General features: G+C 47.3%; 1 protein-coding gene across 2 annotated transcripts; it reads left to right on the forward strand.

Annotated features, from left to right (window-relative positions):
• Positions 1-27,541: 27,541 nt before the first annotated feature.
• Positions 27,542-59,588, forward strand: MFGE8 (milk fat globule EGF and factor V/VIII domain containing). Of its 2 annotated transcripts, none has more exons than XM_035131376.2 (10): positions 27,542-27,752; positions 37,593-37,718; positions 39,082-39,207; positions 40,500-40,613; positions 42,242-42,423; positions 46,392-46,547; positions 51,129-51,273; positions 55,704-55,906; positions 57,247-57,402; positions 57,857-59,588. In XM_035131376.2, the coding sequence occupies exons 1-10, from the start codon at positions 27,680-27,682 to the stop codon at positions 57,998-58,000; spliced, it is 1,425 nt and encodes a 474-aa protein (XP_034987267.1). In that variant the 5' UTR covers positions 27,542-27,679; the 3' UTR covers positions 58,001-59,588. The 2 variants fall into 2 exon arrangements, with proteins under 2 accessions (XP_034987267.1, XP_034987268.1); XM_035131377.2 differs by having other exon boundaries at positions 27,543-27,752; positions 55,722-55,906.
• Positions 59,589-71,448: the final 11,860 nt, after the last annotated feature.

Here is a 71,448-nt window from a genome sequence, read left to right on the forward strand (position 1 = left end):
CTGTTGCAGGGATTCAAACCGCCAAGCTTCTGATCGGCTCAGTGAGGTTTAGACCACAGTGCCACCAGCCAGGGAATCCTCAAGGGAATCCCCAGGGGAAGAAGGCTCAGATCCAGGGGATTGGTGGTGGGATGGCGATGAGTGGTCAGAGGGAGAAAAGGGATCAGATTGGGAGGAGGAGGTGTCAGAAGCTGAAGACTTGGCCAGGTTTAGTGAGCAGGAAGAGGCTATGGCAGAGAGTACTCCAGAATCAGAGGCAGCAGCAGAGGTGGGTCAAGAGGCAGAGTGGAGGCAGGCTGCTGAAGAAGCATGCCTCCTGATGTGACCAGTTCCCCTCCCCCCCTGGTCTCCCAGAACACACAGATAATTGAAGGGGGCAGACTACAGGCATAGCCAAACTTGACCCTCCAGCTGTTTTGGGACTACACCTCCCATCATTCCTGGCTAACAGGACCAGTGGTCAGGGATGATGGGAATTTTAGTCCCTGGAGGGCCAAGTTTGGCCATGCCTGTGGCAGAGCAATGAGATGCAAGGCGACAGAGCCTTAGGCTGCTGGTGAATGAACCAGAGAAAGAGCCTTTGAGAGCGGTGGGAAGGCAGGGACCTTCAATCCTTGCAGCTGCCTCATTGGGGCAAGAACGACTCGGAAGGGTTGCTGTGATCACTAAGCCTGTGCTGTTTTGGTTTATTTGAATAGTTATCATATTTTTTCGCTCCATAAGATGCACCTTTGCCCTCCTAAAAAGGAAGGGTAAATATCTGTGCGTCTTATGGAACGAAGACCCGCTCGCAAGAACAGGCTTTGTAGCCGCCGTTGGGAGCTTGGGAGCGGCAGTTGCCCCTGCGAGAGCCAGCGGCGGGATCAGCGCCCCGAAAGGGCTCCTTTCGGGGCGCTGATCCTGCCACCGCCATTCACAAGAATATTCATTTTTGGCTGCAAAAGTCGGGGGGGGGGGATGCGATTTTTTAAGCAAAGCTGTGTTTCAGCTTATACACTGTTTTGAAAATTAGGCAAATTAGGTAGGCTTGCCTGTAAACACAAACTGAATCAAATTTCTCCCTAACCTCAGCATAACAAGCATCAGAGTCTCGGGGGGGGGGGTGTTTGAGCCCCGCTGGGAGACGTCTGCTAGTGACAGTGCACACATGGCTTTTATTTGGGACACATGGCTGGCTCGAGAGGCTAGGTTTATTTGAGGGGATTTCCCCTCCCGTTCAAGGAAAGGAGTAGTCATAAGAAGGGAGAAGAATGAGCCACTGGCAAAGCCTTTCCTGAATGTGGGACTCCTGCAAGCCAGACTCAATTGTGGTTTCAGTGCCCTGCAAAATATGTGATTTTATGAAGCTGCAGGCGGGAATCTACGAGAAAAGAAGATGATTTTGCTTGAAACCAGAGTTTCAGAGTTTCCACTTGGTCCTTATTGCCTTCTGGGCACAATTTGAGTTGCTGGCTTTGTCATAGCCCACTCAATTGCAGGAGGGTTGGGCCGCATATGATTCCAGCTCCCTGTTTGGTTGCGACCTCAAAGAGCCACACCGGATGAGAGACGCTGGTAAAGTATGATCAGATCTCTTGTGGGCATTTTTGAAATTCGAAACAGTTGTGGTGCGTGAGTTTGGAAGGGCAAGGCAGATAAGACTGGGGGAGTGGGGCTGGGAAAGGAGATGCTTAGCCCCTTTCTTCTCCCATTAGAGCCGTCTTTCCCATAGGGCTTAGTGGTGCATCGCCAGGGCTGTCTTAACCATATCTGGAGCCCTGGTGCCAAGATCCCTCCGGCGCCCCCCGTGAGTGAGGCAGCCAGGAGGGGCGCGCGGAGAGCTGAGAGGCGTGGAGGAGGCAGCCCCAGGCTCCCGCTCCCCGCGCGAAGCTCCGGAGGTGCGCGGGGAGCGGGAGCCTGGGGGCACCGTGCCACGCCTCTCAGCTGTTCAGGCGGCCCCAGGCCAGCGCTCCCCATGCACCTCTGGAGAGCGACCTTAAGCCGCTCAACAGCTGAGACAGAGGCGCGGCAGAGGCGGCCCCAGCCTCGCGCTTCCCGTGCGCCTCCGGAGAACTGCCTGAAGCTGCTCAACAGCAGAGGTGCGCGGAGGCAGACACCAGCGTTCGGCGCCCCTTCCATGCCCCTGATGGCCAAGCGCCCTGGCCCCTTTGCGCCACCCAGCCTGGGCCTAGGGACGGCCCTATGCGTCGCGCTGGAACACCAGCCTCTCAGGGGTGCCCCAGCAAGTGAGGGAGCTGCACGGCTTTGCCAGCGGCCTCCCCTTTCCCTGCACGCTCACCAGCTGCACCCCACCAAGCATAAGGCTGGCGGGCATGCAGCTTCCCTCCTAAGGCTCTTTCTTGGGAGGAGAGTGATCCCTGCAGAGGCTTAGGATGGCTGGTGGGCATATGGCTGGTGGGCATGCAGCTTCCCTCCCAAGCCTCCCAAACCTCTGCGGGGATTGCTCTCCTCCCGCGGAGGCTTGGGAGGGGTGCAACTTCACTTCCAAGCCTCTATGGGGATCGCTCTCCTGCAGCGGCATGGGGGAGAGTTGCGCCCCTTCCCGGATGGCTGGCAGTGTGCAGCTACGGCCACCCCAACACTATCTAAGGTAATTTGGGGGCACTGGGCGGATATTTGCACCCCGGCGCCGCATCTGCTAAAGGCGGCCCTGTCTCCCATCTAAGGCCACCAACTCAAGTTGTTTTATGCCCCATGGTGGGACAAGAGGATGGGGACATCTATATTGTTCACACAACTGTATGGGTTCGTGGTCTTCTGCCTGATGCTGCACCTGTTTGAAGGGTGCCCGTGGAAAGCCAAGGGAGGGGTGCTCCAGATGACCTACTTTTATAATAATTTTTATTGAATTTGTAATAATTTTTTTTATAATAATTTCAGATGACCTACTTATTGAGTATTCATCCTACAGTAATTTGCTTACACAAAGCTTACATGGAGGGGCAGGGGAGAAATTCAGTTCAGAATGCATTTACGGGCGAGACTTCCTAATTCTTAAAACAACTTAAAACAACATATATATTTTTGCAAATTTTGTGATGCCGTCTTCCAGTGTAAAAATGTGTGCATATACAATGTATTTTAGGGTAAATGTACATGTACTGTAAATCTGTATTATTGAAAATAGTGCACAAAAATTCACTTTATTGGAGAAATTGCTTGCAAAGACATGTACATTAGGTTTAAAATGCCCATGAAAATGCACATGTTAGGAGAAGTGCAAACAAAAATGAATTTTCATAAAGACAAATATAAATTGCAAACTGATGCAAAAATAGGGCAAACTGAATTTAAGATGAGAAAAAAATTAGAAACAGATAGAAACTGATTTTGAGAGATTTGTCGATCCCTAGGCTCAGTGCTCAAGTTGGGGTATTTTGTCTTGACTCTAAACATAACTCAGCTGCTCTCCACAACCAGCAGTATATCTAACAATGAGAATATAAAGAAACAGAATCTCAGCAACAGCCAAGTCAAAGAAACAGACAGAAAATACTTGCCTGCTTTGTGTACCAGAAAGCAAGAAGACAGAAACTGCTGGATGGGAACTCCCCCATTTAAAAATGACTGCCAATGTCTCCATCATTTGAAGTGCATACAGATAGTGCTGGAGAGCAGACACAAGTGGGAAGAAGGGATCAACACAGACACTGTAAAACTTACTTCTGCCCCTTGATGATAACAGGAAGACAGATTTGCTTTTGTATAATGCAGGAAGAGTTTATAATACAGTGGTACCTCTAGTTACGAACTTAATTCGTTCCGGAGGTCTGTTCTTAACCTGAAACCGTTCTTAACCTGAGGTACCACTTTAGCTAATGGGGCCTCCCGCTGCTGCCACGCCGCCAGCACACGATTTCCGTTCTCATCCTGGGGCAAAGTTCTCAACTCAAGGTAACTCTTCCAGGTTAGCGGAGTTTGTAACCTGAAGCGTTTGTAATTCGAGGTACCACTGTATATGCAATATGTTCTCCATTACAAAGGATGATTTGCAAACAGCCCTGACACCACATGGCTGAGCCCCAAAACAAACACTGAGTTCAAAGTCTACTTATGCCTGACATCTACCACTGATATCAGCTGTAACTTGAAGAACGTTGCGGATGAGATTGCTTTCCGCTCCTCCGTCCCATTCCTTTCCCCTCATGTGTCATAATGTTTTAGACTGTGAGCCCAAGGGTGGGGAACATCCTAGAACTGATTTTTGTAAGCTGCTTTGTGGCTAAAAGGTGGAGCAAAAATGCAGTATGGGGGGGGGGAGCAAATCTATACTCTTAGTCATGTGAAGAAGCACACTACAATGACAACAGATAAATAACACACTGCACCAGAGGTGCTTCCAGAAGAGCAGTGGCGTAGTGTGGTTTTCTGCTGCCCGGCGCATGCATGTGCACACACTGGGGGCGTGGAGGGTGAATGGAGCCCGCAGTGCCAGCATAGCCCTCAATGCCACCACTGCTGGATCAATGCCAGCCCTGAGCCACTTTGTGAGGCTGATCCCAGAGTAGACCGGTGGTGTGTGGTCAGTGGACTATGGGGACTAGGCTATTCCCCTAAATGTTTCCCTAGAGTAGGGGCACCGGGAACTGCCGCCACTGGGCTGTATCGGTCCTTCCCGCTGCCGGGAGAGGTGGACATGCAAGGGTGGTTTTTTGCAGTTTCCCAAGAGAAGCTTTAAAAAGTTCCATGATGGTTTCCTGTTCCCTGGGTACAGGGGGTGAACAGGGCTTCAGTCCCCCCAATATTTTGGGACAGCGAGCTCTGCCACTGGGTCCCATCAGGTCCTCCCTGCTGCTGGGAGAGCGGGGACACACAGCATGACAGTTTCCCGTTTCCCTATGAAAAATTTCACCGCAAGTCACTGGAGTAGAGCCACTGAAAAAGAGGAACACAACTAACTTGTGTAGCTTAATTTCAGTGGGCCTCCTCTGAAATTAAGTTAGCTACAACCCAATGCAGCTAAGGACATACAGGACTTATCTTATTTTATCCTTACAACTACCTTGTGAGGTAGGTTGAGCTGAGCAAGAGAGACTCACCTACCTTCACCAGTTAGTTTGGGACTGGTACCACCTGGGCTTGCTACGCCTCTGGACCTATCGTTTCCTCTGCATTAAATCTGCTCAGAATGTCAAATGAAAGCTTATTATCCAGGCGCTCTTGCCTTTCTTCTCAGAAATATTTTCCCAGTACAGCTGTGTTTGGGTGATTACTTTCTCTAAAGCGCACAGAATATGCCATGTGTTGCGGAGGAAGGAATGTGTTATTGCTGAGGTGCAGAACTATTGGGGAGCTTCCCATCTCCATCTGTCTTTTCAAACATTTGCTCACATTTTCTTCTCCAGTTTTGAGGTTAAGTCTGGAGAGAAGGAGAAAGAAGTGCTGCCCCCAGATTCCCCTACCCTTTTTTAAACGAAAAGTCTGTGACCACTGTTTTATGGCATTGTAAAGAAGTCCAGTGCTGGAGTCAAGCTGGGTATCTTCTTTGTTTTGATCAAGTCACACCAATGATGGAACCATAGCTGAGAGTCAGTGGAATCTGGTAGGGTGGAAGATACGGAGGCCAAACAGTAGGTGGCGCTAGAGCCAATCACAGGCAGAGCCAAAAGGAACACAGGAAGCTCCCTCATCTGCACCATCAATTTAAAGCAGGCTTCCTCAACCTCGGCCCTCCAGATATTTTTGGCCTACAACTCCCATGATACCTAGCTAGCAGGACCAGTGGTCAGGGATGATGGGAATTGTAGTTTCAAAACATCCGGAGGGCCGAGGTTGAGGAAGCCTGATTTAAAGCATTATGATACCAATTTGAAAACTCATGGCTGCAGTTTGTTAAGAGTGATGAGACCCTCTCCCCCATACCCTTCACCAGGTTAAAGGTAAAGGGACTCCTGACCATTAGGTCCAGTCGTGACCGACTCTGGGGTTGCAGCGCTCATCTTGCGTTATTGGCCAAGGGAGCCGGCGTACAGCTTCCAGGTCATGTGGCCAGCATGACAAAGCCGCTTCTGGCGAACCAGAGCAGCACACAGAAACGCCGTTTACCTTCCCGCTGTACCTTTCCTATTTATCTACTTGCACTTTGACGTGCTTTCAAATTGCTAGGTTGGCAGGAGCAGGGACCGAGCAACGGGAGCTCACCCAGTCGTGGGGATTCGAACTGACGACCTTCTGATCGGCAAGCCCTAGGCTCAGTGGTTTAACCCACAGCGCCACCCACGTCCCTCCATTACCGGGGTACAATTCCCATAATACCCTGTGACAAGTGATTGATTGTTAAACCACTCTGAGAAATGTAGCTTTGTGAGGGGAATGGGGGTTCTCCTAAAAATTCTCAGCACCCTTAACAAACTACACTCACCAACATTTTTGGGGGGAAGCCGTGACTGTTTAAAGTGGCATGCTACTGCAACACAGAGATCTGCATTGATCATTGTGATGCATCCCTAATTATTATTGTTGAATAATTATATGACTATTATACAATTTTAGGAGGACTCGTGGCTGTGAGGGGCATGGTGTGACTACCTTGAGGCAGGAGTGCCAGCTTGGCCCAAGGACCGTGGGTGCCCAGGGCCATAGGTGCCATGCAGCGTGCATGGCCCTGGCACCAAAATTTGTGGGTGCCCGGCCCCTTCATGGGGAATTTTGTGGGTGCTCGGGCACCCATGGAGTTGGCACCCCATACGATTCCATTGTTGGACTTTATCCTCTTGGCACTTGTTGCTTGGTGGTACCTGGCTATTTTCGTTACTGACTATGATGCATGCTGGTGCCTCAAAAGAGATACTAGCCATTGAGTGCGGGCTTTGATTGTCCCGGCCGAAGGATTAGTAGCAGGCATATAGGGCTTAATCTCTTTTGAGACTGTTGGGAAATTTCAGCTTCTCCTCCCCCACCATGTCACAAGCACATACATAGCTGCCGGAGGCTTAATTTGAAGGCCTTGGCAAATCTCCTTGGAGCTCAGATAAATGAGTTATAAAATGTAGACCTCGTTGTACTGTGGTGTGACCTAGTCTGCTTAAGCATTGTAGGTCAGATTGGCAGCAACCAAGCGGGGAGGGTTGGGGGAAGATTGCTAGGGAAAGAGATAATGGGGCCACGTGGGCTTTAGAGAATCCGAATGCAGGAGAGGTCAACCGGCAAGATGATTTAAATGGTAACCAAATGAAGAAAGGCGATATTGCCCCGTTGAGGCATTATTTATTCATTCAGATCACTTGAATGAGAAAAGCCTGGAAGAAGCACAGCATGAAGGAAATTCCAGAGTGACTTGCCATCCTTATATTTACCATCTGAAAACTTAAATTTTGGGGGGCCTTGATGAGATTTGAGCTGTGTATGCACTATATATTTAAAGCACATTTGAAGCACATCTTTTGCCACAAAGAATTTTGGACGCTGTAGTTTGTTAAGGCTTGCTGGGAATAACTTGCTTGCTGGGCAGAACTGCCATGCCAAAAATCATTTAAGGGGTAGAATGTGCTTTTTAAGATATAGTGTGTAGCCTTAAGAACTGGCTAGTTAGTGTGTTTCTAACCAACCTTTCATCATAACTGATCTCAGGGTTGGTTACAACAATTAAAATTCAAATCAAGTTTAAACAATCACCATCCAGAAATCTACCACAGCAGGCAAAAGAGATGAAGGATGCAAAAAATGATCCTGCAAGCACAGAGCAGGCTAAACTCCCCAGTCAATAATCTAACCTGCAACTGCTATCCTGCAAATGCCTGACATACGGTACCCTCCAACATCCTGCTGATCAAAACTGTGACACTCCTTTTTTGGTCTCAAGTTCTCACGGGAGCTAGCGGACTCATGCAAGAGTGCAAGACCAAAAAACAAGCATCTTTCGGTCCAGAGCACCAGACTAAAAAAATGGACATTCCGGGATCCATCCTGGCTTCTGTAATTCCGGGATGTCCTGTTCAAATTGGGACAGTTTAGTAGTGTAAACAAATAGGTTTCCACTTGGGGCTTAAATGGAAGAAGAGTAGGTACCAACCATATCTTTCAGGTAAGGGTAGGGACCATTTTTCATCCAGTGGGCTACATTTCCTTCCGGGCAACTTTTTGGGGGCCGTGGGTGGGGCCAGTGGCAAAAGGGAGTGGAATTTAGAGTGAAAATGTTAACTGTCTAGTTTCTACACACTTTCCTGCACCCATATTTATCCTTCATCCAGGCATTATAAGATTTGAAGGATGAAGGACACATCCCAGGCAGGACAAAAAGGTATATGAAGCAGGGCTGATGAGGTGCATAGCTTGGGAGAGTATAGCCATGGGGGAAGAGCTCCAGTAGAGATGCTTGAGGAGCATTTAGGCCTCAGATCCTCTGCCACAACTGCAGCTCCAGGGCTGCACAGGACATCTGTTCCCGCATCGCTATAAGGCAAGCCTTATTTTTGCAGTGTTAACCACTGCTCAGATTGGAACCTCGAATCAAAACAAAAACAGGACATGCCGGACAAATGGCATGAGAACTGGCTGGGCACCTGATGCTGCAACCTAACAAACCAACTACAAATTATCTGGGTTTCCTTAAGCACCCACAGAAGTGTCAGATGTTCCAAGCAAATACAATAAAAGGAAACAAATCTAACACTTTGGTTAGAGCACCTGAGCAGCAAAGTCTCTTAACAACCCTAGATCAAAACTGTCTGAAAGTACTTCTAAAAGGGAATATGGAGTTACTGTTTATTGCTTAATCCACCAGGACAAAAATAGATTTCTCCTAGGCAGACGTTTTGTCTGGCGTGTGAAAAAATGCTTAGGAGTCAAGTAGAAGCAAAAAATTCCACTGGTTTAATATCTGTCTATATTTGCCAACAGGCCATATTTTTCTCCCAGTCCAATTCCCACCACACACAAAAATAATTTCCTTTTTCCTCCTCCTGGTCACTTGAACAGATCTTGCCTCCATTGTTCTCCCTGGGAGCAGCAGGATTCCTCTGTTTGCTCCACTACAGTCCCATTTTCTTGGAAATTGTTGAACAATGTCCTTATTTGGCATCTGCCTGTCATTAAATACAAAACAAAACTACGTACATTTGCTCCATGCTTAAAAGTGACTTGTTTATCTCAGTCTAGCATCTGTGCCCCCAAGAGAGAGAAGAGAGGGAAAGGACACTTTTCCAATAATAGATGGTCTGTTTTATTAGAGCTCACCCTGCAATAACTGTTGGAGTGTAAACACCACTCTACAGGGCAGCTGACAAACATTCACCCACATTCTCTGGCTTCCTTTTCTGCACAATCACTGCTTTATGCTATGCGCTGGGCTAGGGAATCGGCAATTGGAGGCCTCAAGATCAAATCCATACCCTGCTGCAATACTCCTTGGCCTTTTCCATTGTCTACCCAGAAGCAAGAGAGGAGAAAGACCAGACTGTGACAACAGGATGTGTCTGCTTTCCAGGTAGCTCTGTGTGGGGAATAGGGCTCTCCTACAGAACTCTCCGCGCCCTTAACAAACTACAAGTCCCATAATCCTTTGGGGGAAGCCACGACTGTTTAATGTGGTACAATACTGCTTTAAAGATAGACTGCAGATGGATCCTTTTATAAAACCCTTTCCTTTAAATTGCAATGGGTAGATGTAGCTCCAGATTTTTAGGCAGCAGATTATTATTACGCCCCGTTTGGCATTTCCCCTTTAACATCACCCCTTCCCATTTTTATTTTTATTTTTTTAAAATATTGACTTACTGTTGCATTCCAGGTGCTGAATGGGCATACCTGTCAACTGCCCCAATAAAATTGGGGTGTCCTGGTTTTGGACTCTGTGGGTATCTAAAAACACCCAATCATAGAGCTCCAGAACTCGTGTTTTGAGGCACCATGATCTCGCACAGGTCATGTGACTTATGTGGGGGGGGGCAGTGCCATGTCCCACCCAGATTCTAAGATTAAAATGTTGGAGGGTATGAATGGGGCCCTGGACCTTTGTCATTCTTAAGTTCTGTGTTGATGGCAACATTGGTCTGGTAACATTCAGGAAGGAGAGGGTTGAATTTTACACCACGTATTTGGCTTAGGGGAAAAGTTTCAGGGTTTGCGGTTTTATAAAAATGGCACAAAATGGCTTTGTCTCCTGGCCAGTGGTTATTGCAACAATCCGTATTTCTGGTCCCTTCCCTGCTTGACTAAGATGCTGAATTGTCAACAACTGCAGCCCCTTCTAGTCTGTTCTCCAGCACAACAAAGGAAACTGTACACAAAGATGGCTGGTGTGTGCTCTAAAAACCTAGCTCCCAGGTGGAGTCAGCCCAGTTTGACCCACAAAGCTGTTTCCCCTCAACAACACACACCCAACAACGAGAGAGCTCTTCAAGCCCAAACGATGATTTCTTATAATTCTTCTGCGCTTGGCAGTCCAAAGCACTGTGAGGAATTTCAAATAGCAGACAGCTTCCCAGGCCCAGCCACTGTTACCAGGTAAGCCTACATACTGGGGCAGCTGAATCAAAGGAGTCACGAGAATTGGCATCAGGACTTCCGGTGTACCGCACAAGCTGAGCGGCGAGGAAACCTCGAGCTCTGAGGTTTCTGGCTGCGTGGAGGAGGGGGGACCCCGGGAGAGCGACACAGACCGCCAGAAGAACCCCAGATTGAGCGTTCTGGGGTCGTGAGAGCTCGGCAGTGCCCTGGAGCGACTCCTCTGCTGCCCGGTAAGCTCCTTTGGAGCCCCGAGAGCCAGCGGAGTGGAAGTTGCGGGAGCCATTTTGAGCCCAACGCTACCTCCACGGAGCGAAACTCCGAGCCGACAGCCTGTAAGCGGCAGATTTTCCCACCAAAAAGAAGATTCAAATGATTTGGATACCGTGAGTAAATGAAAAAAATCAAGAATTTGTTCTGGAAATTGGCCACAGGAGGAGATTTAAAAGGGAGGTCGGTCTCCCCCTCTGAGTGCTTGGTGACGCAGTAAAATTGTCTGAAGCCGAGAAGGGACAGCAAGCTTTGTTTCGACTAAAAATTGAATTTAAAATCTTTCCCCAAGGCAGAGTAAAGGGGAAAGTCGAACTGTGTATTGATCTCTGCAAAACATTGTGTTTTGACAAGGGGAAACCCCTTTGGAAATTGGAGTCGGGTCAAAGGAAGGATCAGCTAGCCGCCATTATGATGTCATAATAGAAAGGAATGTGCTTCTTTGTTGGAGGCTGAGAGCTATCAATATGGGAAAGAGGCGGTAATTAAAGTTTAAAAATTGTTGAAGGCTGCTGAGTGTTAAACTTAAGACTTTAAAAATATGATGAAGATTAAAAAAATGGAAGTTGAAACCAGTTTGGATGTGACAGTATGTTTTTAAGGCTTGGAAAAATAATCTAGTACCATTTCCTGCTCTGTTATACCCATGGAATTGGAGAAGAACAGCATGATGGAAGAGAAGGCATTGGATTTTGAGGATTTTGAAGATATTGTACTGAAAATCTACTTTGGGATCTAATTTTGGAAAAATTCTTGGAACTTAAAGAGGAGATGTGTAACCCTAATGGAAAAACATTAACCCCAAAGGAGAAGATAGCTGAACCAACAGACTTTAACTTCAAATTATTAGATTTGAGCTCTGAAAAATATAAGGAAGAAGAAGAAGAAGAAGGGAAGGAAATTACTGTTCCGCTGGTGGGAGGGGGGGAACAGGATTTGTGCTTGATTCAAAAGTTCCCTTAAAAAGAACCAACATGGAATGCTGCTTGTCCAGTGAGAGAGGGGGGGCAGGGTGCATGTTGGGGACAGAAGGTGAAGAGTATAAAACAGGGTAGAGGAATTAATCGGGGAAGTAAAAATGGAAGGAATAGGAGCAAAGTTAAAGAGTTGGGAAAGCAACAGCTGAAGAAGAGGGTTGAGCAAGGGTTGGATTGGGTCAGAGTAGGAGTGGGGTCAGAGTAGGAGTGAGCTGGACCATAAAGAAGGCTGATCGCCGAAGAATTGATGCTTTTGAATTATGGTGCTGGAGGAGACTCTTGAGAGTCCCATGGACTGCAAGAAGATCAAACCTATCCATTCTTAAGGAAATCAGCCCTGAGTGCTCCCTGGAAGGACAGATCGTGAAGCTGAGGCTCCGATACTTTGGCCACCTCATGAGAAGAGAAGAATCCTTGGAAAAGACCCTGATGTTGGGAAAGATTGAGGGCACTAGGAGAAGGGGACGACAGAGGACAAGATGGTTGGACAGTGTTCTCGAAGCTACGAACCTGAGTTTGACCAAACTGCGGGAGGCAGTGCAAGACAGGAGTGCCTGGCGTGCTATGGTCCATGGGGTCACGAAGAGTCGGACACGACTAAACGACTAAACAACAACAACAGGAGTGGGGTGAAGGTTGTTTATTTAAGATTTCATTGGATGGATAAAGATGGTCTGAATCTGGAATGTTCTAAGGAGCTAGCGGAAATTTCTGGAGACACTGATTCCAAGGAGGGGGTTGAATTACGGTAGTCTTAAATGTGGGATTATAAATAGAAGATATAGAAATTGATTGTATGGATATTTTTGGGTAGGGAATATTGGCTTTGGAGTAAATTGGGTATAGTTTAGTAATAGATTGAGTTTAAGTGAGAAGGATTTATGTAGTGATAAATGTTTAAGAATTAATGTTTAAGGCATAAGGTATGATGGTAGAATTAAGAGATTTTGAGATAGTATTGATGATATATGAAAACTGCATGATTTAGTTATAAAAAATGAATTCAAGGAGGGAGATGCGAGGAAGTCTGCAACGTTAAGAAATAAGATTTGATATTGGATTATCTTTTCTTTGTTTCTTTTCTTTTTTATATCTTTGATTCCTGTTTTTATTTTTGGTATGTGGTTTAAATGTGGTTTAAAATGAATAAAAATTATTTGAAAAAAGAAGAAGAGAGAGAATCGGCATCAGTGGGGTGAGGTGCTTGGGCACAGATCCTCCCACATCATGCCCCATTTCCTGTTAGATAACTTTTACATTCAGTGCCAAGATTACCTCTGCCCACAACTCTGAAAAGGGCATGGATTCCTGCGGGTTCTTTTTTCTGTCGGCACCCACAAGCTGGATGCTAGTTCCCCAACCAGGTAACGAGTTGCCCTCTGCCCCACAGCTTGCTGCAGTAGGCCATACCCCCTCCCCTCCCCACTGTCTCAGTACGTCCTGGTTTTGCTCATGAGAGCGCGGTGGCCATTTGGGGTGCTGCAATCTTACCCCTCCCCTATTTTGGGGGGCAGTGGTTTTGTGTGGTGCCCAAAAACATGCATTTTTTTTGGTCAACATGCCCCCCAAAGTGCTGTGCAGGAAGATGGCGTCCCAGTTTGGGGCAGTGTCATGTTGGAGGTGAAATAAATATTTATTAATTGCTCCCTGGAAGGGGCCCCCAGCCTCATATGGAGGACTTGAACCCTGGGAAGGAGCACGTTTGCTAAGGCTCCGTTCCGGTAGGGAGAAAGGACAGAGACCACACCAGGATTCGAAAAGCGAAGTCTGATCCAGAGATCTGTTGCAACAGGGTCCCCACCTCATGTACAGAAAGCAGAGTGAGGACCTTGAACAAAAGAATCCCCTTTCTTTTATAACATGCAAGTCAATGATACAGAAAAGGCGGGAAGGGGGAGGGTTAACATAAGGAAATTAATTTTTTGTGAAACTTTGGGTGTGCTTTTTATGTGTTCTTTTGGTGGAAGGGTGTAACAAAAGGTGTGCCTTTTCCCATGTTTGAAACTTTGGTTAAGGATCCTGTTTCTTTCTCTGCAGGAAAGGACCTTTGAGGTTCCTGGCTTATCAATATGCAGATAATGTACAATTGGTTTTGCTTGGGAAGCTGACTACCCGTGTTTGTGTGGAATTCAGTAGGCGTAGCTGTGTTCGTGCTTTGATAGTATGACAGTTTCAGGAGAAGGGAGAGAATAGCATTAACAGAAATAAAATAGTATTAAAATCAGGCATCCCCAAACTCGGCCCTTTAACTGTTTTGGGACTACAGCTCCCATCATCGCTAGCTAACAGGACCAGTGGTCAGGGATGATGGGAATTGTAGTCCCCAAACAGCTGGATGGCCGAGTTTGGGGGTGCCTGATTAAAATATCTGAGCCAAGGACCCAAAACAGGATCCTGAAGGTTAAATCACTAACTGAAGGTGATGCAGGCTTAATTGTTACATATTATATGAATAAAAGGTACATTTAAGATGAATACATTCAGTACAGAAGATAAAAGATGCATTTGAAAGATGCAATTTAAATGAATACATTTCCGGTATTAAGGAAAATGAGGAAGACAGTTTATACATTTCAGGTATTAAGGAAAGCAAGTTACATTTTAGGATGAATATAATGAATGAGGAACACAGTTTAAATGGACACATTCGACCTTCCTCCTTGCAGGCAAATATTTGAGGTCAATTTGGAAGCGTCAAAATGGTTTCTTGGGACTTTTTCTGTACTGTCATTGGTTTATATATTTATGTACGTGTTTGCCTTGTACATTTATGAATATTTATTATATATCTAAGACCTAGGGTGGGGGAAGTGTAATGTCTCCAGGAAACCCTGGACTTCGGCAGGGAGGAAGCAATGCTGCTAAAACAGTCTTTACTAAACTGCTGTCATAGTTTAATAGTTTATTAAAGAGTTACACACACAGGAACAACATCCACCCTGCAGTCCTATCTGTTCATCACCTAACTGTCACAGCTGTGCCAACTGTCATAACTGTCACATACATTACAGGAAGAATCACTGCACTTCCCCTTTCTGCTTTTCTTCTGTGTTCTTTGCAGGGGAGACAAATAAGAAAAGGACTTTGTGCTGTAGAAAGGTCTCTCTCCTCCATCACCTGCCGAAGTTGGCACTGATAGACATAGGCCTATCCAACTGGCACAGCATCCTCTCCGCCTTCTTACTTCCCCTTGCAATTGGCAGGAGAGGCTTCTTTAATCTCTTACATTGTTGGGTCAGGGAGACCCAACTCCTCCCACTGAAGTCCTGGCATTCCTCACGCATGACTCAGCTTCAGTAGCACTGGGAGTGAAGAGTGTGAGAATAATGCGCAAGGGGATCGGACTCCGTCCATGAATAAAAGCAGGGATATCCAGGGTGGATTGCACTAACTATCTTATTTGTACACACAGTCAGTCAGAGGCCACATCCACACCACTTTTAACTGCCATGGCTTCCCCCACAGAATTCTGGGGTGCTGGGAGTTGTTAGGAGGCCTCTATTCCCCTCCCAGAGCTCCAGTTTCCAGAGTTCCTTGGAAACACGGATCGATTGATGAACCACTCTGAGAACTGTAGTATCATAGTGCTTTGAATGTACAGTGTGAACACTGGCCCAAGTTGGCTCTCCAGGGCTGCTGACAAACTGTCAGCATTCGCTCTCACAAGAAGTAGTGACAGCCACCAACTTTGGGGGCTTTAAAAGAAGACTGGATCAATACAGATCCTCCAAGTGTCCCTATTTTCCAGGGACGTCCCTGATTCAGAGAAGCCGTCATGGTTTCTGATTTGATCCCAGAATGTCCCACTTTTCCTTAGAATGTCCCTATTTTCATCGGAGAAATGTTGGAGGGCATGGAGTTTTTTGACCCCCGAGCCATCTGAAGGGAATCCTGCATAGGGAAGTTTTTTAAAAAAATGTTTAAAGTTTTATTATGCTTTCATATACAGTGGTACCTCGGTTTTTGAACAGCTTGGTTCTTGAACTACTTGGAACCCGAACACTTCAAACCTGGAAATGAGTGTTCTGGTTTTTGAACTTTTTTCAGAAGCCGAACGTGCTCCGATTTGAGTACACACTTCTGTTTTGAGCGAGTGGCTTGGCCCCAGCAGTGACTGCTGCCGCTTCCTTCCCTTCCCTTCCCTCTGCTGGGAAGCGCCTCTTTCCTTGGTACAAAGTGGAATTGGGTGTCTCCTCGGAATGTAAGTGACTCCAGAGTAGGGAGGCTAGGAAGTTGGCGACTCTCCCTCAGTGTGCAGAGAGACGGTGTGTGTTTTTTTTTGGGGGGGGAGCATGGGGTGAGGGAACTATGCTGAGCATCTACTGAGTCTACACAGTAACCACACAACAATTCAAACAAAATAAAGTTTATTAAAGAGCCATTCAGAAATACTATGACACCTCTCCAAAAATAAAGGCTGATGCCCCACATAAAGGTGAATACTGGGTACACGCCTGGACTTGCCATACTGTCTCACTCCAGCCTCACCTCCGGCACGTCCACTCCTGTCAAACAAAATAAAGGGGATAGCCATTAAAAACGCTTGACCCTGCCCAAAATCTCTGGTTCTAGAATGCTTCATGCACACAGGAATAATGAACATGACACTTGTAACAACCACTTGACTCTACTTAACACCCATACTTACCTGTTATCACATCCAATGTAATCTCCCTCTTGATGCCTCACAAAGGACATGGGTGGGAACTAAGGGATGTACGTATTGTCCAGAAATGTATAAAAGTACAGTTCCTCTTTTGTTCAGGGTCTTGCCTTCCTCCTGCGTGAGATTGGTGTGGACCCTGCTGCAGTTTTTTCTTATCTGAATAAACAATCAGGCGCCTCTGCTGCTTTGCTTCATGTTGCTTTGGTTGTATTCTGTTTTACTCTGACCGTTGGGAAACCTCGCGTATTCCAAGCGAGCGCTCTGTCTCCCATAAGGAGCAAGAGCTGGGGTTGGTTTTTTTGTCATTTTCAGCTGAAAAGCAGGAGAAAGAGGACAATGGTCAAGGACAGGTGTCCCCAAACTAAGACCCGGGGGCCGGATGCAGCCCAATCACCTTCTAAATCCGGCCCGCGGGCGGTCCAGGAATCAGCATGTTTTTACATGAGTAGAATGTGTCCTTTTATTTAAAATGCATCTCTGGGTTATTTGTGGGGCCTGCCTGGTGTTTTTACATGAGTAGAATGTGTCTTTAAAATGCATCTCTGGGTTATTTGTGGGGCATAGAAATTTGTTCATTTTTTTTCCAAAATATAGTCTGGCCCCCCACAAGGTCTGAGGGACAGTGGACCAGCCCCCTGCTGAAAAGGTTTGCTGACCCCTGGTCAAGGACATTTGGAACTGTAGTCCAGCATCACCTGTAGGAGGTCCCCCAGTTCCCAAACCTGTCTTATTAGTGTCCACCTTTTTCCAGAAATGCATCCACAGCATGAACGTATACACTCAACTTGTAGAGTGTTCTCCCCGCCCCATGCAAAGCTTCCCTTCCTCTTACCTGTTTCTTTTACCTGGGAGGCTTCCGCAGCAGCCACAGTGGTGCACAAAGGAGTTCCTGCAAGAAAGAAGGTATCTTTGAAGCAGGGGAGAACGCGACGCTAAGGGCTGCTTGGAGGGAAGAATCCCTGAACATATGAATGGGCTGTCACAGACCGAACGCCAGTGACAGAACGTCACCACGGACGCCCATTCAGCTGTCACACCCGCCCCAGGGACTTAAAGCAGATCTCACTGCTGAGCTCACAAGAACTGCCTTTTGGCAGGATCAATCAGGTGGCCAGGAGATGCAGCAGAAGAGCATCTCTGACTGCATGGCTAAAAAAGAGGATTAGGCGACTGAACAGAGGAGAGGGCAGTCAAAGGCTACTAGTCCTGATGAAGGAGACAATGCTTCAGAAAAGCCGTTGCAGGAAGTCCAAGGTGGGCAGAAGGCTCTTGGGCTCGAATCCCGCTTGTGGCTTTCCCCCAGAAATCTATCTGGGAGAAGGGGAGGCTGGGACCAGATGGGCCCTTGGCCTGATCCTGCAGGCCCTTCTAGTGTGTTTCCTAAGGCTTCCCCCCTCCCCCCTGTCCCAGTACCTCTGAGGCAGGTGTCCACTGCCTGGGCTCTAGTCCCACCCCCACCCCCCAGGATGCGGCGGCTCCCAGGCTGCGTCTTTTCCTCGCTGCAAAGCAAACGGAGACATCAGCCAGTGCCTGGCTCCCAGCCACGCTAGCACTAGTCTGGGGCAGGAGGGTGGGGGAACTGGGAAGGAAGCATTTCCACTTACCTGATCTTAATAGCTCTTCCCACTTTGCCTCTGTATGGGCGTCTTGGCTCTGGCCTAGCTCAGAAGCAGTAGCCAAAGTCTCCTCTCACTCAGAAGTAATCTGAGCAGCTGTATGAATTGGAAGAAACTCTGGCTGCTGCATCTGCCATGCCTGCACAGAGAAGGGGCAGTGAGGAAGAGACGCGAGGGTTGACAGCCGGGAGCCGCCGGGATGTTCTCTCGCCCTTAATCCTGGGAGCTGGAGCTGGAGCCTCATCCCTGGAGGTGTGGCCCTGTGGAGGAAGCAGGACATCTTATGAGAATGGGCTGTGACTGGCCAAACACTACGGACAGAACGGCAACTCAGCTGTCAATTCAGCTGTCTCAGCCACACCAAACATTAAAAGGCTTCTGTCTCCACAGTCGTGGAGAATCCTGGCAATCCTGTAGTGTGTTCAGGGTGCTGGGAACGGTAACTGATGGGAATGATGGGTCCTTGACAAATGACAGTTCCCAGGATTCCTTGGTGGAAGCCAAGACTGTGAAAATGGTAGAAGAGGCCTTTGAATGTCCGGTGTGGTGGATGCTCTCAAGAGGGAGCCTGCCACTTTCATAGGGGTTATGTTCAGGAGATCACGCCTCCAACCAGAATCTAATAGGGTCAAAACACATGGGGCCCAGGGCTGGGTGGGATTGCCAAAGTTTCAGACACCTGCCTTTCTGCCTCGCTTTTTGATTCTTTAGATTTTTGAGCCAAGAACAAAAAGCCAAATTTACACGAGTTAGATGCGCCAAAGTTGCAGGCTTTCTGTAATTGTCAAGGAATGATGTATACGTGCAATTGCGAACCAGGTGGAACATTGTAAGGAGAGTGAACAAGATCACCCTGCTGATCTCGCAAGAGCCACCTCCTTGCAGGAATAAGGAAGCCAAGGAGAATCAGATGCCCCAAAAGAGCATCTTGGATGAGGTGGCTTATGCAAGGCAACTAGCCGTGAAGGTTATGCTCAGCCACCCCGTTTGGAGGGACAAATGCTTCTGAAAAACACTTCCTGGAAGCCACAGGTGAGGAGAGTGTTCCTATGACCCCCCCCCAAAAGGTGTTTCACAAGGACCCCTTCCTTCCCTCTGCCCCCGTACCTGAGGGTCGTCATGTCTCTTCAGGAATTTTGCCAGAACAAAGTAGATGTTGGGGAAAGGCTCCCTCGCTGCAAAGAAAACAGAGACATCAGCAGGCGCCGGGCTCCCAGCCATGCTAGCACCAGTCTGGCGCATGAGGGTGGGGGACACGGGAAGGAAGCATTCCTATAATATTGGGCACTCAGTTGACATTTCCACCTACCTGAAGTGTGAGCCTTTCCCCCTTTGTTCTGGAGTGCCTCTCTCCTACGGAAGAAACAAGCTCAGTTAGTCTGATTGGTTGGAGGACTTCCAGATAAATATATGTATCTATTTTATTCTAAGGTTCATTAGGGTAACTGAGGCCACCGGTTGGTGTTGGCTAGAATATCAGGAAGGACATTTTCATGGGATGCAGAAATTAGGAGAAATATGGGCTAAGAAGGCAAAGATAGAACCTGAAATGGATTATATTTCTGTCAACTTTTGAGATTTCATAAGATTTCTCAACCTGGCTCTGGCGTTAATGTTTTGGGGGCAGCATTTCTAAAGAAGAAAAGAAGAAGAAGATGGCAAGAAGAAGCACAACATGCCCTTGTTTGAGATCTAGGTGGTCCTGGACAGCTATATGTTTTAATTGAAGCACAAACATGGAAAACTATCTATTTCCCAAAATAATTAGGTTCGGACTAGTAGGCTCAGGGGCGTAGCGAGGCGCCACGGCACCCGGGGCGGCAAATTGCCATGCACCCAGGGGGCGCGGCGTCGCTACGTAACGACGCATGCATGGCGGGCTTTCTACCCGGAGTTTGTAGCTGGAGGCGCACGGCTTTGGAGGTGCGGGTGGGGGACGATACCCCGCCATGTAACGATGCATGCGCAGCATCCCGCTGCTCATGCGTGTTACGTAGCGGGGTGTCGCCGCCCCCCCACGACTCCAATCTGTGCGGTGTGTGGGGGGTGCCACTTGGCGCCCCCACCCCTGCGACTCCCAAGCCGAGCCTCCAGCCTCCCGGTAAAAAGTCTGGGAGGCTGGAGGCTCGGCTTGGGAGTCGCGGGGGTCGGGGTGCCAAGTGACACCCCCCTCAGAGTGGAACCCGGGGTGTACTGCCCCCATCGCCCCCTATTGCAATGCCGCTGAGTAGGCTGGTATTGGTTCTTGCACGTCTGAAGCCATAGCCATGGAGACAGCTCCGGGGGGGGGGCTGTCCCCCAAGGCAATAGCCAGGGGGGAAGAGAAGTGGCTGTCCCATTGGTGGCATGAAGAAATGGCAGTCCGAGTCCCCAGCAATGGGAGAGCCACAGAAGTCCACAGCAGACCTGCAAATGCTGGGTTTTCCCCTGGCACCGCTGGGCTGCTGCTGCTGCTTCTTGGCCGGAGACTTAGGCGGCTCTCCCAAACCATGGCCCCGGGAAAGAAGAAGGACATTGTATTCTCCTGGCATAAATATCCACTCTAGGGGATTCCCATGGGCCCTCCCCCAATTATTTTCTCCCACCCCACCCTACCTCTGGTTCAGGTTGGCGCCACAACCTCCTGGCACGTGTGAAGAATGGATTCCCCATGGAATTAACACATCATGACTTCAATTGCGGCCTCCAATTGCGGCCTTGCCTTCTTTCGCTACCCGCAGCTGCCTATGTGGCCTGCTTGTCCTAGGACCTGGGAGGCAGAAAAGAAAAGCAAAACAGAGGAAGAGCTTACAGATGGGAAATGTCTGGGAAAACAGTTTGTAAAGCTGCTTCCCAGGTGCTTGGAGGGGGTGGTGCGAGGCATCTGGGCATCCGCAGTACAAGCCAAGCCCTGGCTCTGCGGCTCAAATGGAGGGAATTCTGTTCCTGGGCAGCTGGCAGAGCCCCTCTTGGCCACATCACATCCCCCTGGCAATGTGAACTGGACTACTGATCCTAAGCCCATCCCAGCTTCAGGTCCCCTTTCTAGAACCCACCGCTCTCAACCGACTCTCACCTGCCTCCCCCCCCAACATTCAAACTGCCATTCCAACCCTCCTCCAACCTTCCATCTCCACCAGAATTCCACTCGCTCTCTTCCCCCTCCCTCCTTGCTTGACATTCCCTTTGGAATACTAATAGCATCACCTTAACTGCCATATTGCAGAAACAGAGGAAGATGGGAAATGTCTGGGAATCCCAAAGTCTAAACTCAGAGACCCTGGCTTATGTCTCCCAGGAGGACTCGGGATCCACCCTGGACCTTAACCTTTCACTGTTGCCTCCCTGTGTCAAATTATAGATTGTAAACCCCTCGGGGCAGGAACCTCTTTATCGAGAGTCACACACAGTGATGGTGCAAACAAATAATAATAATAATAATAATAATAATAATAATAATAATAATAATAATTTTTACCCCGCCCATCTGGCTGAGTATCCCCAGCCACTCTGGGCGGCTCCCATTCGAGTATTAAAACAATGCAGCATTAAATATTAAAAACCTCCCTAAACAGATGTCTTTTAAAAATAGGATAGCTGCTTATTTCCTTGACATCTGATGGAAGGGAGTTCCACAGGGCAGGTGCCACTACCGAGAAGGCCCTCTGTCTGTTTCCCTGTAACCTCACTTCTCACAATGAGGGAATCGCCAAAAGGCCCTCGGCGCTGGATCTCAGTATCAGGCTGAACGATGGGGGTGGAGACGCTCCTTCAGGTATACAGGACCGAGGCCGCTTAGGAATTTAAAGGTCAACAGCAACACTTTGAATTGTGCTTGGAAATAATACAAAAATAGGTTGACATTTTAATGGAATGACCCTGTGAGTAACAGGCGTGGTGTGTACGGAGCCTTAGAGTTAAGAGGCATCAAAAGGCCATATGGTTCAACCTTATAAGCAACCAGTTATTCACAACAGAAAATATCATCTGGGAACCACAGCTGAGGACCTGCCAAGCTGTCAACAGCTGTGGACAAGTCAAGTCAGGTCAAGGTGGATGACACTAATAATAATAATAATAATAATAATAATAATAATAATAATAATTCTATGCCACTCCTCTCCTCTGGGCACCAGAGTTCCTCCTACCTTCACAGTTCTTTCTCATTATGACTTGTCTCGGTAAGTCTCTCACCATCATCTGACAGGCATCCCTCTTGCAGGCCAATATAGGGGTTGCTTGCAAAGCAGTGCTTTGTGACATCAGCTGGCAAACAGGGGCCAGGCTGCTGGGTTGTCAGGCAGCTGAATTAAGAAAAATAAAATTTGGGAGGGGGGTGTCAAAGTGTGCTGGGATGAGGCCACTGTGGGTCAGGCCAGATGGTGCTGTTGGGGTGTGTGGTTGTGCCTCCCCTTCTCCCCCGCCCGTTCCTTTAGATGCTTTGATGGAATTATAGCATGGTAGAGTTGGAAGGGATCCCAAGGGTCATCTAGTCCAACCCCCGGCAATGCAAGGATCCTGCCCACAGCCAACCCTTGCTGGGCTCCAAACTCCAACCATCTTCTTACCAGCCAGATGCACTGACCCCTTGCAATTCTACGTGGGGTGGGGAAAGGGGAGAGAGAAACCTTTTGCTCTCTTGTCTCTCAGGACACTGATATGAGAGCTACACCATGCAGCCCTGTCAATATCGCAAGGGCGCATTCACAGGGAGGAGGGAGGAAGCTGGCTTTCTCCTGCTCCAGAGGCCCTCCGGACCTGAAGCCATGGCTTCAAGCTACAAAAAGGAAATTCCGACTAAAGTTCAGGAAGAAATTTCTGGCAGCAAGAGCTGCTTGACAATGGGAAGGACTCCCTCGGAAGGTGGTAGACTTCGTTTCTGGGAGGTTTTTGATAGTAAAAATCATGTTAAATTGCTGTTTCAGGCGTTGTTTTTAAAAGTCTGGAATGGATTAATCCCTTTTGCATTACTTTCTATGGGAAAGCGCGCCTTGGTTTTGGAACGCTTTGGTTTTGGAACGGATTAAGTTTGAGAACCAAGGTACCACTGCATGTTGGAAGCTGCCCAGGGTGGCTGGGGCAACCCAGTAAGATGTGTGGGGTATAAATAGTAAACTTATCATTATGGAACAGGACATCCCTATTTTCATCAGGGGGATATGTCAATAGTTATTAGCCATAAAGGCTATATTCTAACTCTGCTGTTGGGGGCAGCATGCCTCTGAATACCAATTGCTGGGAATCCTAAGTAGGGACAGCACAGTTGTACTCAGGCCCTGTTTTGGCCCTTCCCATGCCATATGGAGATATTTTTGGCCACTGTAATAACAGAATACTGAGCCCGCAAGCTCCTCTTCTGTATTGTTGTTGTTTACTCATTTAGTCGTGTCCGACTCTTCGTGACCCCATGAACCATAGCACGCCAGGCACTCCTGTCTTGCACCGCCTCCCGCAGTTTGGTCAAACTCATGTTGGTAGCTTCAAGAACACTGTCCAACCATCTCGTCCTCTGTCGTCCCCTTCTCCTAGTGCCCTCCATCTTTCCCAACATCAAGGTCTTTTCCAAGGATTCTTCTCTTCTCATGAAGCCTCAGCTTCACGATCTGTCCTTCCAGTGAGCACTCAGGGCTGATTTCCTTCAGAATTGATAGGTTTGATCTTCTTGCAGTCCATGGGATATACCTCTTCTGTATATACCTCAGAATATACCTCTTCTGTATATTCTGAATTATTTTGCACTTAATTCTATGGGAAGTGAGGGTTGGTAAGTTATGCATGCTGGGGTCATTGTTAGTCCAAGGAAAGGCCTGTGAGGGGGATATGGATCTCCTAACAACTCTCAGCACCTTCAGCAAACTATCTGGGATGATTTAGGGCACTGTTTCCCAAACCTGGATCGTCAGCTGCTTTTGGACTACAATTCCCATCATCCCTAGCCACTGGTCTCTGGCTAGCTAGGGATGATGGGACCTGTAGTCCAAAAAACAGCTGGAGACCCAAGGTTGGGGGAACACTGCTGTCGGGAAAGGCATGACTGTTGAAAGTGGTATGATACTGCTTTGAGGGTATAGCGCGGATGGGACCTGATATATAATATTTAGAAGCAATAAACACAGAAATGCCATACCATATTATATTTATATACCGCTCAAAGGTTTCCCAAGCAACGAACACCTTATCCATATAAAGAAAGATGCAACAAAAGCACGATACAGTAAATACACAGATCAATCATTGAAACAATGTCAGATAGCAATATCAAGGAAATGAAAACACACACGAGCTGATAGCGGCCTACTTACACAATGAATCCACCATGATCTAATAGTTATCAACTGATTGAGGACTGTATCACTTAACCCAGTGTGCAATGTCATGTGTGCTGTTGTGAATTTTGGTTAATCCTTGGTTTTATCTATAGCCTCCATTTTGGTGGGCGGGCGGGCGGGCTTTGATACCGAGGCGCTCACGAATAAGTGTTGCATTAGCAGCTGATGTCATCATGGAAGTCAAAAGCTGAAAGGGATATTGGGAAAGGAACCATTGTCTTTATCTCTATTTATCAGGGCAAACACTAGTCATTCTTTGGGCCTTCCATCTCCTGCTCGGAGATGCTGGCTGACAGGGCGGCAGATAGCAGACACCAGCAAATCCTGGATAACATGAGAAGGTAACCGGAAATGAAACAGACGGGTTTGTTAGTCTGTTTTTGGTATGGTATGCAGCAGGCTAATGAATTGTGCAAAGATCTTAGGCAGGGGCGAAACTACCGGTAGGCTTTATTTCATCTGGGTCAAAGACCCAGTTTGGCACTCCCCACCTCATGCACATTTGTGTACATGCACCACAGTCTAGGAACCTCTGGAGGTTTCATCTGGGGCAAAACCCCAACTAGCCCCCTGTAGCTACGGCACTGTTTCATGTATTAGATTCATGTATTAATTTTTTTTTTTTAGTTTTCCCCCTCTGAGAGTGGCTCAACCTGACAGAATAAGCTAACACAAGCAAACATGTTTTGGGCTGTGAGAGTCAAATGCGCCTTTAAAAAAAAAAACGGTGCCAGAAACTCTGCTTTAGGAGATGTGGGTCATGGGTTTGGAAATACCCTTGGTGGGGAAAAAAGCAGAGTGGAAGTCATTGAGCCGTACATGATCAAAGGGCAAAAAAAGGCATGCCAAGAGCTGTGTGCACTGTAAATCACCAGTCGCCAGGGACTTTTTCCAGATGTTGGCAAGCTCTTCTAATTTAATTTCCTCAAATATTTGATTGCGATGCATTTGTCTCCTGACAAAGCTGAAAAAAGCAGCCAAGTCTCCAGTCCAGGGATGGACAACTTATTTTTTTCTCCTGATGAGGGTCACATTTCCTTGGGGGCAATATTTTGGGGGCAGGACACCAAAGATGAAAGGTGGACAGGGTAGAACTCAGTGTGGATGGGGAGAGAACCAAAGATAGTTGTGTGTGGCCAGGCCACCCCCTTTTCTCTCACCTTGCCACTCCTTTCTCTCTCTGGTCGCTTCCAGACCACTGGTTCATTGAGCATTCATCCCAAGTTGTTTGCACAAACCTTGTGGGGAGGTTATATACATCCTCTGTTGTTTATTGAGCATCTAATCCGAATTATTTGCAGGGAGGGTATGCGACGTTGTGCATAGATGTTACCCTCAACTGCCCTGTTCAACAAATAGTGATTATGATCAAAAACTAGTGTGCATTTTTTTTTCATGCGAAAGGCTAGACTAGATGAATCCCAAGACGGAATTAAGATTGCCGGAAGAAATATCAACAACCTCAGATATGCAGATGACACAACCTTGATGGCAGAAAGTGAGGAGGAATTAAAGAACCTTTTAATGAGGGTGAAAGAGGAGAGCGCAAAATATGGTCTGAAGCTCAACATCAAAAAAACTAAGATAATGGGCACTGGTCCCATCACCTCCTGGCAAATAGATGGGGAAGAAATGGAGGCAGTGAGAGATTTTACTTTCTTGGGCTCCTTGATCACTGCAGATGGTGACAGCAGTCACGAAATTAAAAGACACCTGCTTCTTGGGAGAAAAGCAATGACAAACCTAGACAACATCTTAAAAAGCAGAGACATCACCTTGCCAACAAAGATCCGTATGTATAGTTAAAGCTATGGTTTTCCCAGTAGTGATGTATGGAAGTGAGAGCTGGACCATAAAGAAGGCTGATCGCCAAAGAATTTATGCTTTTGAATTATGGTGCTGGAGGAGACTCTTGAGAGTCCTATGGACTGCAAGAAGACCAAACCTATCCATTCTGAAGGAAATCAGCCCTGAGTGCTCATGGAAGGACAGATCCTGAAGCTGAGGCTACAATACTTTGGCCACCTCATGAGAAGAGAAGACTCCCTGGAAAAGACCCTGATGTTGGGAAAGATGGAGGGCACTAGGAGAAGGGGACGGCAGAGGACGAGATGGCTGGACAGTGTTCTCGAAGCTACCAACATGAGTTTGACCAAACTGCGGGAGGCAGTGGAAGACAGGAGTGCCTGGAAGCGACCAGAGAGAGAAAGGAGTGGCAAGGTGAGAGAAAAGGGGGTGCCCGCCTGGCCACACACAACTATCTTTGGTTCTCTCCCCATCCACACTGAGTTCTACCCTGTCCACCTTTCATCTTTGGTGTCCTGCCCCCAAAATATTGCCCCCAAGGAAATGTGACCCTCATCAGGAGAAAAAATAAGTTGTCCATCCCTGGACTGGAGACTTGGCTGCTTTTTTCAGCTTTGTCAGGAGACAAATGCATCACAATCAAATATTTGAGGAAACTAAATTAGAAGAGCTTGCCAACATCTGGAAAAAGTCCCTGGCGACTGGTGATTGGCATGCCTTTTTTTGCCATCCTCTGTCGTCCCCTTCTCCTAGTGCCCTCAATCTTTCCCAACATCAGGGTCTTTTCCAAGGATTCTTCTCTTCTCATGAGGTGGCCAAAGTATTGGAGTCTCAGCTTCACGATCTGTCCTTCCAGTGAGCTTGAACTCTTTAGCAGGTCTTAAATAACTCTTGTAATGTTACATAGACTTTGGACACAATGGAGAACAGAAAAATTAGAGTGACTTATAATATGCAGCTGAAAACTAAAGCACCCACGGAGGGGAGGAGGGAAGTCTCGAGATTCGGAAGAATCTTGTGTAATTTTTATTATTTGCGATTTTTGAATGTGAACAAATTTGTAAAATCAAATAAAAACTATTTAACTAAAAAACAATAGATCGTAATGGTTTGCTTTGAAGTCACTTCGCATCAGATGGAAAATAAATAAATCTCCCCCCCCCAACCGCCCCCACCCTACCCTGTACTGCATTTTACCAGAACAAAGGTGGTAACCCTATTTCAAACACGACTGCGTTTAGCCAAATGTTGGCGTCTAGGCGCCCAGCAGCCCATCCCAGTCCGCTCACCGATCCATCCAAATGGGCCAAATGGCTTGGCTTTGCGCTTCTGTTGCTCCTGCTCCTTCCGACGCCGCTCGCCATTGGCTCGACAGCCGGAGCACGTGGCGGGGGGGGGGCGTAATTGGCAGGCTGAGCCTTAAGGGAAAGAGGGGGCGGGCTCGCTCGCTGCCTTGGGCTGCACTGAGTCATTCGCCTTTGCGGAGCAGGAACACAAACAGGCGGCAGAACTTGCTGAGCTTGAGCGGAGCAGGACGAGACGGGACGGGAGGCGCGCTCAGTCCAGCCCAGCCCTGCAGGGGAACGACGCACCATGAAGGGACCCAGCTCCTCGCAGCTCCTGCTGGGGCCTCTCCTCGCCTTCTGCCTGCTGGTTGCTGTCAGCGGTGAGTAGACAACGCCGATTTCCCCTTCCCTTCTCTCGTTCCCCTGCCTGGTTTCTGGCTACTGGAGGTGGTGGGTGGGGAGCCCTTCTTAAATTGCGCGCGGGGCGCCTCGAAGGCGAAGCTGCCCTGGCTTTAAATCCTTTTGTCAGCCCAGCCCCTCTAGATTTGTTCCATCGCTGTGGACCAAATCCTTCCACGAAACTCATTAAAGCGCCGTGCAATCTCGAAATGCCCATTTGAAAAGATCAGCCGAACGCACAAGCAGGGGATGTTTACGCGTTGGGTTGGAATGCGGTTTGGTTAGGGAAAAGCGCTCTGTACATGCTCGAGAGGTTCTGTGCGCAATGATTGATTCGCCAGGGGCGGCGGGCGGCGATAAGTCCTGGCATCATTTTTAAGGGTCTTCTTCTCCCTGCCTGTGTTTTGGGGGATTTAGCCTTGGCAAGCTCTAAGACGAAGACCTGGTTAGGAAGTTTAGAGAAGCAGGCCCTGTGTTCAAATTGTGGAGGGAAACTGTGGGGGAAGGGAAAGGGAGCTAATGAAATCCACAAGCCTCTGGCTCGCCCAGTTTTTGCCTATCCGTATCGTTCCTCAGTAACATTTTACAAACAATAGCTAAGGGGGGTCAACACAAAGAGTAACGCTGTGCCACTATTTCCCCACTCTCTGAACCTTGACTTGATGTGGGGATCATCAGACTAACATTTTGCAGTGTGGGAAAATAGGCACCATATTTTCCCACGGGAATTGGTCTGTGGAAATCAAAGTGAAAGGAGAGTCTACGGGGGGCCAGCTCTAGGCTTTCAGGGTCCTTGTTTTGGGCATAAGTAACCTCTTTTCTTAAAACGTGGTGCTAGAGATATATTTTTTGTTCTCCTTCTATACTGACCTATTTCCAGGACTTAAGTATGTGTGCATTTTTGGTTAAAGGGACTTCCTAATAAATCTCCCAAGGGTTCTTTTGGGTGCTTGCGGACAAGAGGTCAGTACGGTAGGCTTTTGTGGGGATGTGGAAGACATTGGATGAGTGCAGTGGCTCATTTCCAAAAGGAGCTTAGGGATATAGGAAGCTGGTTCTAGAACCCGGTCAGATCATTGCTCTGTCTCTGTCTAGCTCAGTTTTGTCAACACTGCCTGGCAATGGTTCTCTGGACTTGGAGGCAGAAGTCTCTCCCAGCCCTACCTCTGAGCAGTGGTCCCTCACAAGGGTTAATCTTACTTGGAAGCCGCTGTCTGGAAGTTTTACCTAGTGTGCAGCTCCAGAGTGAGGCTGCTATAGTTTTAAAGCCATCTTGGTTTGGCTTAACGTTGCATCCAGACCTTGGCCCCATGGTTTGTCTTGCTCCAGACAAACCATGCACTTTAACCAAGGTGTGTTCCTGGCATAACGCTTTATCTAGGGTAGGCATACCATAGGTCTGGGTTTTAACACTACGCCAAGCCATGGCTTCGTCCCTTGTAGGGCAGCGGCATTGGGGAGGAGCATTGTGCCAGTGATCTTTTATTTGATTGGTTACTTATTAAATTTGGATACTGCCCTATACCCGCAGGTCTTAGGTTACAACATAAAATCGCAATCTGAAAACATGAAATAATACACAATAAAAAACAAAAGTCCCTTCAGTCAGGGAACCTGCTTGCTTACACTAAGCCATGGTTTGGTTTAGCTTTATGTGTAAAAGGTAAAGGGACCCCTGACCATTAGGTCCAGTTGTGACCGACTCTGGGGTTGTGGCGCTCATCTCACATTATTGGCCAAAGGAGCCGGCGTACAGCTTCCAGGTCATGTGGCCAGCATGACAAAGCTGCTTCTGGCAACCAGAGCAGCACACGGAAACGCCGTTTACCTATTTATCTACTTGCAGTTTGACGTGCTTTTGAACTGCTAGGTTGGCAGGAGCTGGGGCTGAGCAACAGGAGCTCACCCCGTCGCAGGGATTCGAACCGCCAACCTTCTGATCAGCAAGCCCTAGGCTCTGTGGTTTAACCCACAGCGCCACCTGCGTCCCCAGCTTTATGTGTAAGTTGGGCTAAATGATGGTCTGGAAATTAAAAGCTACTGCTTCCTGGCAAAATAATGCAACTCCTTTCCTGCTTACCATAGAGGTACTCCCAGTTGCCACCTCTTTCCGAAGTGTGCCCAGGATGACTTTAGTTAGGCCAGTCGCTTTCTCATAGCTTAACCTACCTCGCAGGGCTGTTGTGAAGAAGCAATGTATTGAACTCCCTGAAGAAATGGTGGAATATGAACGAATAAGTACATAGGGACACAGGAAGCTGTCTTAGGTGGAGTCAGATCATTGGCCCATCTAGCTCAGTATTTTCTACTCTGGCTGGCAGCTTCTCCATTGTTTTGGCCATACATAGAGATGCTGGGAATTGAACCAGCAACGTTCTGCATGCAAAGCAGATGCACTACCACTGAATTGCGGCTCTTCCCTAGTAAGCTGATTGAAAAGTAATTCCAAACAATTGCTTTCAGGATTGGGATGTAAGCATTATATTTTTCTTACGCCCTCAACGCAAATAGGCCTTGGACAGCCAATATAATATAGTGTAGTGATGGGGCGAGGGCAGATCTGGGCCCCATCTGCACTATGCATTTAAAGCATTATCGTATCACTTTAAACAGTCACGATTTTCCCCAAAGAATCCTGTAGTTTGTTCCATTCTCAGAGCTACAAGTCCCAGAGTTCCCTGCGAAGAGGGATTGGTTGTTAAAGCACTCTAGAAATGGTAGTTCTGTTAATTGAATAGGGGATCTTCTAATGACTCTCGGCACCCTCAACAAACTACACTTCCCAGGGTTCTTTGGGGGAATACACGACCAATTAAAGTGGTATGATATAGCTTTAATGTGTAGTGCAGACAAGGCTGTGATAACCTCATCCACAAGGAGTCAGATTGTGAATTGCTTATTGTATTAGTAGCAGCCAAATGACTCCCGATTAACACTTCTGAAATGAAGGAAACTTGGGATTTTTGTGTGTGCAAGGACTGTGAGCTCCATTCAGTTTTGGTACTTGGAGCAAACACTTGGGCTCAGAATTATTTATAATTTTATATGCATTTCTTTTGCTCCAGTTTCCCATGGGTGGACCTTGGGTCCATAATGAAAACGACAACAGCAAAGCATATTCTCCAAGCCTGAATTTTGCTCACTCCTTTCCTAGTGGATAGGCTGTTGGACTTAGGTCAGGGAGACTTGGGGTTGAATCCCACTCAGCCCTGAACCTCATTAACCGACTGTAGGCCAACAACTCCCTCTTAGCCTAGCCTACCTAACAGGGTTGCTGTGAGGACAAAACGTGCGTGCATGGGAAGGAATCATGTATGCCGATCTTGAAGGGAGAGCAGGATAAAAAAACAAGTTAGCAGTAGAATGAGGAAGTTGAGGGCATGCGTTCCTTGTAACATCTCTTCCCACACTTGGCAATGCTCCTTTGTGTGGTCAGAGTCGGGGATTTTTTTTCTGTGACCGTTTTACCTGGTTCCTAAGGCAACTGCTGGAGGAGGGAGCAGAGCATATTTATATTTCTGATTGATGGTGACAGTGGGGAGGAGACAAATGCTTACTTGCAGGGCTGTGATGGGTACGGGCGTGAACCCAACAATGAGCTAAGCATTATCTGCCTGGTCTCTTGTTAGCAGAGTCAGCACTCCTAAGTCTTTGTTGGAGGAGGAAAAAAGCAACAACACGAAACGCAGGACGGTGGAGGTGCAGAGATGTACTGTATGTAGCTGAAAGGGATTAGACTGGATTCTGCATGAATGAAAATCCCAGTGGATTCTGCTGTTGGTGCAATCTGTCCTCTTTCCTTTTTTTAAATTCTAACTTAAGTTCTGCATCTGGCAACCTCTGGGCCATCCGGCTCCCTTTGTTGGTGATAAATGTCCCCCACTCACTCGCCACACTTGCCATATAGGGGTGAATAGGGGAGCAGCCTCTGATATTTGGCAGATGGCATCAGGCCCACGGGGTATTTAAAGTATATTGCTTCCCCAAAAGAATCCTTGGAACTGTAGCCTGTCAAGGGTGTTTGGAATTGTAGTTCTGCAAGGGATAAACTACAATTCCCAGGGTTCTTTGAAGGAAGATGTGGGCGTAAAATGTGCTTTAAATGTATGGTGTGAACCTTCGATCAGTGATGCCCCTGCAAAAATAATTCTCATTCCTTCTGCCAAGCGTTTAGAGTCAAGAGTAGAGAAAATGCTACTCTTCCAATGAATGAAAACGCCATAGGAATTATTTGGGCTTTTATTTGGGGGTCATGAAACATTAGGGAGAGGTGGGCGACAGGAATTGGGGCTATTCCAGTTCCAGACAAGACACTACATTCAAATACTATGCTTTTTGAGCACATGGAAGGGATTTTCTATGCATTCATGAGGACTAGCAGCTTGGTACCCCTCCTTAAATGAATCCTGTTTTTTCCAGGCACTTCTGACACTGGGAAACAGACACATTGTACTCTAGGTTGGGGGCAGGATTGTGTTGCTCATCCAATTTCCTTGCCTCGTGACAGTAAGTGAAATGATAATTGGGAATTGGTTCTGACCCAGCATTCCCGATGCAGACACATAGTATTCTTTTAATCATTAGGCAATCCTTCCCTCTGCAAGCAGACAATAGTTTCTTATCCCAGCCAGAAGATACGTTTTTCCCTTTCCATTGTTTGCTGGTTTGTTTATCAGGGCCAAATGGAATGAGCTGGTTTTTAAACAGTAGCTAATCAAAGGACACAAACATTCTTAGCCTGCAGTCAGAATGGGGGAAAGGAAAAGAATATAAAGGAGCACCCAAGGGTGTGGAAGCAACCTTTTTTTTTATTCTGCAGGGGCACCCTAAAGAGGACCCTTGTTGTTTAGTCATTTAGTCGTGTCCGACTCTTCGTGACCCCATGGACCAGAGCACGCCAGGCACTCCTGTCTTCCACTGCCTCCCGCAGTTTGGTCAGACTCATGTTGGTAGCTTCGAGAACACTGTCCAACCATCTCGTCCTCTGTTGTCCCCTTCTCCTTGTGCCCTCCATCTTTCCCAACATCCAGGGAGTCTTCTCTTCTCATGAGGTGACCAAAGTATTGGAGCCTCAGCTTCAGGATCTGTCCTTCCAGTGAGCATTCAGGGCTGATTTCCTTCAGAATGGATAGGTTTGATCTTCTTGCAGTCCATGGGACTCTCAAGAGTTTCCTCCTCAAAAGGAACAGATGACATGTAGGATACGACACTGCCTTGTACCAGATCAGGCTTCTTGTTCATCTAGGCTAGTACAATCTATTCTGCTTTATGTTATGGTTGTTGTTATTTAAATTTACTAGTCCTTTTTAAAAAATATTATTACAAAAAGCATAAAACCAAACAAAATGTAAGTCAATTGTAGGCCTATTTTTACAAGGCAGGATCAAAACATCCCACTCACCCAAGGCCTAGCAGAAAAGGCCTGGCACCTAAAATATGTAATGATGGCGCCAGGTGAGCATCCTTGGGGAGAGCATTCTATGAGTGGGGAACCACCACTAAAAAGGCCCTGTTTTCGTCCAGATCTCCCATGGAGAGGGCACATGAGATTTTAAGCCATTTTTATCTACACCACTGCCCAGAGACCTCTCAGTCTGGGGCTGCTTAGGCATGCCAATAATAAAAAAGAAATAATAATGCATACTTAGATTGGCAGCAGCTCTGAAGGATTTCTGATGCGACTCTCTCTCCTATGACAATTGCCTGCTACCTGTCCTTTCTAATTGGAATGGTTTGGGATTGAACCTGAGACTTGTAGAGACATCAAAAGCCAGTTTACACCAAGTCAGGTCACTGGCCTGTCTAGCTTCAGATGTTAATGATTAAAAGGGTTTATATATCACTTTCATTTCTAGAAGGAACTGCTTAGGCAGCCCACAAACAAATAAAGGCAGACATCAAAATTACATGTATAAAAGCAACTGTAAAAATACAGCTTCCTGGAATGAAAATTTTATTTTATTATTAAGGTATTTATATCCCACCTTTTGACTTGTAGGAGGAGTTCCATTATCACAGAAATTGTAACAGGAGTTCACAGACAGGAGAGTCGCCCTTTAAAACCCACCTTTTCCTTTGCACGCTGTCTACATTCCTCTCTGCTCTAGCATCTTCCTTGCAATAGTAAGCGGCTTGCAGAGCTGTGCAGAGACCTACTTAATGCCTGTCCTATTAGGAACACACCAGGGAAATTACTAATTGGTTCTGCTGTAAATTGAGGGTGAATGCTGCAAACCCCCACCCCCTGCCCAGAGAAGCTCAATTCATAACCTTTTCATCACAGATAATATGTTTTATGAATGGGAAACCGTGCTTTGTGAATGAAGCACAATGATACATTATTGGACCATATTTTACCCAAGCAGCCACCCACCTCTGAAGATGTAGCCAGGAACCTCAGAAACCCCTCAATGGGCCGAGAATGGGTCAAGTGATCTGTAACTGGGTTGGAGGAAGTTGCTTATCTGTAGAAGATGGGAACTGTCAAATGGGGGTCTTTTGCTTATCAGAGAATTTGGGCAAGAGCAAGAAGAACAGATCTGAGAGGGAAAAGGAGACAGGGGTAGTTAAAAGTGTCTGGACAGGGAAATTAAATGTGTCTGACTATGGATGGCGGTTAGAGAGAGGCAATTCACAAAGTATCATGATGGACAAGTTTGGAGGTTATGTAATCACACAGGCTCCAATTTTGCTGAACGGCTCACGGATAGTCTTCCTGACACATTCTGAGGTTTTAAAAGTTGCTCCCCACATTGTTTTCCTTGACGCTTGGGTTTGTTTTATTCAGGATTGTTTTATGTGATGTTTTAATGTGTTGTGAACTGCTTTGAGAGTTTTTATTTAAAATATAAAGTGGTATAGAAATGAAATCAACAACGAAAAGCTTCATCCCGGTGGAATGGCGTCTAGGCATTCTGTTGTGGCGACCATAACCTAGGTTTAAGGTCTTGCTTGGTGATTAGCTTATAGACCTATCTGAGTTTCTAACACTGGTCCTCCAGGTGTTTTGGATGAAAGCTCCTGTCATCCCTGACCATAACAATGTTGGCTAGGGCTGATGGGCATTGGAGTCCAAAGCAGATCGGGGAAGGCAGATCCGGTTGTTGTTGAACTCTAGCTCCCACCGACCTCAGCTGCAGGATTGCTTGAAGCATTGGGGCATGAATTGACCCTCCCTTAAAGGCAGCGCCAGAGCAGGCATTAACAGCTCTCCTGCTGTGGCCCTGGCATCTGTCCCAGAATGCCAGGTTCTGAAACCACCTCTACTTGGCTTCTGAAACTTCTGGGATGTTGCCCATCCTCAGTACAGCCAAATATTCTTTCCCCAGCCTTTAAGGGTTAGGTGGTGGTGGTGGTGGGGGGTTGTTTTTAAATGAAAACTTGGGGTTGTATTCAACTAACTTTTTTTAGACCAATCAAAATGAATGCCCATTAAGTTTGATGTGTCAACTCCATGGGTAGGCAAACTAAGGCCCGGGCCCCAGATTCAGCCCAATTGCCTTCTAAATCTGGCCTGCGGACGGTCCGGGAATCAGCATGTTTTTACATGAGTAGAACGTGTGCTTTTATTTAAAATGCATCTCTGGGTTATTTGTGGGGTATAGGAATTCGTTCATTCCCCACCCCCACCCCCAAATATAGTCCAGCCCATCACATGGTCTCAGGGATGGTGGACCAGCCGCCTGCTGAAAAAATATGCTGACCCCTGGAACTCTGAGTTAAAGTTAATTCAGTACAACTCAGAGGTTCACTGAGCAGAAAAAAAAAGGTTCTCTGGAACCTGGAACCTCATTTTCCCCCCCTTACCCTTCTGGAAAACTCTGGCATTCACACATCCCTGCTAATTGCCAGTGCATTTCTGTTCAGCCACCTCCTTCCACTGAAGATACTCAGTGTTGTTGTTGTTTTGTAGTAACTTAGCCACTCCACTCCATGGTTTAATCATTTGCATTGTCCAAAAGGCAGGGCAGAGGGCAGCTAAGTACTCCTGTCTGTTTGGGAGCAAGTCAGATCGGAAGCGACATCTCAGATTCCTATGGCCATCCCTTCCTCCCTGGCTGTAGCTCGTGGCAGAGCATTGATGGAAGATGAGGTCATCTGGCACCAGCCAGGGCAGTGCCTGAGCTCTGTTGCTTTTTAAAATTTTCCCTTCCCAGGCTGGGCTGTGAGAGCTGCCCGTGCACCTCTGAACACAGTTTGGAGCCTGGTTTCTTCTTCTCCTGTTGGTGGAGCGGAGTTTAGTGAGATTAACCCCAGGGACTTCTGCTATAAAAAGACTTACGAGCAATAATGCTCGGAGGAGTAGCTTAAGCTAATGAAATCTGGATGTTAAAGCCCTACCCCAGCAAGCAAGGAGCCTGGAGGCTATTTTGGGAGGATCTGCCTTGGGTCCTCTCCAGCGGGAGATTCCAAAGAGGCAAAACGAAAGGGATTCTTCAAAGAGAAAGTACTTCTTCTCTCCGTGCATAGTTAAAACGGTGGGATTCGCTTCTGCAAGATGACGACTAGAGCTAGGCAATATATTGATACATCGTCCAAAACCGGTTTGAAGTCCATATTGTGATAACCGGTTTCATAATTTTTGACCTGGCAATATGTTGCGAATTGTGATGTGTGTGTGTGTGTGCATGCTATGCAAAAATCATGATGTGTGAAAAACTGTGAAGCCAGCCAGTGCCTCGACATAGCTTCCCCATGGCATCTGCTTGGCCTGGGTGCTGGAATAGATGGACCTGATTCAGCAGGCTATGTGCTCTGTGGAGAAGTACTTGTGTATACTTAAGTACAGTAGAAAATGTACGTAAGTATAAGTACCACAGAGCGCATAGTTAACTATGGAGTTTGCTGCTACAGCAGGTGTGGGAAACCTTTGACCTATTATTATTGTTGTTGTTATTTTATTTATATACTGCCCCATACCCAGAAGTCTCAGGGCGGTTCAGAGAAAAGATAAACATAAAAACCACAACACATATAACCAGAATAAAAACATCAACCCAATAACACCCCCCCCCCAAAGAGCCACATTTTAAAAGGGCATAGGATGTCAACCAGATCAATCAAAGGCCTGGTTAAAAAGGAACATTTTTGCCTGGTGCCTAAAGGTGTATAATGAAGGCACCAGGCGAACTTCCCTGGGGAGAGCATTCGAGGAGGGGACACATGAAGGAGGACCTCAGGAGATGATCTCAGGGTCCAGGTAGGTTCATATGGGAAGAGGTGGTCCTTGAGGTATTGCAGTCCTGAGCCGTTTAAGGCTTTACAGGTAAAAACCAGCACTTTGAATTGGGCCCGGAAACTAATTGGTAGCCAGTGCAGTTGGACCAGGATTCTACTTGCTGCTGAACTCCTATCAGCCTCAGCAAGCATTGCCAGTTGCTAAGGATGATGGGAGTCAGAGGCGCCATCTTCTCAAGACGATTGAGGGGGCCCAATGTGATGTTGCGATGAGCCGAACTCCTTAGGTGTTGGCGTGCCTGATGGGAGTTGTAGTTCAGCTACCTATGGATGGCCTGACACCTGTGAGGATGCTCTCCCCCTTAAAATAAGCCCTAGAAGAACAGGCAGGATAAAAATAGTTTCTGGGGGTTGTTTTTCTTCTATTTCATAGCACATGCTGTACCACTGAGCTGTGGCCCCTCTCCAAATATGTTTTCTGTGTCCTCTCCCCCAAGTCCTGGACACAATTGGAAATGGGAACCTGAGCTAGACAAATCGGTATCCTGACCCCTGTTGGTACTTATGACTCAGAAGTGGTGGGGGAGAGGGACCTTCCTTGCAAAGCTGCTGCCTTGCACTGATTCACACCCTTGGTTTTCCAGGTGACTTCTGTGAAGAGAACAAGTGTCAGAATGGAGGAACTTGCCTGACCGGCATCACCGAATCTCCTTTCTTCTGTATCTGTGCAGAAGGCTTTACTGGGATTGATTGCAACGAAACCGAGAAAGGTAAACGTGGTGTTCGGAGGACAGGATTTATCGTTGGAACTTAAACAAGCAGAGGATGGTTTGTGATGATTATTAATACAAACCTATAGGCTACCATTAAGCCGTCAAAACGATGTGCATAATGAAAATCGAATACAACACAAGCTCTAAAAAGAGTAAAACCAACTCGGGATTAATGCTCAATACTGTACAGTCATACCTCGGTTTAAGTCCGCTGCAGTTTGAGTACTTTCGGTTTAAGGACTCCGCGGACCCGGAAGTGTTTACTTCTGGGTTCCGCGGCGCACGCATGCATAGAAGCTTTGCGCACGTGTGGAAGAGGCGCTCTGTTTAAGTACTGCTCGGGGAAGCGAACGGCTCCCCGGAACCAATTGCATCCTTAAACCAAGGTACCACTGTAATGAAGTCGCTTGGAGGAGCCCAGAGAGGAAAATGCAGGATAGGCAAAAAAAGGTAAAAAGACCCCTGGGTGGTGAAGTCCAGTCAAAGGCGACTATGGGGTTGCATCGCTCATCTCTCTTTCAGGCCGAAGGAGCTGGCATTTGTCCAGAGACAGCTTTCTGAGTCATGTGGCCAGCATGACTAAACAGCAGAAAATAGATAGGGCATTGGGTAAGGGACTGATCTGGGTCCTGGCACAAGTTCTGCAGTGGTCTCAAAACCTCTCCACTTGGGGACCCCCCAAATGCTTACTGTAACAATGGTGGAGTTAAAATAAGTGCAAGCACACCAGTCCTGCTAATTACGCCATTGTTATTCCATTGCACTTCAGAATATATTTTGCAATGCTAATGACATGCACATCTCATTTGATTGCCATTTGCAAATCATCAGCTGCTCTGACATACATGATTTCTTTAGAACAGGCATCCCCAAACTGTGGCCCTCCAGGTGTTTTGGCCTACAACTCCCATGATCCCTAGCTAACAGGACCAGTGGTCGGGGAAGATGGGAATTGTAGTCCAAAACATCTGGAGGGCCGAAGTTTGGGGATGCCTGCTTTAGAACATAAGGAGAGCCTTGCTAGATCAAGCTAGTGCAGGCACCCCCAAACTGCTGCCGTCCAGATGTTTTGGCCTACAACTCCCATGATCCCTAGCTAACAGGACTAGTGGTCAGGGATGATGGGAATACATCTGGAGGGCCGAAGTTTGGGGATGCCTGAACTAGTGGCTCATCTAGTCCAGCATCCTGTTTTCACAGCAGCCAACCAGATTTCTAATGAAATTGCACCTGTGTTTGGGGCGCTGATAACTCTGCAGGTGGTGGCTTGTCAACCTGCTCTTGCATAGTTAAATCTAGCAGGGGCTGTGAGATGTTCTTGTTTGCATCTGATTTCTTCTTCTGCATCTCTTGTTTTCAGGTGCCTGCCACCCAAACCCCTGCCAGAATGGGGGCGAGTGCCAGGTGGTTCCCAACAGGGGTGACGCCTTCACTGAATACCTTTGCAAGTGCCCTTTGGGCTATGAAGGCAAACACTGCCAAAACAGTGAGTGTGAGATGTGTCTTTGGGGAAGGTGTGGCTGCAAACTGAAGAGCAGCTCACGCTGGCTTTTGGAGCAAATGGCCCATCAGTCTGGTACCCTGTTTCCAGCAATGTGTAGCTACATGCCTCTAGGAAAGCCCCCAAGCGGGGCAACAGCCACTTTGTGCAATTACATCCATGTTTATAGTAGGCAAGATTATACATTTATATTTCCCTTTCCCTCATAAGGAGCTCAAGGGCGGTGTGCGTGCTTCCTTCTCTTTCCCCATTTTTTTCATAATAATTTTTATTATTTTATTTTCAATTTCAATCCAATAATAGCCTCATTATAACAATACCAAATTGTAATACAATTACTAATATCAATTGTTTAAATACCAAATTTAGGTGGCCTCACGCGTGCTAGAATTGATGGTTTGATTATTTTCTTTATTTCTGCATTCCAAAATCTTATTAATTTGAATTACATTCTGGTCAAAATAATAATCCCTTATACAACAGCTGAAGTATTAGTAACTTCTATTCGTGTTGACACATTAAATGATTTATAGAACTACAAGTGAGGCACTCAAACTATATCCTTGTTCTTCCTGTGTGTGGCAATTCTGTCCCTTCTCTTTCCCCATTTCACCCTCAACAACAACCCTGTGAGGCAACGAAGGGTGAGATGTTGTGACTGTGGCTCAAGCTCACCTAGTTAGCTTCCTGGCAGAGTGGGGATTTGAACCCTGGTCCTGCAAATCATAGCCTGACATTCTAACCAGTGCACCATACTGGCTGTTCATATTTCTCTGTGAGTCTGTTGTTGATGGCAGATATAGCTTCACCTGGTAACTATTACAGCTGTTCAGCAAAGAAAATGGCAATTTATCTGTTTCTGGCAACTAAAAGTAGCATCAAAGATAGGAAAAGTACAGTGGTACCCTGCCCTATCTTCTGTTTGGCCACAAATGACCTTCAGAGATTTGCAGTCTTAAGACATGGCTGACAAATGTAACAAAGCTTTCTTTATGGTTTTATTTTCATTTACAGAGTTTATATCCTGCCCTTCCTCCCCAAGGAGGGCAGGGAGGAAAAGAGATATACAAGAGAAAAACACATCAAGCCAATTCTAAAACAGACCAAAACATTCTAGCAGCAATTACAATTTGAAACATGCTTCCATCCAGCAATCTTGAGGTTGCCAGGAACAATATTCTTCAGCCACTAAATGCCTGGGTATTTAGTCAATTGGTGGTCCTGATTTGGCTGCATTGGGGGCGAGCAACTCAATTCTTCTTTCCTTTTGGCTGTAGACATGAACGAATGCTCTTCGCAGCCCTGTAAGAATGGAGGGACCTGCTTGGATCTCAGTGGGGACTATGCCTGCAAGTGCATCTCTCCCTACCTGGGGAAATCTTGCCAACTCCGTAAGTTCCTGCTCTGTGACGCGTGTGGAGGGTGGTGGTGATGAAGTGACCAAGATCCATTTAGAACACAACTGGTGAAAAATTGGTCCTACAAATGTTGTTGGACTAGAACTTGCAACATCCATGACCATTGGCCGTGCTGATTGGGCTGTTGAGAGTTGGGATCCATCAAGATCGGGGGTGTGGTGGTGCGGGGGCTGGTCTCCCATTTGTGATCCAGCCCAATAGTCTGCTTCTGAAAATTAGGCGACTGGAAGACCCTGGGGAAGCTTGCAAACGGGTTGATGAACTGAAGTTTATTTGCTTACACTGATATCGGTTCAAAGAGCTCAAGACCAGGAGTGCCTGGCGTGCTATGGTCTATGGGGTCACGAAGAGTCGGACACGACTAAACAACAACAACAACAACAATGCTTGCAAATTCTACGTGTGGGGAAAATGGCTTGCAAAATGCATATAAAGGCAAAAGTGCATTCAGAAATGTATGTTGGGAGAAATGCATTTTTGGGGGGAGGGAGGGGAAGATTGCAATTGATATGGAAATAAAGTGAACTGAATGCAAGACTGGAAAAGAGAGAGAAAATGGCATTTCTAGATTCAACCATCCCTACAAGAAATCCTCTTGAGCAAGCATCCCCAAACTGTGGCCCTCCAGATGTTTTGGCCTACAACTCCCATGATCCCTAGCTAAGAGGACCAGTGGTCAGGGATGATGGAAATTGTAGTCCCAAACATCTGGAGGGCCGAAGTTTGGGTATGCCTGCTCTTGAGTGTTCACCAGCATTCCTTACTCTTTCCTTACTCTCAAGCTGTGCTTGCCCAGTTCTCGTGAACTTCCTCCACATTTACACGTCAGTGATAATTAACGTGTAATTGTCTTCTCTGCTTAACTTTATTTCCAGCATGAAGTGATTGAGAATCTCAGTCCTCCAAAAGCTCCTCTAGGACTTCTTTTCATGTTGCTCTGCTTCTTGATGACACTTTTATTGCATAAACAAATTAGACACTTGAAGGGAGATAAGAACTAGAAAAACACATTATTCTAAATAACTCCACAAAGATATTTTCCCTCCCATCTCCTTGATGGTTTCTTTGCTAGAAGTAGGGAGCAGGAGCCAGTGGCTTGAAAACAGCATCCCTTTGAGGTTGAACCAGAGCTTGCACCCACCTCCGGTCAGAGATCAGGGATCTTGCAAGGCCCCAGGTTCTCCGGCAGCCGAAGATGGCAGATGTATGTGTGTGAGATTAAATTAGATATTTTTATTTGTATATAGTTATCCAACCATCCCAAGAACAAAAGTTTGAACCATATGAAAAGTACACAAGGCAACATTGATAATAAGCAACATCTTAGCAGATTGCAACATGCCCCTTAAAAAGGGAGGGGTTGTTGTTCTTGTTTAACAAATGTTAAAATAAAATAACACGATACGGAATAAATTGAGTACATGCAGATCTGAATAAAATTCTATAAAACCACAGAACGATCTCTGCTTGAGAATTTATACTTCACAGCCAAAAATTTAGTCGAAAAGCTGACACAGGGAAGCAATATGTGATGGTTTCAGTTTCTTCTTCTCTTCCTCTTTCCCCGCCCTTCTCCCTACGGTCTTGGTGACCCCCTCCAGGATGTTCAAATTTGCTCGGCATGGAGACAGGAGCAATTGCGAACACACAGCTTTCCGCCTCTTCTGTGTACTACGGGTTCCTTGGCCTGCAGCGCTGGGGTCCAGAGCTCGCCCGCCTCAACAACAAGGGGATTGTGAATGCCTGGACCTCCAGCAACTATGACAGGAGCCCTTGGATTCAGGTAATGGTGCTCTTGGAAGCAGCAAGTCCAATGTGGGCTTCAAAACGTGGGATGCCAAAAACTAAGCAAGGAGCATTTGCCCAAACTGCTCATAGGTATCTGTGTTCGTCTGAGGGCACAAGAGAAGGACAGAAAGCCTAAATATTGAACCTCAGAAACACAGTAGAGATCCATGTGGCCCTCTAGCCCTTTCTGTCTGGCCTTTGATAATCTCCTCAGACCCACCCCTGACTGGCGCTGCTTTGCACCCCAAGTGTTTTTGCCTTGAGGAAGAGCCATGGCTCAGTAGAAGAACATCTGCCCCGGAAGCAGAAGGTCCCAGGTTCAATCTGCAGGTAGGGTTGGGAGAGACCCCTGCCTAAATTCCTGGAGAGCTGCAGCCAGTCAGGGTAGTTAATACTGAGCTAGATGGACCAACAGCCTGAGTCTGTACAAGCCAGCCAGGCTGGAATGTGTGGAGAAAATAGCCAACATTGCAAAGGCAAAATTTGCATGTGTTCTCTCGCCCACCACTGATGTGTGGCCCTCCAAAGGTTGCCCAGAGAGGAATGTGGCTCTTGGGCTAAACAAGGTTACCACTTCCTACTGGGAAGGAGGGAGTTCAGGGAATAAAAGACACTTCTGCTGGTTTGGCATGTGCTTAATACTAACTTGGTTCAAGCAGCAAAGGGACCCTGGGTCCATCCATCTTTAACCTCAGAAAAGAGAGGTGGCTGGCTGCTGCATGGTTGGCATTGACCTGTGGCAGGGCCTTCTTAGTGGCGGCTCCCCATTTGTGGAATGTCCTCCCTAGTGAGGTGCATTTGTTCCCCTCTCTATTAATTTTCACGTGGAATTTTAAGAGCCATTCCTGTTTACCCAGGCATATGGTGGCTGAAAGTTTCTGTTTGGTTCTTGGCAACCTTGGAATTAAATAGCTATGAGAGCATGTGGCTTGAGGGAGGCCCAGAGGTTGATGGTTAGGGAGAGAGCCTTTTCAGTTGTGGCCCCCCACCTGTGGAACACTCCCCCCCGCAAGGCCCACCTAGCACTCTCACTGACATCTTTCAGCGCCAGTAGAAACAGGCCTTTGATAGACTGAGTCAATTATGTAATAATGGTGAATGTGCTGACTGTTACTGTTGGGGCAGCTTGTTTGAATTCTAGAAACATTAATGTGACTTCCTTTTTATGATGTAATGCAGGCATCCCCAAACTGCGGCCCTCCAGATGTTTTGGCCTACAACTCCCATGATCCCTAGCTAACAGGACCAGTGGTCAGGGATGATGGGAATTGTAGTCCAAAACATCTGGGGGGCCGAAGTTTGGGGGTGCCTGGTGTAATGTATTTTAAGATATTTTTTTTAAATTGCAAGTTGCTTTGATACATTCGTAGATTACAAGTGATCAATAATTCTAATAAGCATAGCTTGGATTGTGTTACTTTCATTTGTTTTTAAGTCTGATGTTTTAAGGTTCCTTTGGGAAGGAGGGGATATAAATGGGAATTAAATAAATAGAGATGGGTGGGGGTGAAAAGAGAAATAATAATAATAATAATAATAATAATTTATTATTTATACCCCGCCCATCTGGCCGGGTTCCCCCAGCCACTCTGGGCGGCTTCCAACAAAACAGAAATTCTAAAATACAGAAATCCATCAAACATTAAAATACAGAAATCCATCAAACATTAAAAGCTTCCCTAAACAGGGCTGCCTTGAGATGCCTTCTAAAGGTCTGGTAATTGTTGTTCTCTTTGACCTCTAGTGGGAGGGCATTCCACAGGGTGGGTGCCACTACCGAGAAGGCCCTCTGCCTGGTTCCCTGTAACTTGGCTTCTCGTAGTGAGGGAACCGCCAGAAGGCCCTCAGAGCTGGACCTCAGTGTCCGGGCAGAACGATGGGGGTGGAGACGCTCCTTCAGGTATACCGGACCGAGGCCGTTTAGGGCTTTAAAGGTCAACACCAACACTTTGAATTGTGCTCGGAAACGTACTGGGAGCCAATGTAGGTCTTTCAGGACCGGTGTTATGTGGTCTCGGCGGCCGCTCCCAGTCACCAGTCTAGCGGCCGCATTCTGGATTAGTTGTAGTTTCCGGGTCACCTTCAAAGGTAGCCCCACGTAGAGCGCATTGCAGTAGTCCAAGCGAGAGATAACTAGAGCATGCACCACTCTGGAGAGACAGTCAGTGGGCAGGTAGGGACTCAGCCTGCGTACCAGATGGAGCTGATAAACAGCTGTCTTGGACACAGAGTTGACCTGTGCCTCCATGGACAGCTGTGAGTCTAAGATGACTCCCAGGCTGCGCACCTGGTCTTTCAGGGGCACAGTTACCCCATTCAGGACCAGGGAGTCCTCCACACCCGCCCGCCTCCTGTCCCCCACAAACAGTACTTCTGTCTTGTCAGGATTCAATCTCAATCTGTTAGCCGCCATCCATCCTCCAACCGCCTCCAAGCACTCACACAGGACCTTCACCGCCTTCACTGGTTCTGATTTAAAAGAGAGGTAGAGCTGGGTATCATCAGCATACTGATGGACACCCAGCCCAAACCCCCTGATGATCTCTCCCAGCGGCTGCATATAGATGTTAAAAAGCATGGGGGAGAGGACAGAACCCTGAGGCACCCCACAAGTGAGAGCCCAGGGGTCTGAACACTCATCCCCCACCACCACTTTCTGAACACGGCCCAGGAGGAAGGAGCGGAACCACTGCATGACAGTGCCCCCAGCTCCCAAACCCTCTAGACTATCCAGAAGGATGTTATGGTCGATGGTGTCAAAAGCCGCTGAGAGATCCAGCAGAACAAGGAAACAGCTCTTACCTTTGTCCCTAGCCCGCCGGAGATCATCGACCAGTGCGACCAAGGCAGTTTCAGTCCCATGATGAGGCCTGAATCCTGACTGGAAGGGATCCAAATGGTCCGCTTCTTCCAGGCGTGCCTGAAGTTGTTCAGCAACCACTCGCTCAATCACCTTGCCCAAGAATGGAAGATTTGAGACTGGGCGATAGTTGGCCATATTGGCCGGATCTAAAGATGGTTTTTTAAGAAGCGGTTTAATAACCGCCTCTTTCAGCGGGTCTGGGAAGGCTCCTTCATGGAGAGAAGCATTTACCAACCCGCGAAGCCCATCGCCCAGCCCTTCCTGGCTAGCTTTTATAAGCCAGGATGGGCAAGGATCAAGGAGACAGGTGGTTGGTTTCACTCGTCGAAGCAGCCTGTCCACATCCTCGGAGGTAACAGATTGAAATTGATCCCACAAAACTTGACTAGACAGGACTCTAGCACTCCCCCGCCCCGGCCCTGCTCCCACGGTGGAGTCTACCTCTTCCCGAATCTGAGCGACTTTATCTGCAAAAAACTTTGCAAAATCATTGCAGGAGATCATGTGGCCCGTACTGGGCCCGGATGGAGCAGGTGGTTCCGCTAAATTGTTCCAGGCCTCCCAGGAGCCTTAAAAGCTGTGGTGGAGTGGGGGACCCGCCCCAAGCCCAAGGTGGAAGTGGGCTTCAGGGGGAGCAGTCCTTCCAGTACTCACAGCAGCAGTGATGTTCCAGGCCTCCCAGGAGCCTCAAAAGCTGTGGTGGAGTGGGGGACCTGCCCCAAGCCCCAGGCGGAAGTGGGCTTCAGGGGGAGCAGTCCTCCCAAACACTCCCTGGCAGAGCAGCAGCAGCAGTGTTCCAGGCCTCCCAGGAGCCTTAAAAGCTGTGGTGGAGTGGGGGACCCGCCCCAAGCCCCAGGTGGAAGTGGGCTTCAGGGGGAGCAGTCCTCCCAAACACTCCCTGGCAGAGCAGCAGCAGCAGCAATGTTCCAGGCCTCCCAGGAGCCTTAAAAGCCTCAATGTGCTGTGCTTGTTTCTGTGACTCCCAGCATGCTGTTGGGCACATAAGCCACACACAAAACATCTGATTAGTGTTGAGTCACACAAACGCACACACATACAGAGATATTTATCTAGTTTCTTCCTGCTTTTCCCCACCCTAGGTCAACCTGATGAGGAAGATGAGGATCTCCGGCCTTGCCACACAAGGGGCACGCCGTGCAGGCCGGGTGGAATATGTCCGGGCCTACAAAGTATCCTACAGCCTCGACGGGCGCGAGTTTGTGTACATTAAGGATGAGGAGCAAGATCATGACAAGGTGAGCAAAGCAGGCAGGTGCTGCACCTGTGCCTGAGGGATGGAGAAACAAAAAACAAGTGGCTGCTGAGATGGTAAAGGTAAAGGACCCCTAGACAGTTAAGTCCAGTCTAAGGCGACTATGGGGTTGTGGCACTCATCTCACTTTCAGGCCGAGGGAGCTGGCGTTTGTCGACAGACAGCTTTCCAGGTCATGGCCAGCATGACTAAACTGCTTCTGGCGCAACAGAACACCGTGACGGAAACCAGAGCTCACGGAAAATGCCGTTTACCTTCCCACTGCAGCGGCACCTATTTATCTACTTGCACTGGCGTGTTTTCAAACTGCTAGGTTGGCAGGAGCTGGGACAGAGCAATGGGAGCTCACCCTTTTGCGGGGATTCAAACTGCCCACCTTCCGATTGGCAAGCCCAAGAGGCTCAGTGGTCTAGACCACAGTGCCACTTGTACCCCTTGCATTCTGAATGATTCTGAAGTGTTTTAAAAGACATTATCTTATTTTTCTTAATAGCAGCCTCCCAAGGTAGGCCACTAAAACAGCACCTTTATTGTTAGGCTCGGCACCATCCTGCAGCCGCTTTTTGTAGTTGCTTCAGATGCTGATGCCTGCCCCACGACCCACAAAACTGGGGTTTTGATTATCGCAGAGTGGCAGTTGCTTGAATTTCCCACAGAGCTCCTGATGTACAAAGGACATATTAGTTTCCTTGCCCATTTTCCCCACTCCGGCCCTTCTCCCTTTGCCCCCCTGTATGTGGTCTCCAGAAGGTTGTCCATGAGGGGATCTGGCCCTCAGTCTAATCCCCCCCGAACTTTTGCCTTAGAGAGTGATTGAATTTAGCATGTGTATTTTACTTGCTTTTAGTAAACTAAAAACAGTGGGGCGACTCCTATGTTAGCCATACTCCGAGTAGACCCATTGAAATGAATGGACCTAGTAATGTCCTTTTGATTTCAAAAAGTGCTCTGACCACAACTAGCATCGGATTCATTAGTATCTGTGTTAGGCAAAATAGCACACCAAAAATGGCCTGGGTTCATAAGCTGGACTCTAGGAGGGCCTCCCAAGATGGGCAGTGCATTGTACAAATGCCTTGCTTAGAAAAGAAATGGGCTTCCTCTCTGCCACCGGCCCTCTTTTCCATTGAAGCGCATCACCTTTTGCTACAAAAAATGGAACAGTTTTGAGCACAGCATACATTTTTAGTTGCAATCGTAGGAGAAGCTACTGTGATTGAAACATATCTGAGCCTGCCAGATGATGTTGCAAGGAATCTTATGTGCGGCAGGAGATTTTCCATGGGGACTTAAAAATTGCCTTTTGCAAACTAAGGTGGAGAACTGAATTTAAGAGTTGGGAAAATAAAAAAAAACTGAGACAAACTGAAATTGACAGGTGTGCCTCGAGGGCTCTGCTGTCCTGCCCTCCCTGTTTCCTTTAAATTGCCGCAATTCCAGCCTCTCCCAACCATGCAACAAGAAACATTTTAGCTCTTCTCAGAGAATACTAATGATGCTTAATTTACTGTGCTGAGCCTGGTGGGTCCTTACTTGCCCCCGTGCAGGTGTTCAGGAGGCTGTGCTGAATATTTGGAAGTCCAGAGGTTCTTTGAGTTTTTCTGCAAGCACCAACAAAGCCCCCCTAAGTGCGATAATCAGAAGCACATTGCTCCCCATTGCATAGTAGCCATTCCTCAGACCCACCCTTCCCCACCCCACCTTAAAAGTTTTCTCTTGTCCCATTGGAAGCCTGATATAAGCACATAAGAGTTGAGCTAGCTTCTGCATGAAAGGAGGGAGGATTGGTGTGTATGGGTGTGTGTGTGTGTCCCAGCCTTGAAGAGCTGCATACAAACAGCCCCCACCTCACCTCAAATAAATAGCTGTTCTGATTATACTTGCAGCAAGTTCGTTTCGTGAGCAAACAGAACTGGTTGAGTTGGTTTGCTTTAACAGGGATAGCAAGGATCGTAGATGACGTTAGGCCTATGCAGAGTAGGCCTAACATTGTCTAAAAGTGACCTCCTTGGGGTGCAAGCCTGGGCAGTGTGTGTGGAGGTCTTGGACCGCCCGGAAGATGAGACCCTCCTCTCCGCCTCGCTGATGCGACCCAAAGGAAAGCAGAGCGATACATTTGGCACCAGCTTGGCTGCAGTAGTTGATGGAAGGAGGCGTACAAGGCACCACCCAACTGCATCTGGATTTGTGTAGGGTTTACTCCTTAGCCTTTTATTTTCCTGAAGGTATCACACAAGACAGCAGAGGTTTAAGACCAGAGTTTTCATTCTCCTAGATACTGGCTCCCTCAGTTATGCCTGCAAGCTCTAAACTCCTCTAATAGTTGTGTATTCCTCTGAGTTCAGATATAGTAGAAGGAAGAGGAGGAGGAGTTTGGATTTGATATCCCACTTTACCACTACCCGAAGGAGTCTCAAAGCGGCTAACAGTCTCCTTTCCCTTCCTCTCCCACAACAAACACTCTGTGAGGTGAGTGGGGCTGAGAGACTTCAAAGAAGTGTGACTAGCCCAAGGTCACCCAGCAGCTGCATGTGGAGGAGCGGAGACGCGAACCCGGTTCCCCAGATTACGAGTCTACCACTCTTAACTGCTACACCACATTGGCTTTCTAGAAGTAGAAAGAACATAAAAGGTAAAGGGACCCCTGACCATTAGGTCCAGTCGTGACCGACTCTGGGGTTGCGCGCTCATCTCGCATTATAGGCCGAGGGAGCCGGCGTACAGCTTCCAGGTCATGTGGCCAGCATGACAAAGCTGCTTCTGGCAAACCAGAGCAGCACATGGAAACGCTGTTTACCTTCCCGCTGTAGTGGTTCCTATTTATCTACTTGCACTTTGACATGCTTTCGAACTGCTAGGTTGGCAGGAGCTGGGACCAAGCAACAGGAGCTCACCCCGTCACAGGGATTCTACCACTCTTAACCGCTACACCACATTGGCTTTCTAGAAGTAGAAAGAACATAGGTAAAGGGACCCCTGACCATTAGGTCCAGTCGTGTCCGACTCTGGGGTTGCGCGCTCATCTCGCATTATTGGCCGAGGGAGCCGGCGTATAGCTTCCAGGTCATGTGGCCAGCATGACAAAGCCACTTCTGGCAAACCAGAGCAGCACATGGAAACGCCGTTTACCTTCCCGCTGTAGCGGTTCCTATTTATCTACTTGCATTTTGACGTGCTTTCGAACTGCTAGGTTGGCAGAAGCTGGGACCAAGCAACGGGAGCTCACCCCGTCACAGGGATTCGAACCGCCGACCTTCTGATCAGCAAGCCCTAGGCTCAGTGGTTTAACCACAGCGCCACCTGGGTCCCCAGAAAGAACATAGGTGTTATGTATTAAGTTAACTGCAGTACTCCTTCTGGCCACCGTGGCTGCAGTTCTCACTCAGGTCCACAACATGCAAATGAAGGATTGAGAGTGCTGTTCACGGATTGGGTAGCTAGGGGAAGTTTGTTACTGTTGCAAGTTACTGAGTACTATATAAGCAGTTGGCTAAGCTACTGTTCAGTCTGGACTCAGAGCTAGAATAAAGAGCTGGTTGTTTTGAGAGCTGTGTCTGCATCCTTCTTACCCAATATTCTACAATAGGGAACTGCCTTAAACTGCGTCAGACCATTGACACAACTAAAGGTAAAGGACAAGGACCCCTTGACAGTTACGTCCAGTCAGAGGCAACTATGGAGTTGCGGCGCTCATGTCGCTTTCAGGCCGAGGGAACCAGCATTTATCCACAGACAGCTTTCTGGGTCATGTGGCCAGCATGACTAAACCGTTTCTGGTGTAACAGGACACCATGATGGAAACTAGAGCGCATGGGAAATGCCGTTTACTTTCCTGCTGCAGCTGTACCTATTTATCTACCTGCACTGGTATGCTTTTGAACTGCTAGGTTGACAGAATCTGGGACAGAGCAACGGGAGCTTACTCCGAGGCGGAGATTTGAACCGCTGACCTTCTGATCAGCAAGCCCAAGAGGCTCAGTGGTTTAGACCAGTGCTCCCCAACCTTTTTATCGCTGCGGACCAGTCGACGTTTGATAATTTTACCGCGGCCCGCTGAGGGGGGGACATTGATTGTTTATATTTTATTTAGATTGTTTTGATTTAATAATTTTAATTTAATTGTCTTTAAATGTTTCTTGGGCGACCCGGTACCAATTGATCCACGGCCCGGGGGTTGAAGACCACTGGTTTAGACCACAGCGTCACCTGCATCCCTTGATATATCTAGTTCTGTATTGTCTGCACTGACTGGCAACACCTTCTGCGTGTAAGGGCGATGCCACAGAGATTTTCTGTTGTTTTTTCAACTTTCCTTCATTGAGCTCAGGATAGTGTGCATAGATGCAGGTCACCAGGTGTTTATAATCGCAACAAGCTTGTGAGAGTTGGATTTGAGCTCACGATCTCTGTCAACAAGCGCCAGCATTCTAACCATTCTGCCACTTTGCCTCTTTGAAGTAGCTGCCTCAGAAGATGTCCTCTTTAGAGAGCAAATGTGACTCTAGACCATCAACCCTGTTCCTAAGGTGTCATCCTTTCACCTTTGCCCTCTCTCCTCTGGCAGGTTTTCACTGGCAACTCTGACAATGAAGACACGAAAACCAACCTCTTCAATTTTCCGGTTACGGCCCAGTACCTCCGCATCTACCCTGTGATCTGCCGTAGAGCCTGCACTCTGCGCTTCGAGTTGGTTGGCTGCGAAATGAATGGTAAATGCTTCCCATTGGTCTAAGGCCACTGGCACCGTATGTTTAAAGCACTGCGATGCCACTCATGGCTTTCCCCCAAAGGATTCTGGGAACCAGGAGTGGTTTAACAGCGAGTCCCTCTTCCCAGGGAACTATGGGAACCGTAGCTCTGTGAGGGGAATAGGGGTCTCCTAATAAATCAGCACCCACAACAAACCACAGCTCCCAAAATTCTTTGAGAGAAGCTGTGACTGTTTCGAGTAGTCACATAGTACTTTAAACGCATGGCGTGAATGTGGCCTAAATGTCTTTGGTGGTGGTGCACTTTCTTGTATGGATAATCAGAGGGCAGCAGCACCCTGCAGAATTTGACTTCACCGTCCTTACCTCCATGTTCAAATTCTTTTTCCTTAATGTGTTTGGGTAAGCCAAAATGTCAATGTAGGTCTAGGGATGTGGGGGTATAGGTCAATGTTGGTTTCTCTCAGTTTCTCATTTTTCCAGTTCTAAGTTCAGTTCTCCACATTTCCACATCACTTTGTGAACTTTTTTTTTTAAAAAAAGGAAACGGTACTCATGACAATTCATTGGTATTTCAGTGTGAATTTCCTCCAATATGCACATTTTTGCAAAGTCACCTCTTCTAATACAATGCAGTTTGGTAAGCGCCAAATTGTGTCATGCGCTCCTGCAGACGCGGCGCTGCGGGATACGAACGCTGTGGGTTGTGGACATGCCTCTGTCACGGATTACGTCCGCAACCCGAGGTTCCACTGTATATATTTTTGACTGCGTTACTTGGTTGTGGAGAACTGCATTTCCAAATTTGGGGAAATGCAAACTTTCCAAGGATAGCTGTACGTTTGGTTTGCATGTTGCTTTGGACAAGGCAAACCAGATACGCTCACATTAAAATGTGAACAGAATTGAATTTCACCCCGTCCCCTAAGCAGGTCACCGAAATTGCCCTGGGGGAATTCTGCAGGGTTGAAGCAGTTGCCTTTGCTGACCTCTAATTTCCAAAATCTGTTGTCACTTAACTGTGAAAACTGGGACTCTCAGATTGGCCACTTGGGTACTGTGGATAATTGCCAGCGCTGTCTGCTCTGTAAAGAAACGTTTAACACTTCTGTGCCGAGGCAGCCCAGATTTTGCTCTTTAAAAAAGCCGAATTTTGCTACCTGTTTTTGCATGATTTCTTGCTGTTGGCATCATATTTTTAATCTGGCTTTGTTTGGGCCACAGAGAGGGGAACTGAGAATCTTTCTCCAAGCTGCTGGGAAGCTAAGAAAAGACTAGACTTGATACGCAGTCCTCACTTCTAAACTTTAAATATGCATCTGCCTGGCAGGGGTTTGATGCATTGCTCTGCCTCCTCTTCTTTATGGGACAAGCTATGGGATAGCTCAGTTGGTAGAGCATGAGACTCTTAATCTCAGGGTTGTGGGTTTGAGTCCCGTGTTGAGCAAAAATATTCCTGCATTACATGTGGTTGGACTAGATGATCCTTGTGGTGCCTTCCAACCACAAGGATCTCCACCATTGGGCTTTGCTCAAAATAGTCATTTCCAGTTTGATCTTGGACGCGGCCCCTTGGTGAGGACTGGCCTGGCAGGAGTAGGCTTTCTTTGGCTTCCCTAACAGTGATGGAGTCTTGGTTGTTGGGTCCTGTTGCCTAAGCCAGGAGGCCTCCCTATTGCAGTGGTGCTGTCAGGGCAGGACTTATGGGCAAATGCTCAGGGCCCCACTCAATAGAATGAGCAGGTGGGCTCCCCAATCCAGGAGGGTTGGCTTAACTAGGGCTGCCATACGTCTGTGAATCGGACTGTCAAAATGGTGCCTGGGTGGATTTTTTTACCAAATCGGCAAAATGTCCTGGAAAACCTGGGTGTATGGCAACTAGGGCGATTTTAAAAGAAAAATTCTTTTACAATCTCCCAAAAGCTCCAAAACTATTTTAAAAAAGATGTTCCCAATGAAAGGTCAACAACTCCCCCACCCACCCACCCAACAACTTATTTCAGATTTTCACTTTTGGGAATATGGTTTAACGCATTTCCAGAATAGATGAAGTAATGCATATTAGCATCTTCGAGCAGAAGCCCTGAGTCTAAAAATGGCTTGACTTGCACCATTGCCCAAAGAAAGAGACTTTGTGGCCTTTTCTGTTTCTTCCTCCTCCTCTGCATCCATAATTGGCAATCGTACCTTTGTTACCGAATGCCTTGGTACTCGTACGTTTTCGGCTCCTGAACGATCGAAAACCAGAAGTGAGTGTTCTGGTTTTCGAACGATTTTCGGAAGCCGAACATCCAGCACGGCTTCCGATTGACTGCGGGATGATCTTGCAGCCCATTGGAAGTCGCGCCTTGGTTTTCGAACGGTTCCGGGAGTCGATTGGACTCCCAGAAGGCATTCTGTTTGAAAACCAAGGTACGACTGTACAGTGACACCCGCTGGTGGTGCTCAGAATTATAGGTCAGCTGACTGTTTTTCCTGCTTCTTGCTGTGTCACAGTTTTGATGTAGCATTGTAAATTTGCTCGGTGCTTTACTGAGCAGTGTCACCAAAACCAGACTGGCCCCTGCCCTGAGGACCTTACAGTTGAAATGTTGGTGGAGGGTGACAGAACTCAGTATTGGCCACACTGACCGGCAATACCTCTCCTGGGTCTTTCTGAGTCCTTCCTGAAGATGCCAGAGATTGAATGTGGAACCTTTTGCATGCAAAAGCCACGGCTCTTCCCACCCTCCGCATTAACCCGTGACTTTAAAAATATGTACTTTAAAAATTATCATTTAATCACAAAACGCCAATTAAAAATCTTTGCTCTGAGTAGGCATCTCAAATATTTTATCCTAGAACAGCATTTTTGGGTGTGTGTCGTGACTTGAGAAGCTTATCAAAGAATTCAGAGAAGTGGGAAATCTGAAGGATAATTATGTTTCGATTCATGTATTAGTCTGGGGAGGTGCAAATTATTCTGGTTTGCTTTAAAAAGTTACTTAAAAATAATTGAATGCTTGCAGTACAACTTTTGCATCTTGGGACATCTCTGAGTGATTCTGCTTGAAAAACTGGGTTTCATATTAATGCTAATTAATTTAATTGATGTATTATTATACACTTATTCTGCCTTTCCTCCAGAGAGCTCAGGTACATGGTTCTTTCCCCTCCTTTTATTCTCACAACAACCCTGTGAGGTGGGTTCTGTTGAGAGACAGTGATTGGCTCAAGGTTTGCCCAGTGAGAGCATGCTTAGTCCCTGCCATCGAAATGACCAGCTATGGATTTGAGGAATATCCACTGGTGAAATCTGAATGGGATTACACCATTATTGGGTAAAAACCAGGGTGGCTAACCTTTGATGCTCTAGATATTCCTGGACTGCAGCTCCTAACATTTTCTGTCCATATTGCCTGGGGCGGCAGGAGGTATTATCCAGCAACACCTGGAAGACTACATGTTAGATGTCCTACTCTTCCACCCCCAAAGTAGCTTGTAAATGTTTGTGGACATCATTGGGATTCCATCTTTTGGGCTGGGGTGGTGCTGTGGTCTAACCCACTGAGCATCTTGGGCTTGCCAATCAGAAGGTTGGCGGTTCGAATCCCCGCGATGGGGTGAGCTCCCGTTGCTGTGTCCCAACTTCTGCCAACCTAGCAGTTCGAAAGCACGCCAGTGCAAGTAGATAAATAGGTACCTCTGCGGCGGGAAGGTAAACTGCATTTCCGTGCACTCTGGTTTCTGTTACGGTGTTCCGTTGCGCCAGAAGCGGTTTAGTCATGCTGGCCACATGGCCGAATGCCCCGGAAAGCTGTCTATGGACAAGCATCGGCTCCCTCGGCCTGAAAGCGAGATGAGCGCTGCAACCCCATAGTCACCGTTGACTGGACTTAACCATCCAGGGGTCCTTTACCTTTAGATGCCCAGCTCTTCCACCTCCAAAGTGACTTGTAAATGTTTGTGAACATCTCTGGGATTCCATCTTTTGGGTTGACTTACCCTTGTCGTCCCCCCCGCCTTTGTGTTTCCATCTGTGCTTTGGTTCCTTGTTTTTAAAACAGTTTCTGAGAAACTGCAAGACTTGCTTTTAGTGAGATCCCTAATGGTGCACAAGTTGGTTTGAAACATCAGTCAGCTCTTCACCACTGCTGATGTTCACAGCACAGGGATGCAGGTTGCAGAAATTCTGCCTTAGAACCTTCCCCAGAATCTTTGCAACACATGGGAGTTTCTGTGGCAGGCATGTTTATACATGGGGGATCTAAGCCGATGAGTCAGCATGGAAAGTTTTGAAAGCTGCTGCTCTGGGGAAAATGTGTGTGTGTGTGTGTGTGTGTGTGTGTGTTTCTGTCTGTCTGAGGGTGCTTAATTTTGTTTTCTTTTGAGCATCTGTTGCTTCCGGTCTCTTCCCTTTCACTGTGTCTGTGTAAACCGTTGTGTTACAGTGTATTTCAACATGGCAGGTTGCTCGGAGCCGCTGGGCATGAAATCCCACTTCATCACCGACCAGCAGATCACAGCCTCCAGCGTTTACAAGACATGGGGCATCGACGCATTCACTTGGCACCCGCACTATGCCCGCCTTGACAGGATGGGCAAGAGCAACGCTTGGGCTGCCCTCAGCAACAAACAGGGCGAGTGGCTTCAGGTAAGGCCTCTCCGCTCCTATGCAGGAAGTAGGGGGGAGGGGAAGGGCAGTGCAAGAGTGAAGACTGGGCACTTGAATGTGTGACATAAGAGCAGCCTGCCAGTGCCCATCTAGCCCATCAATCTGCCCTCACAGTGGCCGACCGGATTCCTGGAAGAAAACGTGGAAGCTGGGAATGACCCCAATAGCATCCTGCTCACCTGTGATTCCCAGCACCTTATATTCAGTGCCTGGAAGTTGGCCATCATGGCTAGTAGCCATTGATAGACTTCTCCTCTGTGAATTTGTGCAATCCTCTTTTAAAGCGATCATTGCCTCCTGCAGCAGTGAGTTGCACAGTTTAACTATACCGCATGAAGAAGTACTGTCTGAAGAATTACACACACACACACACACACACACACACACACACACACAGCGCTTTATTGTGGTCCATAGACCCAAAATACACAGTACAGCGATGGTATATATCAGGCATCCCCAAACTTCAGCCCTCCAGATGTTTTGGACTACAATCCCCATCATCCCAGACCACTGGTCCTGTTAGCTAGGGATCATGGGAGTTGTAGGCCAAAACATCTGGAGGCCCGCAGTTTGGGGATGCCTGGTATATATCGACCGCTATCGAGATGTAAGAGCGGCCTTTCTAGTCCACAAAGGTGCTTTAGCCCATACATAAATGTAAAGGCAAAGGGACCCCTGACCATTAGGTCCAGTTGCGGACGACTCTGGGGTTGCAGTGCTCATCTCGCTTTATTGGCTGAGGGAGCCGGCGTGCAGCTTCTGGGTCATGTGACTAGCATGACTAAGCTGCTTCTGGCGAACCAGAGCAGCACACGGAAACTGGGGACTGAGCGCACGTGCTGCTGGCTGAGAGCCAGCAGACAGCAAAAGCATCAGTATCAGAAGAGAGCAGCAAAAGAGGAGGATGGCTGCATTACTGGCCCTTTTACAGGGTCTCCCAGGGTCATGCCCATCTACCTGGTCACACACAGGGGGAGGATGCTCCAGACCAGGTGGGACAGGAAGTCCTCATGGCTGGAGTATCATACCCCTGTGTGTCCACTCTGCGCAAACATGAAGTGTTTTATTTGACTGCTACAGTGATGTCACATCCCACACGTGGCACAAAAGGAAGTCTAGATGAGTCCTCAGTTGTATGCAAACTTGCCCCCCAGGTTTGGATGCTTTTTCTGCAAATCTTCTGAGTTTTCAACCTTGGATAGGTTAACACCTTGTGCAATGGGGTAAAAGGTTTCCAGGGAAGGCGGCCTCACCTGAGTCGGGGCACCTCTTTTCTTCCTCTTCACAAATTAAATGTTGTCCTTGTTTCCCTGCAGATCGATCTTGGGTCCGAGAAAAAGGTGGCAGGGATCATTACGCAAGGAGCTCGTGACTTTGGGCACATTCAGTATGTAGCAGCCTACAAAGTGGCCTATAGCGATGATGGGAAGTCCTGGACTCTTTACAAGGATAGCAGGACAAACGGCACCAAGGTAGGTTTGGGCAATTTCGCATCCTCTGTGTTTTAGAAACCACTCCCATCCTCACTGAGGACTAGGGAGAGAAATTCAATTCCGTTTGCATTTAAGGCCAAATCTTATCAAATCTGCACTTTCCAGAACAAGATGAGAACCAAAAACAGCCACCCTCCAGAATGTGCACTTATCCGAAATTTGCGACGCAGTTCCCCGACATTTTTCAGCGTTAAATGCTTAAAAAGGAATACTTTAGTGAAAATAAACATAGAATGCAGGATTATATCAGGAGAAATTGCTTGCAGCAAAAGGGTACATTAGCCAAGTGTGTGTATATTAAAAGAGAAATTCACGCTAAAATGCCGAAGAATCAAGAAAGGGTAACCCTTGCTTGCAGCCCTGCGAGGTAGGCTGGCCTACTTCCTTCCCGCTCTTGTTTTCTAACCGTGCTTCTTTCTCCTCATCGGCACAGATATTCCAAGGCAACTACGACAACAACTCGCACAAGAAGAATGTGTTTGACGTTCCCTTCTACACCCGCTTTGTGCGCATCTTCCCCGAATCCTGGCACAACCGCATCACCTTGCGAGTGGAGCTTCTGGGCTGTGATGAGTAGCCCCAACCCCAACCCACTGGCCACAGAGGCCGTGAAGCAGAGAGCCAGACTGACTTCCCCACCCACTTTGTCTCCTTCCCCCTGCATCTCTGGACCTATGGCGCTTTCTGTTCCCAAATCCACTACTCCTAGTTCCGATTTATAAAAAAATCCTATGCCCTGTGTTAGGCACTGGGAATACCATTTTTTGTAGTTGGGAGCCAGCAGCTTTTCAGGGACGGGGGCCTTGCGGACTCTTCAACCCTCTGCTTGTCTTCTATCTCCCCCTCACCTTTTGCTTTCAAAGAACAATTGACAAGCTGGCTCCTTCAGGGATTGGCTGACTTTGTTTGCATCACCACGGCCCTCTCTTGTGGGTCCCTTGCACTGCACTTTTAAGAGCCACCATTGAGTGTCCAGGCTCTTGCTTTTGTAGGGTTGCTTCCCTCCTGGCGACATCGTCGCGCACACAAACCGATTCAAACAGTCCTTGGGAATCTCCAGTCCCAGGGAGCCCTGGGAACTGTGGTTCAAAGAGTGGAGCGACTGCTGCTCTGTAATGTAAAATGCTTAGCAGCTTCCCGGAGCCACATTTCCCAGGATTCTTTGGAGGAAACCATGGCTGGTCTAAGATGCAAGTTTAATAGCCTAGGTACGATGTAGGTCACAGGCAGTGCTGTATATATATATACTCCCTTGCATTATCATTATTTTTCAAAACATGATCAGAACTTTGGACCAAAATAAACCCCCAGGGTTTCAAAGTTCTAAGTTTTTGCAAGATAAGTTGAAGTTGGGCGTAATTTATTCTGCTTTCACAAGTCACAGAGAAGGCCACAATGTCCCTGCTTCCTGGAAACAGATGCCTCCGCCCCTTTCGGCTCCTCCCATGGAACCACGTGGTTGCCCACACTTTTCTAAGTTCATTTTCAAAGGCATGAGGACTAGCAGCTTGCTTTCCTCCTCCAGCAATAGAAGTCACTGCATGAAATCCACATAGCCCTGCTCCCAACTTACCTGTTCCCTCGGTAAATTTTTCTCAGGATGCTAAAAGATCGGAGACTGGGTAAACTCACAGATTTGTAAAGTATTACTTAAACTTTGCTGGGGCTGTTTTGGCAGTAGTCTAACCTTCCCCCAACCCTCCACTTTTTGGATACTGAAAAACATGGCACTGTTGCTGCTGTTCTTGTTTGTTAAACCCATTAGGCCCCTCTCCTTGCTACTAATGCAACAGCTTCCCCTAATTGCTTCTCTCTTTTGGAGACCATGCTTGGCAGAGGCCCTATGAAGAAGCGGGGCTCTGAGAAGCTGTGTCAAGGAAGGAAGGACAGCGTTTTAAAACGAAAACAAATGTGGAATGTCCCCTTTTGGAAGGGGTCTGTGTGGTGGCGGTTGGGGGAACACATGGCTTTCAGTAAGACAAACCTAATAAGAGGGGCTTCAAGTAGGGCCACCGTCTGGGATCTGGAAGCAATTAACCCAGAGCACAGATTTTTTGTTTTTGTTTTTTTTAAGCCATAGGAAATTCTGAGGGTAGCCGCTATGGCTTCTCAGCAAGACACAGTCCCTAAGTAAAGACTCTCAGTATTAAAACAAACTTTAAGAACTCTTGCTTTTTGATGTCTCTTTCAACCCAGGCAGAACCAATGGATGGGAGAGAGGGAGGTGGAGTTTGGGATGAGAGATAATACTGTGAGTTCCTGGCCTACTGTACAGATGAAAGAGATGGAGAATGAAAGTTTGTCTTCAGGTGGCCAATGGTATTAACTCAGCAGTGGAGAACCTTGGCCGTGGGAGCCTGAATGGGCCCCTCCAAGCCTTTCTGTCTGCCCCGTGAGACACTCCCCACATCAAGCCCCTCGCCGGTCCTGTTCTCCCTCCTTACGTATTTTTGCCTGGCTGGAAAATGTCCTTGCCCTAGGATGATGCTTCTTCCCTAGTGGGAGGAGGGAGAGGGGTATATGAATGTGTGTAGAAAGTAAGCCCAGGTGCTTTAATACGCCGCCTAAGGGCCACATGCAGCCCTCACGGCACAGGACAGGGAAGTCTTCCAGCTTCATGCTTCTGGTGCTATATTAGTGCAAGCATAACAACATCCAGTGCTTGGAAAGAGTGACAGCCAATCAGAAGGGAAGCCAAATCTGAAGATGCCCTGCTGCAAGATAAGGCAGAACCCAATGAGCTGAACTGATGCTTCACATGAAGCAGATGCACTGGGTAGCCACTCCTTCGCTGTGGTTAAGGGTTTGGGAATGAGGCCACTGATTAGTATGCATTCTTTGCTCGGCTGACTTTGCTCAAGCACAAATTCCCATTGCTTATCACGACTGGTTGAGGAATATATTGACCTTGTAAACCAGGGTTCCGAAGCTAGTTGCAGAACCAAGGTCAATAGGTACCCTGGTGAAGACTTGTCCTAATATAAATGTTAACCCTGGTATCAGGGAGGCAGGACTAGGGTGTGCATAATCCTATGGCTTGTTTATGATCTGTTAAACATGGTTAAGAGGCAGATTGCATTACATCTGTGCCGGCCTTTAAGAAGGAGTCCCATCTATTGAGCACCATGGTAGACCAGCTATAGATCTTCTCGGTCAGTCATTGCCCCATGTGCTGTTGCCTGCTCACTCTGCTGTGCTTGGAGCGAACCTGTTCAGAGCACGCCTGGCTGCGGCTAACCATGCACCCTGCCTGCAGAGGATGGTCTTCTGTTGGAAGGTCAATCAAAGGACAGTATTCAATTGGGAAGATTGTCTCTGTTTGAGAGGATGCCCATTTTGAGTTTTAAAAGACACCAGGGAGACCATCGGGTGCCTTGAAGTTGCCTACGAGCAGCACCCAGACAGCAGATTAAGACTACTCCCAGCAGACAGCTTACTTGATCATCCCCACCAAACATGGGGGCATATATTGCCTTCAAGTTACAATTTTTTCTAAATTTGCACTGATATATATAAGCGGGTGGTGCTGTGGGTTAAACCACTGAGCCTAGGGCTTGCCGATCAGAAGGTCGGTGGTTCGAATCCCTGCGACGGGGTGAGCTCCCGTTGCTCGGTCCCAGCTCCTGCCAACCTAGCAGTTCGAAAGCATGTCAAAATGCAAGTAGATAAATAGGAACCGCTACAGCCGGAAGGTAAACTGCGTTTCCGTGTGCTGCTCTGGTTTGCCAGAAGTGGCTTTGTCATGCTGGCCACTTGACCTGGAAGCTGCATGCCGGCTCCCTCGGCCAATAACGCGTGATGAGCACCGCAAGCCCAGACTCTGTCATGACTGGACCTAATGGTCAGGGGTCCCTTTACCTTATATAAAAATGCACATTTTATGCAAAAATCTGGTCTATTGTGCTCTTCTTGCTTGACAATGCACAAGTAACCACCCGAGTCTGGCCTGTGTAATACAGGTGTTGCTGTGTACTCAAAAAGTGCCCCACATCAGCACAAAACAATTACATCTCTGGCCCACACAGGTCCAGTCTGAGTTTGACTCTGGCAATTCCACTGTCTCCACTGAGGGGGAAACATAACCTATTGAGTGGGAGAGCTCAATGCATCTGGCAAGGCTGTTTATATTATCCCTCCTACTTTCCTCTCCTTTGATGCTTCCATCCCTACTCCCCCCCCTCTCACACGTGAGTGTGTTTGTGTGTGTCTATCACATTTGCACCAGACATCTAAAGCATTATGATACCACTTTAAGCAGTCCCCTCTTCCTGGGAGCTAGAGTTTTCTTTTAAAGGGTACTGAGGTTTGTTAGGAGACCACCTGTTTCCTTCAGAGAGCTACAGTCCCCAGAGTTCCCTTGGGGGAAAACAGGATTTATGCTTAAATCACTCTGGGAATTGCCACTCTCTGAGTGGCATGGAGGTACCAATGATCAGTTGTGTTGTACCTTTGCATGTAGGGTTTCAAGTGAAAATGGGTCACCTGGAGCCATTGTGATGTCAGGTGATGGGCCGCTGAGCAGCCCCGCCCAGCTGTCAAGCTTGACTCATGGAAGGCGGAGGAGGTAAAGATCTGGCTTGCTGGATAAATGCAGGCCCCACGCCTACCCTGCTGGCTGCACTTGCTTCCTGACCCACAAATGCTTCCTGGGTGCATCATGCCAGCCTACCAACGCTGTACTTTGAGGTCTTAGATTACAGCTGCAACTTGTTCTAGCTGCAGGTCATACGGAGGATGGCATGGTGATGTCTGGTGCTGCTGGGAACCAGACTCTTAAATCAAAGCGTGAGCTCAAGAGAGACATTCCTTTGGGGAGGGTTGGCTAAGCAAGCTCCAAAAAAGAAAAGCTGCTGATGTGTTCAGCCTTTAGAGATGCCCAGAAGGCTTTGATTATCTATGTGCAAAGGAGAAAAGGCATGAGCTGGCGGTGGGGAGGGCTAGCATTATCATAAGAGAAGATGAGGGATTAATGCAGGATCCTGCCCCAAACAGTGGCCAACCAAACACCTCTTGGGAAGCCCATAATAAGCAGAGCACCGAGGCAATAAATATTTCCCTGTCTGTGTCAACTGTTATTCAGCAGGATAATCGCTCTCAATATCAGTTTTCTGGCTCTGATACTGGAGGCAATGCATAACCACCATCAGTGGTGGCTGGTGCCTATTGGGATTGGGAGGGTGTAAATGAGGGAGGCCAACAGTAGGTGGTGCCAGAGACAATGGCAGGTGAAGCAAACTCATTCTGCTTTTGTCGTCCCCACTGCTGAGTTCCACAATGGCAAAACTGAGACTAAGGAGGAAGAAGCAGATGGCCAAAGCCACCTCCCAGGACTGGTGGCCTCCGTGGACCTGTTTGCCTTAATGGACCAGCCTCTACTGTTTATCATGACCAGTAGCCATGGCTAGACTATTCACTCATGCACTTGCCTAATCTCCCTTTATCTGTGATTTATTTTGGGCAACATTGGGGTTGGTCCCAATAAGGGTTTTTGCCAAAAATGCAGGTCATAATCATGGCAACATATAGTCTGGCCCCCCACAAGGTCTGAGGGACAGTGGGCTGGCCCCCTGCTGAAAAAGTTTGCTGACCCCTGGCATAGATACACCAGGGTTCCCCAACCCAGGCCTAAAGAGTAGGGTAGGATTGGTACATGCAAATTGCAAAAAAGCAGGTTTCAGCTAAATATGAAAAATTATCTTATGATCACCATGGTACCAGCTATGGAGTCCATTACCCTAGGGAGGTGATACTCTACTTCACCGGTGGAGGCAGTAATGTGGTCACAACAACAATGCTCTTCTTGTTTGGATGCCGGATTATCATCTTCCAAAGCAATGCTCTATTCCCAATTTAAGATTGGAAAGCGTAATCCCAGTGGACAACAAAAGAGGTTTAAAGATGCTCTCCAGGCAAACATATAAAAAAGTACAGTATAAACACTGACGACAGGAAAACACTGGCCTGTGAGCGCTCCAATTGGAGAATAGCCTCTACCAAAGAAGTCATGGACTTTCAAAAAGCACGAACTCAAAATAAAAGGGAGAAATGAGCTAAGAGGAAGGCATGTTTGGCAAATCCTTAGTGGGATCAACTTCCACCTGGAAACCTATGTTCCCATTGTGGAAGGATGCGCGGTTCCAGAATGGGCCTCCGCAGTCACTTATGGACACACTGTTAAGACCGTACTCGTGGAAGACAGTCCTACTTGGCCACGAGTGATTGCTGAAGAAGAAAGAAGTTTCTAAATACCAGTTGCTGGAAGCCACAGGAGAGAAGAATGCTCTTGTGCCTGGGTCCTGCTTGAGCATTTACCCACAAGCATCTAGTAGATGCTGGACTAGATGGGCCATTGGTCTGATGCAACAGGTTCTTACGTTCTTAGTGGAGGCATTTAAGCGAAGGAGAGATGCTGTGGCTGCCTGAGCAGGGCATTGGACAATGACACCCCCCTAAGGGTCCTTCCCAACCCCACAATAGCTAAGAGCACCAAGGTACAATGCAAAGCTCAGCCTGTTATTTCTTGCACAATGCAGCTGATGATGAATGGTGGGAACGGCTGAAAACTTATTGTATGAATCTTCTGGATTTTTTTCTGGTGTATTTATAACCGTAAGAACAAACAACTCTCTCGGCATGTCAGCTAGTGGAGTGCCAGGTTATTGCAGAGTGAATGGCTTCCCTGCTTGGGAAGGTCTGTAGCTCTGTGGCAGAGCACATACTTTCCAGGGGGGCCCAGGTTCAATCCCCACCAACTCCAGGTAAGGCTGGGAAAAGATTCCTAGCTGAAATCTTGGACAGCTTCCTAAGTTCCTAAATACAGCGTGTTCTCTATTGAGGAAGCAGCAAAGAGCTTTCAACAGTATGCAATAGAATAGTGGAAGTGGGCAGAGGACACAATGTGATCCTGCAGATGAGAACAAAAGTGTTACAAGGTACCTCCTGGTTTGTTTGTTAAGTGACATCATGCTTATTTCTTGGGGATTTATACAGTGGTATCTTGGTACTCGAACGGCTTGGCTCCTGAACAAATCGGCTCCCAAATGCCACAAACCCAGAAGTGAGTGTTCGGTTTGCGAACATTTTTCGGAAGCAAAATGTCCAACACTGCTGCCGCGGCTTTCGCTTGAGTGCAGGAAGCTCCTGCAGCCAATAGGAAGCCAGGCCTTGGTTTTCAAATGGTTTCGGGAGTCTAACGGACTCCCGGGACAGATTCAATCTGAGAACCAAGGTACCACTGTACTCGGTTTCGATACTGTGTGGATGGTTTTATTTGTGACGAATATAGGTTTTATTCACCCCTCTTGCACACAACCATGAAATCTCACCTTTGTCTTTGGGAGTATGACTACGAAGACTGTGGTGGTAGAAAACTCTGCCCTTGGAGACTCCTGGCTGGACTCCTCCTCCTCCTCCTCCTCCTCCTCCTCCTCCTCCTCCTCCTCCTCCTCCATGAGCTTACTGCCTGCCCACTTCTTGCCCATACAAACAAGTGACCGGAACAAAGAGCTACAGAAGAATCCATTGCTTGCCTTGGGCACTCCTGGGTAGCTGTGCAGACTGGGCCCAGAGCAAGCGGCAAGCAATGTGGGAGCAGGAAGCACCTGGCTAGACTAAGAACAGGTGTGGGGAACTGTTGGACCTCCAGATGCTGCTGCTAATGGCCAGCATCATCCCGAAAGCCAAAGGTTCCCCACACTTGACATAGAAAGTTACGTTATACTGAGCCAGACCACCTGTCCATCTAGCTCAGTATTGTCTATGCTGACTGGCAGTATCTCTCCCAACTCTCCCTCAGGTCTACCTGGAGATGCCAGGGATTGAACCTGGGACCTTCTGCCCCTTTGCATTTGTTCACCAGGGGTCAGCAAACTTTTTCAGCAGGGGGCCGGTCCACTGTCCCTCAAACCTTGTGGGGGGCCGGACTATATTTTGAAAAAAAATATGAACAAATTCCTATGCCCCACAAATAACCCAGAGATGCATTTTAAACAAAAGGACACATTCTACTCATGTAAAAACACCAGGCAGGCCCCACAAATAACCCAGAGATGCATTGTAAATAAAAGGACACATTCTACTCATGTAAAAACATGCTGATTCCCGGAACGTCCGCAGGCCAGATTCAGAAGACAATTGGGCCACATCCGACCCCCGGGCCTTAGTTTGGGGACCCCTGACCTAGCCCATCATCATCATTGACTCTTACTAGTAGTGGCTCCCCAGGGTCCCAGGTAGAAGTCTTTCCCACTACCTGTTGCCTGAGATCCTTTTAATGGGAGATGCTGGAGATCAAAACTAGGATCTTCTATGTGCAGAACATGTGAAGAACTTAAGAAGAGCCTTCTGGACCAGGTCGGCATCCCACCTAGTCCAGCATCCTGCTTTCACAGTTGCCACCAAGATGCCTGTGGGAAACCCGCAAGCATACCTGAGCACAAGAGGACCCTCCCCCTCCTGCGATTTCCACCAACTGGCATTCAGAAGCACTACTGCCTCCTCCAACCACAGAGGGAGAGCATCTCTGTCAAGGGCTCTGCCAGGGTGTTTGTGTGTGTCCTCCCTTTACCCTTCAAATGGTGGTTCCAATCCACGAGAAGGGCAAGATTGAAGTTCTGTGAGAAAGAATATCCCTCTTGGCTGTCCAAAGAGCTTTTTAGACACCTCTCCACTTTGCAGGGAAACTGTCCGCAGGATGATGCCTCTATAGGCAGATTGTATCACACAGGGTGGAAGTGAGAGCTGGACCATAAAGAAGGCTGATCGCCGAAGAATTGATGCTTTTGAATTATGGTGCTGGAGGAGACTCTTGAGAGTCCCATGGACTGCAAGAAGATCAAACCTATCCATTCTTAGCCCTGAGTTCTCCCTGGAAGGACAGATCGTGAAGCTGAGGCTCCAATACTTTGGCCACCTCATGAGAAGAGAAGACTCCCTGGAAAAGACCCTGATGTTGGGAAAGATGGAGGGCACTAGGAGAAGGGGACGACAGAAGACGAGATGGTTGGACAGTGTTCTCGAAGCTACAACATGAGTTTGACCAAACTGCGGGAGGCAGTGCAAGACAGGAGTGCCTGGCGTGCTATGGTCCATGGGGTCACGAAGAGTCGGACACGACTAAACGACTAAACAACAACTGGAAGTGTATGCTCAATTCTGACCAAACTAAACTTACTAGAGCAAAATATAGAGCAGGATGGGTCTCAGTGTGTAATATATTGCCGTTAAAACAACAACAAAACAACAACATCACACAGGGTGGGAGAATCTGAGCCTATTTCCAGAGCAGTTGAACAAATGCCCCCTGTTCTCAGGGTTTGTGAGCCATTTCAAAGAGAGAAAAGGGACTTGTTTGAAGAATATTGGGGGTTGGTTCTTCTCTCTCTCTCTCTCTCTCTCTCTCTCTCTCTCTCTCTCTCTCTCTCTCTCTCTCTCTCTCTCTCTCTCTCCTTTTTGTGACCAAGCGGCTCATAAGCTTTTGTGCCTTGGCCATGCCCCGCAGATGCTCTCATTTGGCAACCGCTCCCAGCTCATCTGGGCCTGAGCTGCTTCTCTCCCCTATGCATGGGAAAGTGTGAGCCCCCAAAGGAAGGGCTCAAACTGCAGCTGTTTAACAATCAAAGGTTTTTTAGGTGCCAGTCCCAGAGGGAGGATGGATCAGCTCTTAATTGCCTCCCAGCTTCTAGTAAATTCCTCAGCCCCTGGCCGCTGTCCGAGACAGGCACGGATATAATAAAAGTCTGTGCCAAGACAGGGCAACAGCCTTGCCAAATCGGCTAAAACCTTGCCCTGTGATCCCACTCCATTTCCACCGCCCCCTCCAGCATGCCACAATTATAAATAGGTCTGTAGGCTCATTAATATATATTTTTTTAAAAAAAGAAAGCTGAATAGCTATCTGGCTTTTGACTGATCAATGAGTGGATTAAAAATTTCATACATTTATTAATGCAACTCTTGGAGAAAGTTTCTTTTCTCCTGAGGATCCTGAATGATCCATTGAAGTGTGAGATTATTGCAAGTTATAAAACTAAATTATGTTATTGTTAGGACTGGATGAACCAGCCCATTTACTCTCAGGCTCACATTTTTCCAATGTTAAGTTCCTTTTGCTACATTTCCACATTGCATTTTAAATCTTAATATTACAAGATATATTTATACAAAATATATCCAGTATCCATAATTTTTTTAAAGGTCATAATGAAAAGTGATTTTAGTGCAAACTTTTCCCTCACACTTCTACAAACAATTTTCCCCGATACACACAGTTTTGCAAGCAATTTCTATTTGCAATTCCTGGCATTTTTTGCAAGCAAGTTTGCCCACATAATGCATTTTTACCTGCTATTTTCATGAATACATGCACAGTTTCCCCTAATATGCACCTTTTCATACACATTCTTTGGTTGGAGAATGATGAAAATTGGAGAAAATTGGAGACATGCTAATTTAAAATAATGGCAATGGGTTTCAATTTGCATATTGCTTCACATGAAATTCTGGACCAAAACACATTCCTCACCCACCCTATGCACGTCTGCTCAGAAGTAACTCCCTTTGCTTCCAGTAGAGTCTACTGCACAGAACCACAGGCTTAATCAGTTGTGTGAACCAGACAACAACACATGATAGAGTACCGGTAGTGTTTTAGAATCTGAGCAGTGAAGTTACAAATTCAAACCTTAGCCATGGATTTACCAGGTAATCTTAAACTCCATCTGCAGCATGGAATAGATCAACCTTTGCCAAACTGGTGTTCTCTACGGTAGATTATAGCCTACTTTACAGCGATGTCATCAGGAGTACAGATATTTCACCCTTGTCAAGCATTTTTAGCAATTCGGCAAAGCACTGTGTAAATCTCTTTTTTTCATTTTGTGCATTTAACTGGAGGTTTGTTTAAACAATAGTAGAAGTTTATGGTGCAATGATGTTCCCCATTCCAGCGATTTCAAACACGTCGGCTTCATCCTGCCAGTCTCCAGAGATGCACATAACTCGCTCACGATACCTTGACACTTTGATGTTCTCCAGGCCCTGTGGTTATGAAGGAATGGATTATAGCAAGATTTTCCTGGCACCTCTGCCTTTTGCCACAAGCATCCTTCCGACATTTTTTTCTGGGGAGCAAGTTGCTGATAATGGCTCCAGGATGTAGAGACAGGAAATCGATGGGAGCCCCCCTCATGCTGTAGGTCACGCTGCAGAGACAAACATTGTCTTTAACTCCTGGCTATCAGCATGCTTGTTCTGCTGGGTGCCTGGAAGACAGCTGCTCAGGAAACATCAGGAGATGGGCATCCTTGTCTCCTGTGACCAGGAAATTCCTGGCTGCAAACATAGCACCAAAGGGTGGGTTTTTTGGGGGGTGGGGAGGGGAGAAGTTGATCAGTGCTTCAGTTTTCTTTAGAGCAGGCATAGGCAAACTCCGGCCCTCCAGATGTTTGGGACTACAATTCCCATCATTCCTGACCACTGGTCCTGTTAGGTAGGGATGATGGGAATTGTAGTCCCAAACATCTGGAGGGCCAGAGTTTGCCTATGCCTGCTTTAGAGCAGGCATCCCCAAACTTTGGCCCTCCAGATGTTTTGGACTACAATTCCCACCTTCCCCGACCAATGACCCTGTTAGCTAGGGCTCATGGGAGTTGTAGGCCAAAACATCTGGAGGGCCGCAGTTTGGGGATGCCTGCTTTAGAGCATCACTACAAGATCACTTCCCCAAAGCAATCAAGATCATTAAAATATTTATTCTACCAGTCATCTGTAGAGATCAAGGCAGCAGACATGTTCTCCTTTCAGTCCTCATAACAGCCATGTGTGGTGTGAAATGTGAGAGATATTAAGTGGCCCAAGGACAGCTACTAAGTTCTGTGGCTAACTAGAGGTTTGAACCAACACTGGTGCTCAAGTTTCTGAGAAAGCTACTCTGTGGTTTCCTGGCCATTTCACTAATTGCATGGACAACTTGTTGTAAACCAGTCAACCCTAAATCCCTGATAGGATAGGCTGAGAGACTGTGTCCCGTCTTCCCTCATGGGTGAGGAGAAGCACTTCAGGGATTTTGATTTGTACGTTGTCTTTCAGTCGATCTCACCTGTTTGTCTTTGACCTTGTTCTTAAATCACTTTGGTTCTTTTGTGTGTGTGTAAAGTGGCACTAACAGATGCAATAAATACACTATATATTTTGTATTCATCCATATTATCCATAATACCTGGTACATTACAAGTGATATTAAAATCCTGCTAATGTTTTCATCTGCTTACAGCGGTCTCCTAAGTAAATTATAAAATTTTCCCATTCTTTTAAAAAGTTTTTGTCCTCTTGGTTCCCGAGCTTTCCAGTTAGCTTTGCCATTTTGACATAGCCCATCAGCTTAGTTTGACATTCCCCGTCTGGTAGGGACTGTTTCTTCTTACCATCTCTGGGCTAGTGGCATTTGTGCGGCTGCTGTCGCATACATAAAAAGTCTTTTCTGCTCCTTTGGAATTCCTAATAGAAAAACTTCTGGTTTTTTAACAAAAGTTATTTTCAACATTTTTTGCAGTTCACTCACCTCCCTTTTCTCTCTCCTCAGGTAAAGTTTGTGGGTGCTATGGTGGCAGTGGGTGCTTTTAAGCACCTGTAAGCATTTTGCGGAGGATAGTGCTCCTGAACAAGTGCAGAGTGCATCACTTGCCCTCCTCGCTGAGTAACTAGAGAGAATCCCTGAATGTGAGGAATTAAGGGCTTCCACATCTAAGGGTGGCGGTCTTTCCAAACATAGGAAGCTGCCTATGTGAGACCCTTGGCCCATTTGATTCAACAGTATCTGCAGCAATGCTCCAGGGTTTCAGCTGGAGTCTTTACCAGCAGCCCTACCTGGAGATGCTGAGAATTGAATCTGGGATCTTCTGCATACAAAGCAAATGCTCTGCCGCTGAGCTACGGCATTTTCCCTACTACACCTTCCAGCATGCAAGACCAATGCTTTCCACAGATGTGAACCCTCAGATCTCTTCATGTAGAAACCTTGGGCTGGCTTTAAAGGCTTGGTCAGACTGACCCAGTTCCAGCTGGCAAGTGGACACAGGTCCTGATTGTCTCAGAAATTCTAGTGGGAACAGGAACCAGCAACTAAAGAAACAGAACCTTTCCGTGAAGGACAGCACAATTCAATAGGCTCTGTTGCCTTTACATTGTCTACAAGTCTCCCAGTTAAGGAAAGACTTCTTGAAGTCTAAGATGTTGACTTGGATGGATTCCTTTAAGTTGGCTTCTCAGCCAGCACTGAATAGAAAAAAGAAGAAGATTTCTTCTAAAGGGTGCCTCCAGAGAGTCCCTGTTTTGTGGGAGAGATTCCAGTGCATACTGGAAAAATTATGTTCGTGCAATTAATGTGGATTCAAGTGCTCTGCCACCATAGTTTAACAAGTCTTCTTAAAAAAAAAACCAAACAAACAAACAAAAACTTAGTTGGTCTTTAAGGTGCTACTGAAGGATTTTTTTAATTTTGTTTCAACTCAGACCAACACGGCTACCTACCTGTAACTAGACTTTCTGCTGTTAGGAAAGTGGTGGAGAAATGGATTGAAAAAATGTGGGATAAGTGACTGATTAATGGGCCGATGTAAGCAATAACTCATGGCAAGCAACAACCACAAGCAATAACTCATGGACTTCCATTGAAGCCAAGTGTTGGAAAATCCAGAACAGGTAAAAGAAAATATTTCTCCATGCAGCACACAGTCAAGTTATGGAACAAACTCCCAGAGGAGGCAGCGATTGCCACCAACTGGAATAGCTTCAAAAGACAATTAGGCAAATTAATGGAGGACAAGGCTATCCATAGCTACTCGCCATGATGGCTATGCTGTGCCTCTGTGGTGGAAGGCAGTAATGTTTCTGAAAACCAGTTGTTGGGAACTACAAGAGAGGAGAGTGACCTGGGCTCAGGTCCTGCTTCTCACAGGCATCTGGCCACTGTAAGAACAGGATGCTGGACCAAATGGGTCCTTGGCCTGATCCAGCAGACTCTTCTTA

This window comes from Zootoca vivipara, chromosome 14, assembly GCF_963506605.1.
Source record: "Zootoca vivipara chromosome 14, rZooViv1.1, whole genome shotgun sequence".
Lineage (NCBI taxonomy): Eukaryota > Metazoa > Chordata > Lepidosauria > Squamata > Lacertidae > Zootoca > Zootoca vivipara.

Excerpts from the sequence above, each read along its gene's own strand:
- MFGE8 (XM_035131376.2), top strand. The coding sequence starts at position 27,680 with ATGAAGGGACCCAGCTCCTCGCAGCTCCTGCTGGGGCCTCTCCTCGCC. Across the intron at positions 39,208-40,499 it reads AGGCAAACACTGCCAAAACA|ACATGAACGAATGCTCTTCG; the intron begins GTGAGTGTGAGA and ends TTTTGGCTGTAG. Across the intron at positions 55,907-57,246 it reads AACAGGGCGAGTGGCTTCAG|ATCGATCTTGGGTCCGAGAA; the intron begins GTAAGGCCTCTC and ends GTTTCCCTGCAG.